This window comes from Danio aesculapii, chromosome 5 (genome assembly GCF_903798145.1).
Source record: "Danio aesculapii chromosome 5, fDanAes4.1, whole genome shotgun sequence".
In the NCBI taxonomy this organism is placed as follows: Eukaryota; Metazoa; Chordata; class Actinopteri; order Cypriniformes; family Danionidae; genus Danio; species Danio aesculapii.
Genome location: NC_079439.1, coordinates 11,962,935 through 12,035,023, shown reverse-complemented (window position 1 = coordinate 12,035,023; position 72,089 = coordinate 11,962,935). Strand labels below are relative to the sequence as shown.

General features: G+C 36.4%; 1 protein-coding gene across 1 annotated transcript; it reads left to right on the top strand.

The window, feature by feature from the left end:
- The first annotated feature begins 13,474 nt into the window (after window positions 1–13,474).
- Window positions 13,475–62,155, top strand: LOC130229912 (calcium-binding protein 7). The gene is made up of 6 exons (XM_056458931.1): window positions 13,475–13,499; window positions 13,582–13,635; window positions 51,127–51,270; window positions 54,068–54,180; window positions 58,307–58,457; window positions 61,989–62,155. Exons 1-6 carry the CDS (start codon window positions 13,475–13,477, stop codon window positions 62,117–62,119), a joined length of 618 nt encoding a protein of 205 aa, XP_056314906.1. The 3' UTR covers window positions 62,120–62,155.
- The last annotated feature ends 9,934 nt before the right edge of the window (window positions 62,156–72,089 follow it).

The following is a 72,089-nucleotide window of genomic DNA, read 5'->3' as shown; positions in this document are numbered from 1 at the left end:
AAAAACTAAAGGATTCATTCATTCATTCATTCATTTTTCTTAGGCTTAGTCCCCTTATTTATCAGGGGTCATCACAGCAGAATGAACCGCCAACTATTCCAGCATATGTTTTACGCACCCTTCCAGCTGCAACCCAGTACTGGGAAACCCCCAAAAACACTCACATTTACACACTGATACACGGCCAATTTAATTAATCCAATTCACTTATGGCTTGTCTTTGGACTGTGGGGAGTGTAGAAGTCCATTCTATTGGCCCAACGATGGAATCCAATGAATGGTCGAAGGTTGACTGCGTGTAAGCCTTTTGTTGTGCTTCTGAAAAGATTTCTGTTATTTATTTATTTATTTGTTTATTTCCAGCTCCGAATTTCTTCTGACTCCAATTTTAAGTGATCATTAAATTTAGACTGTGTTTCTAACTAGTAACAGATCACATTCATCACAGGTTAATAAATTTGGATGTTTGATTAATTCAGATACACCAGTGTTTCCCCTGCCATTATATAAGGGGGACGCCCCACCCTCCCAATGGCTGTACCCGCATTGTAAGCATTACATTTGTTAGGTTAAATGAATAAGTATGAATAAATATTAGATAAAACTTTAACATAAATATTTAATAATATAACTTCTTGTAATACACTCATTGTTATAAACAGTAGTTTATGAGCCTGTTTCCTTTAGTAATCAAGAATTAGATTTATATATGTGAATTTGAACAAATTTCATCTTTAACCATGTTGCAAATGTTTCCAAATTACATTGTTTGTCATTTTCTGTGATGGTTCATTCTGCTTTGGTGACCCTGATAAATAGGCACTAAGCTTGAAGTAAAATGAATGGATTAGTTTTTTTTCTGTGAAGCTGCTTCTGCCATGACATGTTTCCGACATCTTAAATTTTTATAAGAAACCTGTTTAATAAATGTCTCAATACATAGGCCTCACATTTCTGACTTTCCATAACAGGAGGCTTAAGAAAATGTTCTTCCAGAAGCCCATAAAGATACATCGCAGTGACAAAAAGCCTGCACAGTTTTGTGAATAAAAATGGGTATACTTTAAAAATATTAAAATGTATGTTAATTTATAATTTACAAAAAGTTGTAGCAGTTCAAATAGTTGTTCAGTTATTTACTGCTGTCATTAAATAGACTATGACTACCCTTGTGTCAGTGTGAGTCTGAACGGCCAGGTTGCGCCTCAGCCCAAACCCACCCCCCTGAAACAAAACAAAAAAAAAAACTGTAAACCTAGGGGAAACACTGTACACTATACTGTCAGTTATTCTTTCATTGGGGACCAATTGTTGTTCTGAGGTCCATGCGTGGCCAATTTCACAGGCCTTCCCCATTTGGGCTCGCCAGTTTGATTCTTAGTCAAAGGTTTTGCAGCGACTGGTACCTTTTAAGTTGGCCGCCTACTGCTTGCTCTGTGAACAAAAAGGTAGTCTACCCAGTCTTTTAACCATGCAATTTGCCAGGCCAAAATGGGGTCAGAAAGCTAAAGACCCTACGAATAAATGCTATCTGCTTCTTTATTTTTGATCCTCTAGTTTGAATCCACACTGGCCGTAACAACAAAAAATAACAACAAAACAACAAAAGTGTCCTCACAATTTACTGGTAATAATGATTTGGAATTCAAAAGAAATCAAATATAACATTTTATTTGTCAAGTAAATTGTGTTATGCCAATTAAATAATAAAACAATCTGAAAGGCCAATTCAGAGATGATTCTGTAATATACAACATCCATTACTCAAAGATAAATCAAAGAGTTAGAGAGGCATACCTGAACAGAGAAGTAACTGCAGCATATAAGGCTCAGAGACTAACGTGCTGCAATTGGTTGTCTTGGCTGCAGGTCCCAATGATATTTTGTAGTTTCCCTTAAATACTCACTGAGAACAAAGAACCATGAATAAAAGATAATAAAAAGCTTCATCGTGACCTCTGTCTTGTCATATGTTAACCTAAAAAATAATCGCCACCTGGAGTAAAAAGTTATAATTGACAGACAGTTTTTACACTTCAGTAGGACTTTTCCCAAACTCAGACAATAATTATCATAATACAAGTGACTACTGCAAAATTAAGATTCACCTTTCAATTCACCTTTATTTTTGTATAGTGCTTTTACAATGAATATGTGTCAAAGCAGCTTCACATAAAAGATCATAGTAAATTGAAACAGTGTAGTTCAGATTTCAGAGTTTCAGTTCAGTTTAGCTCAGTTCAGTGTGGTTTAATAATCACTGCTGAGAGTCCAAACACTGAAGAGCAAATCCATCGATGCACAGTTCTACAGATCTCGAACCATCCAAGCCAGTGGCGACATTGTCGAGGAAAAAACTTCACCAATTGGCGAAAGTGAAGAAAAATAACCCAGAGAGAAACCAGGCTCAGATGGGCACGACCATTTCTTCACTGGCCAAACGTCTTGTGCAGAGCTGCAGTTAAGGCGCCGGAGGCAAGAAGCTGGACCTCAGCGAAGACTCGTCAGTCCCTGGAGCGTCACACAAAGCAGTCTCATGTTCTCCACTCGTCCATGATCACCACAGTAGCTGGTCAGGATACGGCCTGGTCCAGGATATGGAAACCTTGGGATTATCTAGTATATATAAACGAGATGAAGAAACCTGTGTGGAGCACATTCATGTATCATACCGCTGAGTGATGCACTGAGCTGAGTGATGCACTGAGTCTTTAATCTAGTTTTGAATTGGGAGAGTGTGTCTGAGCCTCAGACGTTATCAGGAAGGCTATTCCAGAGTTTGGGAGCCATAAATAAGAAGGCTCGACCTCCTTTACTCGACTTAGCTATTCTAGGTACTACCAGAAGCCCTGAGTTTTGAGATCTTAAAGAGCGAGTTGGATTGTAGCAAGACAGAAGGTCGGTTAGATAAACAGGAGCTCGATTATTTAAAGCTTTATAAGAAGCAATATTTTAAATTCAATACGAAACTTAACAGGCAGCCAGTGTAAAGAGGCTGAAATTGGGGTGATATGATTATATTTTCTAGACCTGGTAAGAACTCTGGCAGCTGCATTTTGTACTAGCTGAAGTTTATTTATAGAGGATGCTGGGCAGCCAGCAAACAGAGCATTACAGTAATCCAGTCTTAAAGTCATAAAAGTATGGACTAGCTTTTCTGCATCTGAGATGGATAGCATACTTCGTAACTTAGCGATATTTCTCAGATGAAAGAAGACCATTTACCAATCACACAGAGACATTTAAAATGATACCAAGCAAGCAATTTAGTTATAGTTTCACAAGAAACACCATATGAAGAGAATGAAGATTAGGTGTGGAATGTCAGTGACCTAAGCTCTGACTGAAGAAGTGAAAGGGGGCGGCAGAGAGGGGGCACATGATGGGTAACTGAGTCAGTTGAAGAACTTGCTGTTTTGCAGGTCTGCTACTCAGACTAGAAAAGTTTGTTTATTGCATAGCAATTCTTGTGGTCCCCCACATGAAATTCCATAGTAGTTCTCAGAGTCTAATATTATGGGAGATTTTAGCCATCCTTATAGGAGAAACATGCAAACCCCACACAGAAGATGCCAACTGGCCCAGCCGTGACTCGATCCATCGACCTTCTTCCTGTGAGCCACTGTGCCGCTCAAGGATTAAAATGTAAAAGATTATATGAATATAAAAACCTTACCACCTCCCACGCTTTTTTTCACCTCAGGGGGCTTTGATGGAATCTGGCTTGTTCTGTAGATGATCTGTTTAATTTTCTGCTTACAAAGTCAGCCATGTAAATAACAAATCTGCCATGGCACAACTGCATTGCCCTCTTAAAGGGAATGAGAGATGAGACTCTGATTGGCTTAATGCATGTTAAGCCCAAAACACACCAATAACCTGTTGAGAGAATAAAGACAACCCTTTTAGACCATGTGCCGGGTACACAGACTGTTTTTCCCTTTCCATAAAATTACACTGGATTCACACACAGAGACACGCACATACTGTAAGTGCATCTGTGCCTCTTGCTTTGACCGTGAACTTATATCATTATAATAGAGCACTTTAAGTTTGTAAAGTCATCAATCACTTGTAATGGTACCTTTTATTATGCATTTAGTTGGTTTGTCATTTTAAAGACCACAGAGTTCGCTGTTTTTTATTTAGTGCTTGTTTTTATTTTCATATATACTTACTACCTTTAGTCACTTTGATTCACAGCAAGCCAGAAAGCTGCTTTTTTTAACCTTATTCACTATGAGGCAGTGGCCGACATGATTCACATGAACAGAGTAAACATCCATTACCGGCAAGGCTTTCACCGAATACGTATTCAATATAAACCAGCTTCCGCACAATGGTTTTGCGAAGTAAAATTGAGTTAATGTTTAGGGTCCTCCATGTGCAGGGAATTACCCAGCTGTTAACCGGAGCCGACGTCACGCGCCACATGCTCTTTCTATGGTGCTGCATTACAATCAGACATCAGGCTTGTTTGGAGTTTCATTAAAAGAGGTTGGCAGCAGTGACGGAAGCAAATAAAGCTGTGATTAAATTTGGGCTGTGGATGGATTTCAGAAAGCAATCTCAGAGCCCATTGTCACAGGGATAGTGAGGGTGCCATTTGAGATCACGCCAAACCCTCTTGATCAAGAGCAGCACATGGTGGACTGATGCACCCATGTTTTACACACAGAGCCATATTCTGCCACATGGCCAAAAAAAAGCTTGTTGTTCTCAGTCAGAAATTTCTAAAACTAAAGAGGGGGGGCATATCATGGAAATCAGGATTTTCCACGCTGCTCTTATTTGCTAGACATACTCTGCTCTGATATGAAGCTTCCCATAGAGAATTTGTGGAAAGTAAGCTGACATACACACATATACATACATATATATATATATGTTGATATGATATACAGCCACATCGCACTTCTACTCGTGTGATATTGCATTTCTACAACAGATCGACAGCATAATCCTGTATATAAAAAAGAAAATCAAACACGGAGAGTCTCAATTTTTTGTATAAGAAACTTCTTTCTTCCTCCATTCATTCACATCTGCAGCTAATGTCACAACAGCAGAAACCATTGCCAGTTCACAAACGTCACTTTAGGGCTGGTATTTGAATGATTCTCTAGCGTAATGTCTAAAGTGATGACAAAACAGGTGATTTTGCATTTTTAGGTTATAAGGCTGGATGGCAAGAAATGCCATCAGTCTACAAAGATTTACCAGTATTTCTCTGTTGTAATCAGGATATCACAATAATTAACCCCAAAAAAGCCAAAGCAAATACTAGCAGTTTCTGTGGCATAAATACAGCACTACAAAATACAAAAGAGAGAGATCGACTTAGAATGTCATTTAACTGATTTGTAATGATTTGTTCAGCTGGAGTTTGAAATTTACTCTGAAAAAACTGTGTTTTTCTTACCTAAGGACTTATTACGCAGTAATAAGTCTTCTTATGGCAGAATGTCTACCGTCACTTTCATTGGTCTGCTCAGACAGGCAGATGGCGGCCGATGCACTGGATCCGATGCTCCGAAATTATAAATATTTTTTAAAATAAGCACTGTCCTTATAAATAAACTGCATAGTTGGAATCTAAACAACAACATTCTCGACTAAAAAGCCTCAAAAGTACATTGTTACCCAACAGCAGCAATATTTGTCAAACTGTAGTGTCCTCTGCTTGTCACTGTATGTGGGCGAAGAGGCTGGGCAAGTGCTGTTATTTGCAGAATATTGCATGGCTATCAGCCAATCAGATTCAATATTTAAATTTATTTATTTATATATATATATATATATATATATATATATATATATATATAGATTATATATATATATATATATATATATTATATATATATATATATATATAAATATATATATATATATAAATAAATAAATAAATCGGAATAAAATTGCTTAAAGGGGCTAATAATATTATATATTGTAAATAATAAATACAATTATAAATAATATAATGATTAATATAAATTGTGTTTATATATATATATATATATATATATATATATATATATATATATATATATATATATGTATATATATATATGTATATATATATATATATATATATATATATATATATATACATTAATAAAAAATTTAAAACTGTTTTTATTCTAGCCGAAATAAAACAAATAAGACTTTCTCCAGAGGAAATTATTGAATAACCCTGCACTAATTGAATAGCCCTGTCTTAGAGCAAAACAGACGGAAAAATGGGAAAAAGTTTGCGTACTCCTGGTTGGAGAAAGACAACTTTAAACATTATCAGAAATACAGTATGAAAAAATCCCTGCTCTGTTAAACATCATTTGGGAAATAATTGGAAAAAGAAAAAAAATTACTTCAGCATATACATATATATACATACGTATGCATGTTTTCATGCCAACTATTTAGTATTCAGCTTCACACACCCTACTGACAGACTGTGAACTGTATTGGTATGCAGAGGTTAACCAATTGAAAAAATATAACAAAATAAAATCTAATTTTCTCTTATAAAATGTTTTTCCTTTGAAATGTGAGAAAAATGTCTTACAGTGTCCATAAAAAAATCTGGTAATATAAATTGTAATATTTCACAATTTTACTTGGCTGTTTTATAAAAAAAACACACATCCTTGATGAGGTTGCCACAGTGGAATAAACCACCAACTATTCTAGCAAATGTTTTACCTAACGGGTGCCCTTCCAGCCACAACCCAGTAATGGGAAACACTCATACACCCTGTGTGAACACCCTGTGTGAACATGCAAAGTCCACACAGAAATGCCAACTGACCCAGCTGGCACTCGAACTGGTGGTCTTATTGCTGTGAGGCCACAGTGCTAACCACTGAGCCACCGTGCCACTGTTTTGAACAATATATTTAATTTGACAAATGCTTCATATTTTTATATAAACAATTAAATAAAATTATATCACTATTCAAAAATACTTTTATCTATTAAGGAGAGGTTAAAGTGATCAAAAGTCACAGTAAAGTCTCCTATACTGTTATAAAAGGTTTAGTTCAAGCAAATGCTGTTATTATTAAGAACCCTAAAAGCTAAAATGCATCACTTGGATATATTTTTCTGTATTTTTTGACTGCTGGTGTTTGGAATATATGTCAACTGAAGTTTGCATGCTGAATCTAGTTGATGCATCTCAGACAGAATGTGTTGCACTGTTGAATCTGACATTATCTGATGGATGCAGATCTGTCTGATGGGGCTGACAGCAGCGTAACCAACTGAATAATCTGACAGATGCTTTTAGTACTGGGAAAATTCAGCCAATTTTCCACTAATCTACTGCCATAATAGTACAGGAGATTGGTTTCTGCTCATAGAAAAATTGCTCATAAAGCTAACTAACATCATTCTCACTAATGAGAGCTACTTATGTTTTCATTAATATTAGTACTGATTAATTTGCATACTAGAAAAACCATGTTAGCATTACAAATGTGGCTATGGGTAGATAATAAAGATATTAAAATGCCATAACTAGAATGAGTTCAGCTATTTTGTTTAACCAGAACCTCACCGAAAATTGTTCAATAACTCAATTCAGTTGAGGATAACATAATTAAATTATTACATGACCTTTTCTTAAATGGGTGGTCCACTACGAAATGATATTTTAAACTTTAGTTCAAGTGTAATGTAGCTGTGTGAACATAAACAACATCTCTGAATGTAATACACTCAAAGTTCAATGCAAGGGGGACATTGGCTTTTACAGAGTTAGCTTAGCAAAGTCTACAGCAAACAAAGTTTGGGGAATACAAAAAATACATCCGGGTTAATGAGATCACAAGGGCTTCTGGTTACCACATTCCCCATGCGCACACACCTTGCGCAGCGAAGGGGCGTCGCCAGAGGCACAGTAATGTTAAAGCAGAGAAAGCTAAAATGCTATTCAAACGCTGCTATTTGGGATTCCAAAGGACACGACACAAAGAGAGAAGTGCTTACATTCATTCATTCAATTTCTATTCGGCTTAGTTGCTTTATTAATCTGGGATTGCCACAGCGGAATGAACCGCCAACTTATCCAGCACATGTTTTACTCAGCGGATGCCCTTCCAGCCGCAACCCTTATCTCTGGTATTAGAAGTGCTAACAGTTTACTTTTAATTAATTATAAAACAGATATAGCTAGCATTTGACAAAGGACAGTTTCCAGAATCTCTCACAGTTCAGTGCTGGATTCAGCTAAAAACTCCTAAAAGAATGTAGCAGCTCCAACCATAATAGATGAAGCTGTGGATTGTGAGCCACAACCTGTAAGTGTTTTTATTTGTTAAAATTGGTCTGTTACATGCATAGATTTCTAGCATTAACGGTATGTTGTAGCGAGGACATAAACAACAGAAAATGCTGTTTGACATCGTTAACAATTTAGCTATAAATTCATATTTACCCATCAAACCGCTGTAAACACCCACAATATTCACCAGCGCTGCAGTGTCTCTCAATGCTTGTCTCTCTGAGCAGCAGCTTTCCGTGCATTTTACATCTCAAATAACAAACTTGCAAAAGGTATGTGAACATTTCATATTACTTACACATGCTTATTCCGAATATATGTGAAAGACACTTGTCAGATTTTATTTTAGAGAGCAGGCGTGAGGTTCAGCTGTGTGCTCTTCATTTTTCTGTCAGATTCAGGCAGCTAATGCTGCTAACAGCTGCTCTGACTGGACTGTTTACACAGTGCAAAAACGCATGCTTGTAGGGGCATGACGTGAAGCCACTCTACGAGTCACAGCACATTATGTTAGCTGACCAATCAGAGTCTCTTGAGGACGGGCCTTTCAGAGGAACTTGGAAATATGACTGTAGCTATATTTGTAGCTGTATATAATCAAAGTAAGATATACTTTTCATCTTATAAACACAACAGTGCCTTAAAAAATACACTCTGGACCACCCCTTTAAAACATATTTGTTCTAGTTTTATTGTATGATCTTGCATTTATTTAGGCATGCATGAAATGTTCCTAGTAAAATTTATTTAAGTTTATTTATTTAAACTTTACTAGGAACATTTTATGCATGCCCCCCGTGACAAACAAGATATTGTATGTGTCACAGGGGGCATGCATGAAATGTTCCTAATAATGTGCGGTATCAAAAATTCCATTAAGTGAAGTTTCACAAACTAATTTCGAGAGGAGCACGTGATATGATTGACTGCAGCTGGCTACCCATCTACATTCATTAGTTAGCCAATCAGATTAACCCCAACTCACTATAAGTAGCCTAGCTAGAACTACTCTCTTATCTTTGTTTTCCGAAGAAACCCCCCATCCACCCCTTCTCCTCCTTTCCTCCTTTACCATGGGGAGCTCTGGAGAACCACCTGATCTCGTACTTCCCTCATGCTCTATGGACCAGGCGGGAGCCCTGGGCTCAGCTCAGGGTTCTCTCCCGGGACAGCATGCCAAACCTGCTAACAGTCGTCAAACAATATCTAAGTGCGAACTCTTGAAAACTACCCTTTTCCAACAGTTCATACTCACATTCAGTATCTTGTTTGTCACACGGGGGGGCATGCATGAAATGTTCCTGAATAAAAGTAAAAGTACCAAACTGCAGTTAAAGTCAGCAAATTAAGAATGAAACACTCGAAGTTACATGAAACTCCAGAGAAAAAGTGGATGGACTCTGGACTCACCCATTTTCCTGACTTCTTTCAAACTAGAGGTGTGAACACACCCTGCTGAGACAGGGGGGTTTCATGACCCTTTAAACAATGTGACGCAAGACATGAAAATGATACCTGCACTGGGCTGAAACTATTGTGCCGCGTGTATAATAAGACCCAATGGCTTTGCAGTCAAAATGCTAAATATATTTCATTCCATTTGTCACTCTTAAACTGTGAAAGCAAGTGTAAAGATCCATTTAAGTTGCACATAATGGACTTACAAGTGGTCAATTTATGAATGTTTGTATGTATTACTTCTCAAAGGTAATGGGAAACGTGATGTGCATATTAAGTAATACTTGTGTGCTGCTAACATCCTACTTCATGCCATTAGACCACAGTGATGAATGCTCTGTGTAAAGCACATTTATTTATACACATGTTATTTCGGTATCAATGCAGTCGTCACCGTAGGACTAAAATGAGGGTTTGGGTAAATTCGGTATAAATCTGTTTCCAGTCAGAGCACAAGTAAAGAAAGATCAAATGGCTGTTTGGCAGGTAGACTGGTTTAGAAATAGACATACAAACAGAGGAGTGATTCATTTGAACGTATCGGGAGAGCTAACACACTTTCCACCAGCCATAGTCTGCTTTCTCTTTCTGTTCCCTCTGTCAAGTTTCTCTCTCCACACGTGGTCTGTTTTGCAGGATTGTAAATGGGAGGAAATAGGGGGACAATGGCAAATCTTCTGTGTGGATCTTTCATTTGATGTGAATGCAGAATAGCTTCATTTTTTTCACATCTCCCTTTTGTCGTTTAATTTGTTTGCTGAACATTTTCCTATGTTTGAGAAATACAATAGCTGGAGGACGCACAAAAAGGGCACGCGGAAAATATTTTGAGCGTTGGAATAGGAAGAGTGCTCTTGTTTTTCTGTAAATGTGCAGTAGGGATTCTGAGAGAAAAGCTGAATTTACAGAATATTTGCTGTATTTGCTGTTGTGACCCTGCGCCATGTTGTGACCCTGCGCCACAAAACCAGTCATAACTGTATTTATTGTATTTTTTTAAAACTTGAGATATATTTAAGGGTGGCACGGTGGCTCAGTGGTTAACACTGTCACCTCACAGCAAGAAATTCGCTGGTTCGATTCCTGGCTGGGCCAGTTGGCATTTCTGTGAGGAGTCTGCATGTTCTCCCCGTGTTGGCGTGGGTTTTCTCTGGGTGCTCTGGGTTCCCCCAAAGCGCAAAGACATGTGCTAAAGGTGATTTGAATAAACTAAATTGGCCATGTGTGTGTGTGTGTGCGCATGTGAGTGTGTATGGATGTTTCCCAGTACTGGGTTGTGGCTGAAAGGGCATCCGCTGTGTAAAACATATGCTGGATTAGTTGGTGGGGCATTCCGCAGTAGTGATCTCTAATAAATAAAGGACTAAGCTGATGGAAAATGAGATTAATGAATAAGATTTATACATCATCCAAAAAAGATTTCCAGGATTGTTCGCATAGGGCTGCCTTTAAATTGCCTTTAAAATTAAATTAAGTTCTTAGCAATGCAAATTAATAATCAAAAAAAATTGGGTTTTGATATATTTACAGTAAGATATTTACACAATTTCTTCACAGAACGGGATCTTTACTAATGTAAATGTAATTTTTGGCTTAAAATAAAAATAAATCATTTTGACCCATACAATATAATAGTCACATTTTACAATAAGGTTCATTAGTTAATGTTAATGCATTTACTAACATGAGCAAACAATGAACAATACAATTCTTACAGCATTTGTTCATGTTAGTTAAACGTTAGTTAATGAAAATACAGTTGTTCATTGTTAGTTCATGTTAACTCCCGGCGCATTAACTATTGTTAACAAGCATAGACCTGGATGTTAATTTAGCCTAGTAAATGTTTAATTATGATTAATAATTGCTGTACAAGTGTTGTTCATGATTGATTCATGTTAGGAAATGCATTAACTAATAAACCTTATTGAAAAGTGTTACCCATATATTTTTATCTATTGCCAAAATAAGGCAATAAAAGGCCCAGGGTCACAATTTAAATTTTTTATTATGAATTCAATGCAACAAATGAATGTTGTGTAGCTTAATGCATTTTACCTGCATTTATTCTGGCTTTTTTACAGACAATTTGCTTAATTATCCATTATATTTCCTTTTTTGTACTGTGTATGTAGAAATATTTTTAAAAAATACAAGTTGATTATATGCAATTTCAATCGATTTCAAATTTCTCATTTCCAGTTATATCCACTTTTAGGTAAGTAAATAAAATAATGCACTTATCAGAAAATAAACTCCAGGAAGATGAGCAAGTGCTTTTGCATTAGCCTAAAAGAGTTTATATATAAAAAAAAGGTCTACTAATTTGACATCATCCAACTTACTTCATTGCCAAACATAAAATAAAGAGGTAAAAGGAAAGATGTTATTTTCAGCTTAAAGTCTTACTGCAGAAAAAGCATCTTGGAGATAAAACCCAGGATTGTTCTGATTATGTACCCCTGTATACATTTCTGGAGAGCGCCAAATACCTGCCAGGAGCTACGTTTTTTTTTTTTGCAGTTTTTGTTTTCGCAAATCCACCAGAGGCTGCTGTGTATGCTTTTTGAGATCTCAAATTTCTCTCGTGAGTGCCATTCGCGCCTGCTGTTCTCGTGTAAATCTAGCAGATGGTGCTGTCGACTGACTGACCGACCTGCCAATAATGCCGTCCACCCCCATCCATAAACCCAACCAATAGTGTTTTAAAAAGCACGTATTGACCAGCGCCCACCAACATCCCTAAATCCAACCGACAGTATTTTGAAAAGCAATCCAGAAAAAGAAACGCCCTCACAGCAGCCTGATTTTTACCACATTTTCAGATTTTACCACATTTTCACCCTGATATTTACTTGTTTGTTTTATTTTTTGCTTTTTAGTTTTTGCCTTACCCGCTTTCTGAAACCGTTCTTCAACTGACTCAAACCCCATTGTCACAGTCAACTCCACTCTTGTCACGCTTCTCAAATCCTCCGATATACACGGTGAGCCACTGGACAAACTGTTAAAAGTGGAAAAGCCGTCCATAAAGAGATAAGCCGTGAGCTGGTAAGCATGAAAAGGAACAAGTGTCATACCGCACCGTATTGTTCATTTTAAAGATGAAATGCAGCCATACGTCTCCAGAGATGTGTATATAGGGGTACTTTTTCAGAATGAGCCTATGTTGTAGAGATCTTAGTTTATGACCTTGATAGAATATTTCAAATTTAAGCCATTAAATGAATGATATTGCATATTATAGGACAATAGTAATATAATTGCACAATAAAAGTTACTAAACATTTTTCTAACAATCATGCACACTATATAAAGCAGCTGTGGTGCATTTAAAGCTGCTCGTGCATTTCATGGCACATGGACAGGAGGAGCAATTTACACACCCTCTGATTTTCAATTACCAGCATATCCACTGCTGAGAACTACAGTAGATGCACTTTCTGCTTCGACGGGTTTCCAAAATGGTGCTCCAACCCCCTATTTTTTGGACACGGGATGCCATTTTGTTTTGTGGGGACAGAAATCCAATTGTTTTCACACTACAATTTACAGGATCCTCCGACCAGACTGTCACCGCATGTGTGTGGATTTGTTCGTTCAGATCAAACGCAAAAGCTGACACTGACCCGCACCATTAATCCACTATCATTCCCAACCTCAAAACCAGAAGCTTGACATTTAAGTGAAGGCACTGCTCTTTCAGCAAAACGGCCCTCTGGGATGAGCACCATGCCGTATTGTGGACACTTGGCCTGTAATTTAAAGGTAGAGCGGCTCCAGAGACAATAGGCCAGTGTTGATAGATGGTGGCTTTGTTTATTTGTGTTATCTTTCAGCTCTTGTGGAAAAGGGTGAAATATGGATCATGGCACAGCCTACATGTCCAGGCAGTTGAGCTGACTTGATCAAACTTGTTGCAGTTTTAATTTTAGACTGAAGTGCGTAATGTGCTCACAATCATGAGCTGTTAACAGTAGAACTGTTTGTTTGGAGGCTTGCTAAAAGTAATGCATTTAAAGCAATGGTCTCAAACTCAATTCCTAGAGGACCGCAGCTCTGCACAGTTTAGCTCCAACCACCTCCAACCCACACCTGCTTAATAGTCTCCTGTAGTCTTGAACAACTTGATTAGTTGGATCAGCTGTTTTTGATTAGGGTTGGAGCAAAACTGTGCAGAGCTGCGGCCCTCCGGGAATTGAGTTTGAGACTCATGGTTTAAAGGGTCATGAACTGGCTTTTTATTATTGTGTACTGTTTTCGGAGGTCCACATATAATGTTATCCATATTTTCACTATCAAAAAAGATCATTTAGGAGAAATTGGCTATTTTTTGTCTTGCTTTTACCACACACACATACAGTATGAATAGATTTATTTTTCATGGGGACGTCTCTAATGAAGTTGATAGGCCATTGGGAAGGAGGAAGCAAAGCACTGACAAACTTTTAAATTATTCTAATAATAAAAACAAAATAAAACAAACCGAGGGCAGCTCTTAACCTTAGCCACCTGGCCATCGGAAAAAAGGAGGCGATCAACTTCCCAATGAGAAAGTCTATTCAAACTGGATGTGTGTGGTCAAAACAAAACAAGAAAATAGCCTTTTATTCCTAAATGATCCTTTTTGATAGTGAAAATCTTGATAACATTATATGTGGACCTCCAAGAACTCGAATCAGCGACCTTCTTGCTGTGAGGCAACTGCAACAACTGAGCCACCGTGCCGCCCCATTCTAAAATGCTGATTTGCTTTTCTAGAAACATTTATTCATTCATTTATTTTTTAAATTTATATTACAATTAGTAAATTAATATTATCAGTATTTATTAACTGTTGAGTAATATTTTCAGGATTTCATGATAATTACAAGGATCAGCATTTATCTAACTTATAAAAAGTTTGATTGTAAACTATTCAATCTTGGAGTCAGTATCTTTTTAAAATTAATTTTAACAAATTTTGTTCTAATTTTATTCGGTTATATTTTATCATTTTATTCTAATTTGCAGCAAATTTCATTCATTCATTAATTTCCTTATTTTAATTATAATGTATATTATCAATATTGGCGGTTTTGCTGTGGCGACCCCTGATTCATAAAGGGACTAAGACGGAAAGAAAATGAATGAATGAATGAATGAATGAATGAATGAATGAATGAATGAATGAATGATCAATATTTATTAACCGTTGAGTAATTTTTTTTCAGGTTTTCTGGATTATAACAAAGATCAGCATTTATCTGAAAAAAGGTTACCCTTTCAAAATGTTTTAGACAGTATCTTTTTTTTTCTAAAAAGGTTATCAAATTAAGTACTTTTATTTAGTATGGGTGCTTTAAATTGATCAAAAGTGATGATAAAGACTAGTGGTGGGCCGTTATTGACTCTTAGCGGGCGATTAAAAAATAAATATCGCCGTTAATCTATTCTCAAAGTTGGGTTGGGAGCTGAGTCTGTACTACGCAATCTATGATGACTTTCACCTTGATATTTTAGCGCGGATGTATACCTGGCTGAATTGCACTGTAGGGGGCGAGAACAAGTCTTCGAACCTGTGTGTATTCCTACTGTGTGTATTGTGTGAATACTGTGTGTATTCCTACTGTAAAATTACCACATCAAACGCAATGCAGTTCATAGAGTGAATCTGATTAATGTTAGCTCCACATCCAACTATCAGGCAGTTGTAGAGTTTATGCGTTCGAGTAAAACATGCACAAATAAAATGGACTTTTTAAAATGAATGACGGTGAATGAAAGTCAAACCGGTGAGCCGTCTGACAAAAAGATGCCCTTTTGAATCAAATCAGCAGGATGCCCTTCTGGATCTTTCACTTACTTCTAAGACACACTGACCACGTTTACATGGACATCTGTAATCTAGTTATTTGTCTTAAAAGACAATAATATAATTATGGTGAAGTGCTTTCATGTAGGAGTTTCCTGTAGTTTTGGGTGACTTTAACTGCAGTTCGGCAGTTTCACCTTCACTTATGAACATTTCATTCATGCCCCGTGACAAACTAGGGTATTGGACGCACATAAGGAGTAAGGACTGGTGAGACTGTTATGGAATTTAATAACGCAAATGGAAAATAAAAACTTCTGCATTTAGCGGTGTGTGTGTGTGTGTGTGTGTGTGTGTGTGTGTGTGTGCGTGTGTGTGTGTGTGTGTGTGTGCATTCCTTTTCTGACAGCCGCATGTGTGGATCTTGTCGGAAAATATGGTGAAACTAATATAATATACTAAAATATGCATACTCCATGTCTTAATTCCATTTCTGTTTAGTTCAGTTAAGACTTTAGTCAGATTAAGATCATCAAAAATCACTGTTTGGAGCTTATGTAGGCCTACAGTTCAAAATTCATGTTTAACTGAATAAACAGTAAGTAAACACAAGTACATCTTATTGAATATCATTTATTTTCATCACCAATTATCACAGTAGAACAGTTTCTCAAGCAGTTTGTGATGCATTTTGGAAACAGGAGATGAGCCTTTGGTCTAATGTTCTCAAAGACTTACTTTTAGTCATTATTTGGGTAGCACACATATTCTGAATGCCTTCAACAGAATTCAAATGAGCCATTTTAATCTAGATTAATCCAGAATAATTCCAAGATTACAGTGAGAATAATCTAGATTAAAAAAAATAAAATATGACCATCTATAATAAAGACATTTATAATGTCACAAAAGGTTTCTATTTCACATCAGATCATCTACTCAATTTCATATTTTCAACTTCTATCATCCTTTTTGTCGGTCACTTTGGTTAAAAGCAGCTGCTATGTGAATAAATGTAAATGTAGCTGAAGCCAGAGCATGTGTTGGTTTACTATATTGAATGCAAATTGTTTGAGATCTACATCAACAGTGTGATTTTAGTGTGATGTTGGTCTTTATACTTGTAAGTAGTTAAACTGAATGTTACTGTGTCAGCCGTAATCCTGACTGGCAGTGTTATTGGCGCTTTAAGGCCTTATCCAGAGCAATGTGTGTCTGCGCGAGCTTTATGATTCACATTCGCTTGAGTAATGTAGGGCTCAGCTCACAGGGTAGGCGTTAAGGGGGCGTAAGTTCATATAGGTCGAAAAATACCGCTCTCTCAAATCACAGTAACACAATACCACAAGCTGATACGAAGTTGTGATCAATTTCGGCTCAGGATTTACAAGGCAAGGTCTAAAAATGTATCGAGGTCTAAGAGTACACTGAATCAGAAGGCGTCAAAGAGAGGAAAGAAACACGTGAGACATCTATGGAATCATGAGGCTTTTATCATTCTCTCCCTCTCTTCTGCTTCAAGTCTCGTGATAGATTTTACCAGCACTTTTGCAGACAGCAGATCAGCGTTCCTTTGTGAATGTTTGACAAGCAGATCTGCCTTCCGCCCCGAGTCAAACTTCTGTCAACCTGCAATTATCAGGATGAGAAGCAACAAAAGAGAATCTTGTTTAATTGAAGTCGGCAATAAGTCAAATCGTGCACGTTTCTGTGAAACTGTATGTCTGTAAGTGATCAGGTTTGGCCAGCGGACACTTAAAAAAAAAAATAGAGTAAAATATTTGCTAATTAAATTTAATATATTATCCTTTTCACACTAATGATATTTACAGGGACGTATTATTTATGCATATAAAGCCATCTTTACCAAGTACCACAAACACATTAATGTTGTCTTAATGACCTCACCTATCTATTTCCATTTGGACAACCTTTCTGGCTTGGTCAATTTGCTCGGTAGTTCACCTTGTACAGTGTTCGAGTTTCAGTTTGATTTTGGTGATTTCACAAAAGATTAAAAGCACTTTTCCCTTGGATACGCTTCAAAAAGACATTTGGTTGTGTTTAGGGAATAGGTCAGTGGTTCGCTTGGTGATCTGTAAAACAAGCCCTGGACTTGTACAAGAAGGAAGTGTTTCGCTACTACACAATTACTGCCCTAAGTAACGTCTTTCAGATTTGCTAAAAACAATGGTTTGTCATCTGAAACATGCAGTGAAACATACCCAGAGCAATGTATTTACATTTTACAAAAAAAAAGGTAAGCTGATGAGTGTATTTTAATGAGCGGGGGCTGCAGATCTTAGAAAATTTTGAGCTCTATTTAAACAATCTAAGTGCAAAGTCTAAAGCAAATGGTGCAGAATATTAAGGTGCTATTTTAAGGACAGCAAAAAATGGACTGTGTACCAGTGCAGGGTCTGAAAGGGTTGTCCCTTTTCTCTTAAAGAGCACCCATGATGAAATCGACTTTTGTAAGCTTTTTGGACAGAACTATGTGTAGGTATAGTGTTTCCATTGTCATATTGGAGTGATATAAACACAAGTTGTTTTTTATTATTATTTCCTAACGTAAAAAAAATTTAGGATCCAAATCCCAGTGATTTTGAGGCCCACTGCAACATGATGCTAGAATGCATTTTTCCCAGTCCACCGAATTGATTGACAGGCGCCATGTTTCTGTAATAACATGTATGCACATGTCCACAGAACATTTTTTGGGGGGATTAAAATATCTGTTCCAACTTTCTGTGATTTTTATTTATTTTTTTTTGTTTATTATTATTTTTTTTATTTATTTATTTTTATTTGTTTATTTTTTTATTTATTTTTTTATTTATCTTTTATACATTTTATACTTTTAAAACATTTTAAAGACGCCACAGCTACATGGTGTCAGTAAAAGTGTGTGTGTGTGTGTGCGTGTGTGTGTGTGCGTGTGTGTGTGTGCGTGTGTGTGTGTGTGTGCGTGTGTGTGTGTGTGTGTATAAACCTACTTATGCTGTGTTCACACCAGACGCGGAAGACACATCAAGCGCAAGTGATCTACATGTTAAGTCAATGCAAAGACGCGTATAGACATCCTTCGGCGCGATACTTGTGAATGGTGCAGTGCGAATGGTGCGGCACGAATTGAGCATTTTGCGCTTTTGAAAATCTGAACTTCAGCAGACATTCGCGTAGTGTTAAACAGTCAGGAGCTTGCTCTTGTCTATGACGTAGTGCCTGTTGTTGGTGTCCGGGGGGAAAATCCTCCTGCCTACACCGACAACAGTTCATCAAACTGGCATCGGCTCAGTCAGAAGCACCGCTGAAAGCTTTCATCATCCAAGTTAAGTTTCTGGAGGAGTTTATGAGCTCACAGAGCTGGGTGCACCTCTGAAAGGATCTAGTGCACTTAGACACTGCTCCAAACAAATCAACACTGTTTGTCAGCCTTCATAAAGCACATAAACACAGTCATTTTGTCAATAAAATCCATGTTAGCCCTTTAGCAACGAAGCTACTGTCACCGGGCAGACAGAAGCCCTGCCCATGATGCGAATCCGCAACTGTTCTGAAGTGAATTTGACACCAAATAAAGTGGATTTGCCGCATGAATTGAGTAAACTCAAATGTTCACACGTCTATTTACACGGGAATAGCGCAGTTTATCTGAGCGTTCTGCGTCTGGTGTGAACACAGCATTAGAATTTTTGACTGTTGACTGTTTTTGACTGTTTTGAATGAATTGTATTTCAGCTTCATCCGAGTGTGTCTCTATCACTGACTGCTGTTTATCTGATGTAACGCAGGAGAAGCAGACAAACACGTGGGAATGGTGGGCACTCGTGGGGACTCACTTGGATTTAAAACTACAGGCTACAAAAACAGCTACACTATATTCAGACACCAAAGTGGGAAGATTCTGGAGGCTATAATAAATAATCTGATACTTTGAGCTGAAACTTTACGGACACATTCTGGAGATTCCAAAAGCTTATCACACATCTTGTAAAAGTGGTAAAATAGGCGCCCTTTAAGGAGTTGCGGGTGCGTTTTGGGCATAACTGCATTAAACCAATCAGAGTCTTATCTCCCACAGCGAGAAAACAGTTAAAGACTATCTGCATGCCGGCGCCAGTGGTGTAGTGATTAGTGTGTCAACACAATCACTCCAGTGCTCACAATTCCTGCCTCGTGGTCCTATGCTGAAACTTTCCCTCCCCATGCTTTCCTGACAATGCTTTATACTTTCCTATCCATTTAAAAAAGATGAACACCCACCCACCCACCCCCCCTCTCATCCAAAAACAAGACTAAGAAAAAGCCAAAGAAAAATTAATAACTAATAATAATGATAATATACTACTACTAATAACTTAATATTTTATTTATTATATTAATAATATTAATAATAATACTTTTATTATTTTATATTATTTTATAATATTATATTAATAATTATCTATATTATTATATCTATATAATAATAATAATTTTATAATAATTATCATTTTAGCATAGAATATTGCAATAATATTGTATTTTTAGCTTAGTACTGAAATGTGTCCGGAGTGTTTTTTTTTACACCCCATTGAAATGCTGAGACGTTCATCAGCATGTCTTCTAACTTTCATACTCTGTTGTCAGCTATGGACAGTTTTAAGTAGGAATTGCCTCGCAAATTGCGTTCGGTGCAGATTTTGTGCCGCATTATGCCATTACTTGATTTGCATAACCCTTTTAGCGAATCAGACAATAAAACAATGCAGACAGCGCATTCAAATACACGAAGCAATCAGCAAGCACAATTCATCCTTCAAGAATTCATGGCATACATTTTTTTATCATACTTTATTTTATGGAGGAGTCTGGAAATTGTTTTGATTAGATAGTGTCGTCTCATTACTGACCCTATATAAAATCATCTTGAACAGGGCTGCACAATATTGGATTTTTGATATTTTGATATGAAGATGGTTTAAATAGCACTGTTTGATGGTTTTCTGGGAAATCTAACAGTATTTATGTATAGAAATGGAATAATCACAATGCCAAAAAATGCTTTTCTTCCTTCGTCTTGTTTCTAGTCTAAATATCAAAAAAATAAGTGAAAATATTGTTTTGTTTTCAACTTCAAAACAAGCTTTTTCTTGTTGTTTAAGTTTTTTCTTAGAAAGTGATCTGCCTGTGGGGTAGGTAAAATAATCTTGCTTATGTTTTAAAATGTAGCTATTTGGACTAGAAACAACAAACATTTTAAATTTTATATATATATATATATATATATATATATATATATATATATATATATATATATATATATATATATATATATATTTATTTATTTATTTTATTTTTTTGCATTGTATTGTATAGATTCCATTTACACTCACCGGCCACTTTATTAGGTATACCTGTCCAACTGCTCTAACGCAAACTTCTTATCAGCCAATCTCATGGCAGCAACTCAATGCTTTTAGGAATGTAGACATGGTCAAGAAGATCTGCCGCAGTTCACACCGAGCATCAGAATGGGGAAGAAACGTGATTTAAGTGACTTTGAACGTGGCATGGTTGTTTGGTGCCTGAAGGGGTGGTCTGAATATTTCAGAAAATGCTGATCTACTGGGATTTTCATGCACAACCATCTCTAGGGTTTACAGAGAATGATCAGAAAAAAGAGAAAATATCCAGTGAGCGGCAGTTCTGTGGGCGCAAATGCCTTGATGCCAGAGGTCAGAGGAGAATGGCCGAAAAAGCATCTCTGTATGCAACAAGTTCAGCCTTGAGGCAGATGGGCTACAGCAGGAGATGGCCACACTGGGTGCCACTCCTGTCAGCTAAGAACAGGAAACTGAGACTACAATTTGCACAAGCTCACCAAAATTGGACAATAGAAGATTGGAAAAACGTTGTCTGGTCTGATGAGTCCCGATTTCTGCTGCAACATTCGGATGGTAGGATCAGAAATTGGAGTCACCAACATGAAAGCATGGATCCATCCTGGTTCAGGCTGGTGGTGGTGATGTAATGGTGTGGGGCATATTTTTCACACTCGCATTGTGTCAATGCTACAGCCTACCTGAGTATTGTTGCCGACCATGTCCATCCCTTTATGACCACAATGTACCCATCTTCTGATGGCTACATCCAGCAGGATAATGCTCCTTGTCATAAAGCGCAAATCATCTCAGACTGGTTTCTTAAACATGACAATGAGTTCCCTGAACTCAAATGGCTTCCACAGTCACCAGACATCAATCCAATAGAGCACCTTTGGGATGTGGTGGAACGGGAGATTCGCATCATGGATCTGCAGCGCCTGTGTGATGCTCTCATGTCAATATGGAGCAAAATCTGAGGAATATTTCCAGTACCTTGTTGAATCTATGCCACGAAGGATTAAGGCAGTTCTGAAGGAAAAAGGGGGTTCAACCCGGTACTAGGAAGGTGTACCTAATAAAGTGGCCAGTGAGGGTAAATACCGCAATTAAATGCAATTCTATAGCTCCTGCTCAACTTTAATTCAGATTCAACATTGCATATCTTGGAATGTGACTATTGTGGATGCGATATCGATGATGAAATAATCTATTGTACAGCCCTAATCTTCAATCACAAGTTTATTTATATAGCACATTTCATATACAGTGGCAATTCAAAGTGCTTTACATAAACAAGAATAAAAAAGACAAGTTTAAGAAAATAAACAAATAATAAAAATGATTAAAAACAGATTAAAATGTGTTAAAACAGGTTGCCATAAGAAAAAGGGGCTGCCAACTTCTCCATACTTAACGCTCATTTTTAGATGCCTTTATTCAGGTGACTGGGAGGCAAATGCATCTGCTTTATTCCACGACCCCAAACAGTGTGTGATTTTTGTCTTCTCTGGAGGTTTACAGGATCAGAATGCAAAGCGAAAGTCCCCCCCTCCCTCTGACACAACGGCCCTGCGCTGTATTTAATGCTTATGTGAATACTCCAGAGTCTTGTTAAAATATGGTTACTGTAATATTCAGATCTGCTGGGCCCTCTCACCACACAAGATGGATTAAGCCTGCCACAGATGTTTAAAAATAGTCTGGAAGATACACACACACACAGACATACACACACATGGCTGGCAGACACACATAGACGTGTCTTTGTCAACCCACAAAGTTGAGGAGTGTCTCTGAAGAAATAGATTTTTAAGAGTTTTACATAAAGAGCTCATTTGAGGGAGCCTGTTGTGGAAACTGATAGATCTGCATATCTACACCACGGAGATGAGCGATTATGGAATATAGCTGACGGGAAATGCCAAGTTTGGGAGTGGAGCCATTAAAAAGTATCGCTGGATGGGAATATATTTACAGTTGATGTTAAAATGATTGGCCTTCCAGTGAATTTCTTTTTCAAGTATTTCCTGAATAATGTTTAACAGAGGAAGAAATTTTTTGCAGTATTTCCTATAATATTTTTTCTTCTGGAGAAAGTCTTTTTTGTTTTATTTTGGCTAGAATAAAAGCAGTTTTTAATGTTTAAAAAACATTTCAAGGTCAATATCATTAGCCCCCTTAAGCAATATTTTTTTTTACAATTGTCTACAGAACAAACCACTGTTATATAATGAGTTGCCTACTGTAATTGCTCTAACTTGCCTAATGAACCTAGTTAAGCCTTTAAATGTCACTTTAAGCTGTATAGAAGTGTCTTGAAAAATATCTAGTCAAATATTATTTACTGTCATAATAGCAAAGATAAAATAAATCAGTTATTAGAAATGAGTTATTAAACTATTATGTTTAGAGTCTTGTTTTTAAATGGACTACTAAATAATCTGTTTATCGGTCTCTGTCGTTCTCAAATAGTCTGTCTCTCTGTCCATCCATAACTCTGTCTACCTCTCGTTCTATCTATTCATCCAGTGCTTTATTTATCTGTCTTTGTCATCTCATTCATCCTTCCATCCATCTATCCTTCTGTCAGTCCTTTATCCGTTCATTTTTATTAAATCTGTCTGTCAGTCCATTGGTTCACCCATTCTTCTATTATTCCATCTGTCCATCACATCCTCCATCCGTCCATCAATCGATTGTTCTGTCTATCTATCCATATTTCTGTCATGTCCGTCATCCATCCATACATCCATCCATTCATTGTCTATCCATCTGTGTACCACATCCTTCATCCATTAATTGTTCTGTCTATCTATTCACCGGTCTCTCACTTCCTCCATCCATCCATGCTTCGTTTCTGATAGTCAGTCTGCCCATTCATCTATCCACTGTTCTGTCTTTGTCTATCTATTTGTCTGTCTGTCTGTCATTTTATCCATCCACCCATCCTTCTGACTGTTAGTTCTTTCATCCATACATCATTCTCTATATCCATCTGTCTGTCATTTTAACCATCTGTCTGTCTGTCCATCCAATTATTAGTCTATCCAACCAACCATTACAATATTAATAATGATGATGATGATGATAATGATGATGATGATAATAATATAATAAAAATAATAATAAAAACAATTCCTTACATTTATATAGTGCTTTTCTGGACACTCAAAGTACTTTACACATTTTTTGGGGGAATCTCCTCATCCACCACCACTGTGCAGCATCCACATGGATGATGCAACGGCAGCCATATTGCACCAGACCACACACCAGCTGATTGGTGGAGAGAAGACAGAGTGATGAAACCAATTATGATATGGGGATGGTTAGGATGACATGATGTACAGAGGCCAGTGGGCAAATTTGGCCAGGATGTTGGGGTTAAACCCCTACTCTTTTAGGATATCCATGGATTTTTAATGACCACAGAGAGTCAGGACCTCAGTTTAACATCTCATCTGAAAGATGGCACTCACTGAGCAGAATAGAGTCCCCTTCACTATACTGGGGGTTAGGACCCACGCAGACCACAGGTTGGGCGCCCCCTGCTGACCTCATTAACACCACTTTTGGTAGCAACCATAGACTGTAAAATATATGGACGGAGCATCCGTGACGTCACCCATAGGTTTCTGAACACTGCAAAAGAAGCTACAAGTAGGCGCGGCCAACCGTTGCCATTTTGTTCGCGCGTCATCGCACCCACGGCGGGATACCAAACAAGGGCAAAGAGGCGGAGATTGAGCGGAGCTACAGACACGTGCTGGCACTTTGCTTAGACCTAGCAGACAGACTTTACTTTGGGAGAAACGCTTGATACTTCATTACCTGCGACTCGTTTGTGTTCTGACCACATGTGCTTGGTTGTACACTATATCAATAAAGTGTTGAGACTTTTAAAAACACTGTAGTAATACATTGAGCCACTAAACATTGTTCTTATGATGTTTTTCTACAGGAAGAAAACGCGAAATACTTCCAAACACTTCAGATATAGTGTGTGTTAGTAAATGCAAGACTATTGATAAACTCCAGCATAACACTGTATGACAACACTTCAGATGACTGTTCTACAGCCTACAGCTAATCAGTCTGTCACATTCTGGAGTGCTTTACGGGTCTAAAGAAAAATATTAATGATAAATGATCTTAAATAAAACAAATACATTTATAGAGATGGTATACAAGTATATAACTTTACTCACATGGGAAACGAGGCCACGTGAATGGTTTGTGAGCACAATTAAGTGCACACAGCATCCCATATCATCTGATAATTGTAAGAAATAAGTCCAAAAGGCAGCTGACTGTGTAAAGCCACATAAAACAAAAGAAAAATACGATGAATATGCCGAGATTAGTGGCTAATCTGCCGGATTCAGCTGAGGTGAAGTGACGGCGACCAGCGAGACCTAGCTGTCACTCAAGTGGCTATGCCCTTAATTATGCAAACTTAATATTACCTAATATAAAGTAAACGGATGAGTTATAAAAAAAATTCAACCCCCTCACAGTTGTCATGGAGGGTAATAATAGCTATATGAACCAAAATCGTTCTTTGTACCAGGCTGTAAACACCTTTTTTTCTGGTGTAAAGTTGGCCATTCTAACAGTGGGCTCAATTGCAACTTGCTCTATTATGGAGCCAGGACTAGCGGAATTTTAATGAATTGCAGTTTTAGTTACTTCCGTATTGGCTTCCCGATAGAGAGCGGGAGGTTGCCGCTTGGTAGCAACCTAGCTTTCCCATGTGGTCTTCCATCCAGGTACTGACTGGGTGCAGCCCTGCTTAGCTTCAGTGGGCGACCATGTGAGAGTTGCAGAGAGCTAGCTGCCGGCATTAGTCCAACCACCTGACTATTAGTCCTTTTTTTCCGACTATTTGTCCATCCATCCATCTATCTATCTATCTATCCATCCATTTGACTATTAGTCCTTTTATCCATACTTCCATCTGGATGTCGTCTGTCTGTCATTTTATCCATCCATCCGTCCATTCGCCCATCTGTCTATCCACCCACTATCCATTGTTCTGACTAAATTCTTACATCTGTCCGTCCATCCAGTATTTAATCTGTTCATCCATCCGTCCATCCATCCATAATATTATCTGTCCATCCCTCTGACTATTAGTCCACCCATCCATCCATCCGACTATTAGTCCTTTCATTCATACTTCATTACGTATGTTCCTCCGTCCACCCATCCATCTATCTGTCCGTCTGTCAGTCCACACCACCCATCGTTCTGACTATTCATCTGTCTGTCCATCTGTCCACCCAGCCATCATTCTGACTATCCATCTGTCCGTCCGTCCATCCGTCCACCCACACATCGTTCTGACTATCCATCTGTCAGTCCATCTGTCCATCCAGCCATCATTCTGACTATCCATCTGTCCAACCATCCATCCACCCAGCCATCGTTCTCACTATCCATCTGTCCGTCCGCCTGTCCACCCAGCCATCATTCTGACTATCCATCTGTCCGTCCATCTGTCTACCCAGCCATCATTCTGACTATCCATCTGTCCGTCCATCCGTCTACCCAGCCATCATTCTGACTATCCATCTGTCCGTCCATCCACCCATCGTTCTGACTATCAATCCCTCCATCCGTTCACCCACTCATCGTTCTGACTATCAATTCGTCTGTCCATCCACCCAGCCATCGTTCTGACTATCCATCTGTCCGTTTGTCCACCCACCCATCGTTCTGACTATCAATCTATACGTCCGTCTACCCACCCATTGTTCTGACTATCCATCTGTCCATCCAGCCATCATTCTGACTATCCATCTGTTCATCCATCCATCCACCCAGCCATCTTTCTGACTATCCATCTGTCCATCCGTCTGTCCACCCACCCATTGTTCTAACTATCAATCCATCCATCCGTCCACCCACCCATCATTCTGACTATCCATCTGTCCATTTGTCCACCCACCCATCGTTCTGACTGTCCATCTGTCTGGCCATCTGTCCACCCAGCCATCACTCTGAATATCCATCTATCCGTCTGTCCGTCTATCTACCCATCTTTTTTTTTATTCATCTGTCATTTTATCCAATAATGCATCAATTCACCTATAATTTTGACTATCAGTCCATCCAACATTTAATCCATCCATCCATCCATCCATAATTTTATCTGTCCATCAATTATTTTATCTATCCATCCATTTATCCATCAGTAATTTTGTCCATCCATCCATCCATCATTTTATCTTTCTATCCATTATTTTATTTGTTCACCCATCCATCATTCTGTCCATCCATCCATCATTTGATCCGTCTACCTGTCTGCAATAGATGATTGACTTTAAACAAAAAGCTAATGACTGCGCCTCTGCATGCATAATAGATCACATTCAACTTGTCCTTGCATAATGTGTTTGCTGAAGGAGTGTTTGAGAAACAGAAAGCAGTTTGTGCTGAAGGCCTGACAGTTCTTTAACCCCACACATGCACTTTCATGTCTTTCTCTTTCAAGAGCATCTCTATATGAGGACTGTGAGGACACTTTCCTGCTTTGAAGTGCAACTGCACCTTCATCCATCAAACAGAGCTTGAGCGTGTATTAAAGCTCCCTGCCTTCAGACGATAGAGATCCTGCAAGCCCTTTCAAGCTCCCAGGACGTTTAAAGGGAAGGTGCACAGGGATTAAACACAGAGGTTCGATATCAGTAAAAATCCCAGAACAACAAAGGCAAGGCAAAGGGTGTTTAAAGACGAGAGCAGAATTTGATCTGAACACTTGGTTGTGATTTATTTAGTGTGATGCTGATGTCACCATTTGATTATAAAACTCTCACCCTTGATCTTTTAAGAACCTTTTGTCTTTATTTTTTATTGAGAATGGTGTAGAAGATATATTTAATTCAATTCAAGTTTATTTGCACACTGAAATAAATGATTCATTGGATTTAATAATTATTTAATGTACGTGCTTTTGACAATAATTATCATTCCAAAGCACAGTGTTGGGGAGGTTACTTGGGAAATGTAATAGGGTAATTTGTTATCTGTAATCTATTTAAAATTTCATAAGTAGTGTACCTTTTCAATTACTTTATAAAAGTAAAGTAACTGACTACATCTGATTACTTTTTGATTACTCCTAAGTTTCTATTGGATATTTTCAACCAAATCTTTTTCAAGCGTTTATACCAAGCAGGTGTGACCTTACACTAGCTCTGTTTACTGTTAGAATTTCAAACTCTTTCATCACTTGAATTAAGATTATATTAATTTAATTTTAAAGTACAGCCACCACAAAACCAGACCTTATAACAAAAAAAGTTTACTGTTGTTACAAAATCTAAATTTTGCATGTTGTGTATATATATTTACAACTCCTCAATAAATTACACTTCATAATTTAGTATCATTAGTAACTATCATGAACTACTTAATATTAATTACCATAGTATACTTTAGCCTTTTATACTTTAGAGCGAGAGGTGGCAGCAACACAGCAAAAAGTTTTTTGTCGAGCACCGAAAAACACGAAGAAGAAGAAATTGTCATTCTCGTCAGGATATGGATTTACTTTCATAGGCTAGACACCGGTGTCACAGCTCTGTGAATGTCGGTGCCATCACTTATTGATCAGCGATCGGTAAATGTAGCTTGTGTGGACGCTACTGCGCGACTTGACTAATAAAATAGCTTTGTGCTGAAAAGCTATTTGATTTAGAAAGTAGCTACGATATCGCCACGCTACTGAGAAATGTAGTTAAGCTATTAGCATCACTACATGTAGCCATGCTACTGCCCATCACTGTTAATGTGATAATATCGCTTTGGCCAGCGGAGTCTGTTAATGCCCTGAATTTTTTGAGTTTGTGAGTCATACAATATTATTCGAAATGAAAGGGTCTGTTTTTATGTCTGTACACTCACGATAACGACAAAACCATTTGCTTTTATAAAATAAAGAAAAGCTAGGTTGCATATATGCAATTGCTACCTCAGGTTCAACATTGAACATTTTGCATTGAACAATTTGTAACTATTTTATATATATGTGTATGTGCCCTTCTCGGATTTCAGGGTGAAATTATTTCTTTAAATTTTCAGCAATAAAAGGCATTTTTATCACTCGCCATGGTGGCAGCTCTCAGATGTGCACTGCAAATTCAAACCGCAAAAATCAAAAGCAACAGAACAGCACAGCTTAAATAAATGGCCTTAGTAGAAGGCATCGTGCATATCAAAATCAAGATTAATATTATTCAACACATCCCAGATCTTTAAAGAGAATTTTTAGAAGTAACCCCGTTTGTAATCTTTAACATTTTCATAAGTAACTGTAATGTAGTTACACATTTTTCTCATTAACTGTAACGAACTACTGTTACTTTTATTTTGTAATTAAATTACGTAACGCTGTTACATGTAATTAGTTACTACCCAACACTGCCAAAGCAAATGGTGCATGTTATTACATTACATTCCAAATCACAAAAGATACTTTGCAGAATGGTCATGCTGATCTTTTTCATGCAGTAAAAGTAAATATTGATGGTTTATAGGACAATTATAGAAACTTTATTTTCCTGTAATAAAATGATAGGAAAATGAGTTATATCCCAGCAGGCACAGGACGTTGATGTTATACCCCAACGTTGTGGAACGTTGCATTTTGTTTGGAAATGAAAATCGGGTAGATGTCAGAACCCAGCATCAGGCTGACATTAATGTCCAATGTTGGGCAGATTTTGCAGTTAGGTTACTTTCCAACACAGCCTAAAAATAACCAAATATCAACGTCTAATGATGTTACAGCTTGACATTGTGTGGACATTACCACTATGACATCGATCAGACATTGGATTTTGATTGCCATTCCTGAAAAATAAATGTCAGTATTTGACATCAATATGACTTTGGTTTAAGACAGGAGTCTCAAACTGCCGGCCTGCAGGCCATTTGCGGCCCTCTTCTTTCCTCTGGCCCACAACTGACATCCAAATATAACTAGATTCGGTCCACCAAGACATATATTTTTGATTCACTATCCTTGTTGTGCAGTCGCATATAGCCACTTGTGGTTTTAACCTCCCCCACCTACTGGGCATTTAAAGAACTATACTATATATCTAGGTTACTTTCAGTTTCTCTGTGCGGTTGAGTAACGTACATGCAGATTATTTCTGGGGCCGATTTAAACGTTGAAATATATGTCCATAAGTGCTCTATTTTTACTAAAGCTCTATTTTTGTGAATATGTAATCAGTTTTATTCCACTTGCATGTTGTTGTACAAACACTTTTTCATGATTTATCATTTTTCTAATATTCGATTCAAATGGTCTCATTTAATATATTTTCCTCATATGCTTATTAAGATTTGCATAAAAAAAGTGCATTAGTAACATTTTTACTGCTGGCTGAATTGAACATATTAAAGTAAATGTGAATTGTGATGTCTTTGTTGTAGTTTTACAAAAAAAGGAAGATATTGAGAAGAACAATTGCTAGTAAAGTCAACTTAATCAATCTGCTTTCCGCTGTCTTACACTATCTGTCAGCTTTTGGTTAAGCAACAATTGATTGGTACATAATAATTATAATTATTATGCCCATTATTAAATTGTAGTATTTTCATAGCAATTTAAACTACCCCTTCAATGTGTATAACAAGAAACAAAAAGAAGGAGCTTTGACTGCATATACTCTGGGGAAGAATGACTGAGTGCATCAATTAGATCAGGTTTCCATTTTCTTGTGATTGAATGTTGAAACGGCCCTCCTGTCAATTGTCAGTCAGTGATATGGCCCCACGCCAATTTGAGTTTGAGACCCCTGGTTTAAGATGTTGCTGGAGCGTTGGATTTTGCTCACTTTCCAACACAACCTAAAATCAACAAAATATCAATGTCATTTCACATTGTTATTGGAAGTCAAAATTAACTGTCCTTAGATGCTGGCAAGCTAACTTTAACCTAATATTAACGTATTAATGTCGTTGTGTGTCTGCTGGCATGGGGTTATTATGTGTACCATTTTTAAAATATTTTTTTTGTAAGCAGCATTTCTGGGGCCCAAAATGGGTTACAAAATGCACATTTTTGAAAATTACAATGAGTACATATACATGGACACCAATAATCCGATTTTAATACGATTAAGACAATACTCTGATTAAGAGTCGACCATATAAACAGTGATTTTTGATTAATCTGACTAAGGTCATACTCGAAGTAAACAGAAGTCGGATTAAGACATGTGGAGAATGCCGATTTTAGTCGCATTATTGAAGTGTAGTACCATACCTGTCAACCCTCCCGTTTTTCCTGGGATTCTCCCGTATTTTACAGTTCTATACCGCTATCATCCCATAAAGGTATTTTCCCGTATTTCTCCCATATTTTTAGTCTTTTTCTGAAGGGTGGCAATAAACATTAAAGAGCCGATCCTGCCTTTACGCAACCCATACTGCCGAACCACCAGGGGACGCCCCTTGCTCTTAAATGTGAGTCTATTCTGTGCTATTGTTTTATTTAGGCATGAAAACACTTTGAAATAAATATAAAAACAGTGGGATTACATTTCCTTTTCGTTACAGGCGCCTCACCCCTCCTATGCCATCTCAAAACAGACATATAGCGGTACGGGACTGTCAGCTGACGCGCTCCATAGTGATAAATAGACGCTGTTTCCCAAACGGATTCTGTACACGCGATTTGAAGCAGAGCAAAAGTCTGGGTTTTGGGTGTGTGTTTGAACAGTTTCTTTTTAAACAGAATTAATTTTGTCCTAAATGAGCATGAAAAGTTAAGAAAGCAATTAAACGCTTTCATTATAACATTAGATGTGTGCATTTTTGAAGTGACACCTCTGTTATTTAATGTAATCAAACGAAAAATCCAAATAAATGAGATTCATTTATTGCTCTTTAATCAGAATGTATAAGTTATACAGTGAAGAAAAGATTAATGAGATTTGATAGCTTCATTCTATTTCTTTATGATAGCTATTCATTTTAATAAGCTGAACTTTGCTAATTTATTTGCTGCTAATGTATACTTTTTCTTTTTTCTTTTGTAAATAATAATAAAACATATTACTGACTGTTTAACTGTTTATTTACAATGAAACCGCTCCAGAGGAACATATTTCGTAATTTTGGGGATTGTTTTAGGGGGGTGGGGGGTGAGGGGTATCTCTTATTATGGTGGGCATATCCCTTATTTTCATGTTGACCTATATACACATGTAAACACCCCAATCAATCTATTACCATCATGTGGGACTTTTCGCCATGTTTTTTGACAGGATATTCCATACACATACTGTTTGACACTATTCTCTGCACCTACTGAGTGAAGGACCACAAACACATACACCGCAAAATGCGGTGAGTTTTTTTTTCTCCCATACGGCGTGTATCAAATTCCATTAAAACCACACTCTTCCAGCAATTCATACTTGCATCCAATATCGTGTTTGTTATGGGGGGCATGCAGGAAATGTTGCTGAATGAAAGTGAAAGTGTCAAACGGCAGTTAAAGCCGACTAATTAAAAATGACACAAGAAAGGAAGCTTGGATAACATGGTAACGCTATGACGTTAATCGCATTTTGTGCTGTAACATGTAAAACAGGATCATGAAAGGAACATTCAAAAAGCAACTCATGTAAACACCTCCATTATGTTATTGGGCCCTATCATACACCCGGTGCAATGCGGCGCAAGGCGCGACGCAATTGTTGTTTGCTAGTTTCAGCTTGACGCAAGAGTCGTTTTGACGTTTTGCACCACGCTGTTTAAATAGCAAATGCATTTGCGCTCATATGTGCGCCCATAGGCATTCTGGTCTAAAAAGGAGGCGTGTTGAGGCGCATTGCTGGCGCGTTGCTATTTTGAGAAACTTTAATAGACTGTTCAATAGACCAGATCAAAGTCGGTCTATTGTCCAGCGCAGAACGCGTTAGTTGTCCGCCTCGCTTACACATTGCTCAATACACACAGGATGTACAGCAATACGCAAATATCTTTACATATGAAAAAGAATTAAAGGACTAAAATATTACAAAAAATATTATTTTCTAGCCTACATAAATATAAAAACCATACTTTCATGCCTTCTTTATGTCGGGGGGCTTTTTCAGTTTATTCATGACAATTTGCTTTTGTATAATGTTATCATTATTAGCAGTATTATTTATTATATGCATATTTATATTTGTTTTATTAAAAACAAGCTGAGATTTCTCCACCTGTCAAGGTTTAGACCATATGGGGCACAGCATGTGTATATAACTTGAATTATTGTTCATTTATTCCTTTGCTGGAAATTAGAACTGAATTTAGAAATGGTTTTGAAACAAATCTTTGCGCTTAACAAACGAAATTAATTATTTATAGGCTAATTGATGTCTGTGCGTACAAGAAGTTTCCCTATCCACGAGAGTGAAAGCGAAAGTAAACAATGAGGAGGCTCATCTCTCATTCTCGCACTGTTGATGCTCTCTTTAACTGTTTTCTCTCTAGTGAAGTGTTCAGTTTTTCCACTTAAAAAGTCCGTAAATAGCAAATGCGCTATGTCGCGGCGCAACTGACTCTTAAAGGAAATGGGACATGAGACTCTGATTGTTTTTTTCTCAAAACACACCTAAAACTTATTAAGAGAATAAACTCAACCCTGTTAGACCATCCGTCATGGCGCAAAGAGGATTTTTCCATCCTTAAAAAAGGCAAAAGTGGATTCTGACACCCCCTAATGTGTTTGCACCCTGCGCTTTGGACTTTGCGCATAGATCGTCAAAATAGAGCCCACTGTCTTATTCAGATTAAGGCAAATAATTTGATTAATGATGTCCATGTAAATGTAGACACTGTTATCACCTAGAATTACTGTTAGAATGAACTACAAATTTTTCTTTTTTGGATATTTCATCTATTATGCAAGAAATTGACAAGAAAATCAACAATGGTAATGAGAATAAGTCATGTTGCCAACCACTGGCCTGGCATGCATATTCAGTTTAGCAGATTTTGCATATGAAAAGGAATTTGGTTTTCTTTGTGTGTAGATGTCAAAAAATCCTTTCCTACTTCTTAAATCAAGAAGCATTTTCTAGACAAGTAGAAAAGACTGGTTTGTATTCAGAAATAATAAGTCAAAATTAAGAATTTTTCCTTAAAACTAAAATGATCTACCAATGGGATGAGTAAAGTAATCTCATTTCAAACTGAAAGCAAGATTATTTGTCTTACTCCATTGGCAGATTATTCAGCTTGTTTTTAGGAAATCTCACTTAATGTTGTCTTATTATTTCTTAAAACAAAGCAAAACAATGTTTTATACTTGTCTGCAAAATGATTTAGGATTTTTTTAAAATGTGTTTGGACTAGAAACAAGAACGCCTAGAACGCCTGCATACATGAACTAGTTTAAACTGACCTATTGTCATTTCCTCATATTCCTTCAGCTTAGTCCCTTTATTCATCAATGGTTAGCACTGTTGCCTCACAGCAAGAAGGTCGCTGGTTCGAGTCCCAGCTGGTTGGCATTTCTGTGTGGAGTTTGCATGTTCTCCCCGTGTTGGTGTGGGTTTCCTCTTGGTGCTCCGGTTTCCCCTACAGTCCAAAGACATGCGCTATATGTGAATTCATTAAACTAAATTGGCCGTAGTTATGAGTGTGTGTGAATTTGAGAGTGTATGAACATTTCCCAGTAATTGGTTGCAGCTGGAAGGGCATCCGCTGCATAAAACATGTGCTGGAATAATTGGCAGTTCATTCTGCTGTGGCGACCCCTGATAAATAAGGAACTAAGCTGAATCATTTTCCTTCGGCTTAGTCCCTTTATTAATCTGGAGTCGCCACAGTGGAATGAACCACTAACTTATCCAGCATATGTTTTACACAGTGGATGCCCTTCCAGCCACAACCCAGGACTGGGAACCAGCCGTACACACTCATTAACACACTACACTACAGATAATTTAGTTTACCCAATTCACCTGTACCGCATGTCTTTGGACTTGTGGTACAGGGAAACTGGAGCACCCAGAGGAAACCCACGCCAACACGGGGAGAACATGCAAACCCCACACAGAAATGCCAAGTGACCCAGCCTAGGCTTGAACCAGTGACCTTCTTGCTGTGAGGCGATCGTGCTACCCACTGCGCCACCATGATACCCCAGTTTTTAAAATAAAGATACAAATTTGAACACTATCAGTAGTTTATGAAGTAAAACACAAACGGACATGTTAATCAAAGCCCATATCAAGCATTGAAGTGGTCTCCAGAGCTGAGCTAAAATACTAAAATAATTCTGTCAAGTGAATGTTGATAGGATTTTTTTTCAACACTTTATATATATATATATATATACTATCACAACAAATCAGCAATGATTTAAATGGCAGAACTATAAATGAACAGATATGTCAGAAGAAGCAGACTTTACATAAAAGAACATATGCCCACTGATATTGAAGCTATAAAATTTAACAGCATAATTACACTGAAGCGTTTCTCATCCAGTATAATGCAGTGGCGTATGGTCATCAGATATAAAAGCCACGTGATCTGCAGTTTAAGCTCTTCTCTGTACATCCGTTATCTCTCCGTCGGACGGAAGCACGAGTGTGGAAGTATGGAAATGTTATCTGTTTCTTTCTGAGCTGTGATTTGGACTGGCCATGTGACTATGTCTGTTTAATCTCTCTATAAGGGCCCACAAAGGGAAAGTTAAAATGGAAGTGATTCATTTAAATGTATCATATCTCTTCTATATACTCTTTATCCAGCACTAGGATATACAGTTAAAGTCAAAATGATTCGCCCTCCTGTGAATTTTTTTTGTTCTTTTTTCTTTTTCAAGTATTTCCCAAATGATGTTTAGCAGAGCAATACATTTTTCACAGTATTTCCTATAATATAAGTCTTTTTTGTTTTATTTTGGCTAGAATAAAGGCAGTTTAAAAAAATTTAAAACCAATTTAGAGTCAAAATTATTAGCCCCTTTGGCCCCTATTTTTTACGATAGTCTACAGAACAAACCATTGTTATACAATAACTTGCCTAATTACCCTAACCTGACTAATTAAGTCTTTAAATGTCACTTTAAGCTGTATAGAAGTGTCTTGAAAAATATCTAGTCAAATATTATTTACTGTCATCATGGCAAAGATAAAATAAATCAGTTATTAAAAATAATAATTCAGGAGGATTAATAATGCTGACTTCAACTGTATATTGAACCCAAAACATTCCTAATTGTGATAGTGAGTTTCCTCCAGAAGTCCCTTTACAAACAGATGCACATGGCGGGTCAAACTTTAACTGGCAAAGAATTGAGGTTTTCCTCCAAATCTAATCACTGGCTGGAGCTCAGCATCTGGTGCCGCGTTGAGTTCTGGCAGACACTTTCCCAATCCAAATGTTGTCACTCCCAGGATACCTGTGGAAATCCCTTAATCCGTTTGATATCAGAAAAACAACAACAAAACACTACTTGGGTTCTTGTGTTGCTGTTGTTGCCTTATACCATTAAATTGGATGACTTTTTTTTTGTTGTTCTGTAGTTTGAAAGATAGTATGAAAGTGCACCTGTATTTCTGAGGATTGCATGTATATAGGTCTGAAAGTTATTAAACCCAGCAGGCACAGGACGTCAACATTATGTCAGATTGATGTAGTGGGGATGTTGCACTTTGTTTGGAAGTGAGATTCGAGTTGATATCCAAAGCCAACGTCAGAACAACATCAATGTCTAACATCCAACCTAAAATCAACCAAATATCAACGTCTAATGATGTTTCAGCTTGACGTTGTGTGGACGTTACCAATATGACGTCTATCAGACGTTGGATTTTGGTTGCCATACCTGACAAATAAATGTCAGTATACGTCAATATGGCGTTGGTTTAAGATGTTGGCTCGACGTTACATTTTAGTCACTTTCCAACACAAGCTAAAATCAACCAATATCGACCTCAAAATAATGTTGTTGATCACTTTATTTGAATGATCTTTTTAACTGATTCTGTTGAATTTAATTTACATTGAATCTACATGCATGTAGTTTCAAAGCAACTTTTAGTCAACAAAATGACGACAGAGGTGCAGATCCACATCCAGGTTTATTAGCGAGGTCATGTAAGCAATGGTTAACACGGGGGCAAACAGATGTATGAGGGCAATCCAGAGTCGTAGTCAAAATAACAGGCAGATGGTCACAAGGCAGGCGGCAGACAGGAATACACAGATAAACAAGGCAAGGATCAAAACACAGCAAAACAAGACAAAGGAAACTGCGTTGTAGTGTCACTAAAACAGTAGACAAGACTCAGCAACAGTGAGTGTTTCTGTGCTGTTTATGTAGTGCAGTAAACAGCCCAGAAGCAGCATCAGCTGTGGGAATCTAATCAGCCAGAATCAGGAACCGGTTGTGTGTGTGTGTGTGGTGCATTACTGTGTTTTGTAGTCCATAACATGGCAGATTTGTAGTTTGTGTGAGTTTGAATGTTTTCCAGCGACCTCTGGTGGTTAAATCGCTGGTGATCATGACACTAATATTAACGTCTTATGATGTTGTGTGTCTACTGGGTATGTAAGTTAGGCTGCAGGTGTGTGTATACTGTTAGAAACTACTGTGCTCTAAATCAAAATATAAAATAGGTTTTAAATGGGGGGGGGGGTACTTGCTGTAGTTAATAATTAAGATACACATTAGTTTAAGCACTAAATTACTATAAATAAAACAAAAAAGGCAAATAAGGATAATAAACTTATACTAATAGAATAAAAACGCTATAAAATATCAAAAAGCTTACAGTAAAGTGCATTTAAAAATCTTCATTTGTTTCTAAATTAAAATGACTGAATATTAAATTAAGTTAAGCTGAACTCAAATTAAATATGCATATTGTAATTAATTTGTAAGATTTAAAATGTTGCCTTGGCATCTAACTGAAATTAATAAAAGAGTTGAAATGCTAAAATAACTAAAATTGAAATACGATGTTAATCAAATTGACAAAACACATGAAAATACTAAGTGAAAATCTAGTTGATATTAGAATGAACATTTCAAGAGTTCACACTTAGATATTGCTTGACGCTTTCAGCAGGTTTTGGCATGCTGTCCTAAGAGAGAACCCTGAGCTCGGAGATAATTGAGCCCAGGGCTGCCACCTGGTCAACTAGCATGTAAGTGGGTCCGAGATCAGGTAGGCCTCGAGAGCTCCCCCTGGTAAAAGGAGGAGATAGGGTGGGAGGGGGGAGTCGTCCAAAATGAAGATAAGGCAGTAGGTGAAATCTGTCTATTTATTGTTGGCTTGAATCAATCTGATTGAATTATTGCTTATTACTGCTGAGAGACCCGCCGCGATCAATCATATCACCCACTCCTGTCGAAATTAGTTTGTAAAACGTCATTTAATAATAAAATTTGAGTTTTGGTTAAACTAAAACTATGAAACAATTATGTAAAAAAATTTTAATAAATATGTGTCTTATGATATTAATAATAGTAAAAAAAAATTACTAAAACTTACACACAATGTAAAAAATATCCATAAACTAGCAGTTTTTCATATTTGGAGATTCATGTTTGTTTTTCTTCCCACTTATTTTCTTGAATCGTATTATGGCATCTTGATATTTCCTCCAAAAGTTTGAAAAGTGTGTTTTGTTGATATTTTTAATAGCTTGAAATGATTAGTTGTCTGTGTTTTTTGTAAATTACGATACAAAAAACCTGGGGTCCGTTCTTCGTACGTCGCTTAAGTGATCTAAGATGATTTGGCAGATGCTGGATCTGTTAATCTTGATAACTGATCTCTGGCTAATTTGGTTCTTCAAACAAGTTCGAGAATCAGATTAAAATGTCTAGATAAACTGATCTGAGTACACTGCGTGTGTTGTGAAGGACAGATCTATCGATCCTCGAAATCATGATCAGCAATGCAACGATTGGCTGACGGCACAGCAGCGTAATGACATCATCTGATTAATATTCAGTTATCCATGTGAGCAAAATTACATCAAATTAGCAGTAAACGGTTTGTTAAATATGACACGCAATAACTTTCCACATTTGATGTGAGCTGCAGGCTTTACACTTTCATGTGTCAGGAGTATTCATCCTGTATTTCAGTGCATATTAATGTATTTAGTTCTACATTTAGAGAAGATTTTCTTTATTATAGTAGCCTAGGCCTAGTTGTTGTTTTTTTATCGATGTAAGGAATAACTGCATGAATTAATTTTGCATCAAAAAAGCATTTTGATATCGGTAAAGATGTCTGCAACTTTTTTGAATCATCAAATCACTGGTATATTAGTGGTAAAAACACATGCATGACTGCAGAAATTATTATTCTTTATTAATTTTTTTAATGTCGAATATTGTGCATGTACGCGTTTGTATCTAAAAAGTTCATATCAATAAATTTTCTCTTTAAACCACCAGGTGGCAGTATTTGTACTTTATGTCAGAGTGCAGATTGCAAAAGTTTTATTAATATATATATTTAACTTTATATATAAAAAATATATTTACTATTTTCCCAAGTGTATATAACTACTGTAAGAAAATATCAGCTTTCGGTACATATTTTCAGTATTATCTTTGCTTGAACTGACGCGATCTAACCCTGTTTATATGAAATGAACCCGCTCCCTAGCAGGTTTGAGCTAGCAGAACTGTTGCTATGACAACAAGTCTCAGATGATTTTTGAAGAACTAAACATTCCTGGATCATATTAAATCGTCAATATCCAAATCCAGCTAACTGAGTAATCCACGTACAAAGAACGGACCCCTGGTAACAAACTCCATGTGAACCACAAAATACAGAAACTGTTATTTATATTTTTTACAGTGCACAAAAAAAAATTCAGAGTAAATAAACACAACACGGTGGCTCAGTGGTTAGTAGGCATGGGCTGGTATAAGATTCTGAAGTTATGATAACCGTGAATAAAAATTTCAGTTTTACGGTTGTGATTACTGCTCTAAAATATATTCTTTTTAAATCTCTGGGTAAAAAACAAAAACTTTTTTCCCCTTTGAAAACAATAGATTAGATTTTTTTAAAGAATTTAAAATATTTTGGCACAGTAAACATGTCAGGCTAAATAATGAAAATAAATCATTGACCTCTGCTGTCTTTATTAGTTTCAAAAACAGATTTCTTTGCAATTTAAAACAGCATCTTTGGATATTTTTTCTGCTGAAAATACTGTTGTCCTAAAAAACAATAACAAAAAAAATGTAAATAAATCTTACACATACCTTAGGAACAGTATTAGAGCAAATGTTGCTGGTTTTAAAACCTTGACTTTTCCAAACCACGGTATACCTTGAAAACGGTTATCGTACCATGCCTAGTGGTTAGCACTGTCGCCTCACAGCAAGAAGGTCGCTGGTTTCGAGTCCCAGTTGGCATTTCTGTGTGGAGTTTGCATGTTCTCCCTGAGTTGCTGTAGGTTTCTTCCAGGTGCTCTGGTTTCCCCCACAGTCCAAAGACATGCGCAATAGGTGAATTGAATAAACTAAATTGGCCGTAGTGTATGAGTGTGTGTGTCAATGCAGGAGTGTATGGGTGTTTCCCAGTACTGGGTTGCCGCATCCGCTGCATAAAACATATGCTGGAATAGTTGGAGGTTCATTCCGCTGTGGCGACTCCTGATAAATAAGAGACTGACTCATTAATGAATGAGTAAATTAGGAGAATACCCATCCAAAAAACTAAAACAAAAACACTACTCCTGTTGTTGCCTAAAACCGTTAAATCTGCAGGAAAGAAGCATCTCCGTGTCATTTAAAAGACAATAGAAAGTGTAATTGTATTTATGAGCATTGCATGTGCGGCTGGCTGAAAGTTATAATTATGTAAATGATCCTGCAGGTGTGGGTCAAGGTTGATTTTTGAACAAAACTGTAAATAAAACATTAGCTGTTCACATCTGCCTGCTTGATGGAGTTGAATGATGAGGGTTTGGAAACCCAATCATTTTGAACACCGAGTCACTGATGCAGTTTCACAGAGTGCACAGAAATGATGAGGTTTTTTTCCATTCATTTCTTTTTTTCTCTTGCATGTCATTCCAGTGCTGAATGAATTACTTTCGTCTGCAAAACACATGGATGTTCGTTAAAGATTTGTGCTGGGTTTTTTGTGTGTGTGTGTTTTTTAAAGATGTTTGAAAGCAGTATTGAATGCTGTGAATAATGTGTGTATTAAATGACTTCTGAAGCCATAGGGGAGAGAGGGGACGAAAGTACCATTAATGTTTTATACAGAAATATATATTTTTGCTGTGGTTACTAACTCCTAGGTGTTGTCTATATTAATATCGGGTGGTATGTTGAAAAAATGTAGAACAACTTCAAAATAATTTCACTTTAAACATAAGTTGCACATTGTTAGTTTTAACCACATCAGTAGGGACAAAAGTAACACAACAGTATCTGCTAGATTTACTGGCTTAATCTTGTTTATTTGAAACATATCTGACTATGTCCTTGTTAAATGCAAATGCATATATTGTCCTTTATTTTTGCTAATATTAATTAATTAAATATTAATATTAAATATTAATCTGCATCTTCATTTTAAATTTCGGCTCCATCAAATGTTTCAAAAGCAACCCAACAATGCAATATGTAAAATTTTCTACACTTTTTGAATATTTTGTATTATTACTAGCAATATGCATTCCCTTTAAAAAACATCTGAATCAAAACACTGAAAACTAATGTGGAAGTGAAAAATAAGGTATGGGGATCAGCAGTGGGACGTAAATAATTGTGTTACTTTTGTCCCCACAGGAGCTCTTGCCATTTAAACCTGCAAAGCAAATGTTGTTAGGGCTTTGAGAAAATCCTATAATAATTATATTATTTATAATTATTTATAATAATATAAAATAAAAAATAATATAATATAAAAAATAAAATATGTATAATAATAAAATAAAAATAAATAAAAAAATTACTATATTAAATAAAAACTAAAAAAAGACACATAAAATTAGTAATAGTAAAGTTTACTTGAAAAGACAAGATGTTACAAAGTCAAGTTTGAGTTGAAAAAAGCTAAGTGTGAACTCTTGAAATACATGTAAGTTGAAGTAGCGTGGGTTTTCTCCGGCTTCCCCCACAGTCCAAAAATTTGTGCTATAGGTGAACTGGGTAAGCTTAATTGGCCATTGTGGATGAGTTTGTGTAAATGTGAGAGTGGATGGGTGTTGACCTATCTGAACTAAAACTCCCCTCTCGCCTTGCAACGGGAGGGAGCCCCAGGCTCGAGGATCTTATGAGCTCAGGGCTCTCTCCCTGGACAGCATTATAATCAATCATCATTTTGACACATCGCACATCCACATCACCACATCACCACATCACAGCTTTTGATGTGGAGATATTGTTGCCCTAAAAAACTAAATAAAATAGTTGTAAAAAAAAAAACACAAAACTTACATATACTGTAGGAACAGTATCACAGAAAACCTTGACTTTTCCAAACCACGGTATACCTTGAATCCAGTTAACGTCCCATGCCTAAACCCTAATCCTTTAAACATTCTTAAATATATATATATTATGAAAGACTACACTGTTGAACACACATGCTGCAGTGTGTAATTTTAGATGCATGTTCGACTTTCAGAGATATGATTATTATTTTTACGGAAGGCTCTATTTTTATGAGCAGGTAGCAGGTTTTGATGTGGTGTGACAGCCGGAGCTCTAATCACAGCCCTTATAATGCTGTGCTGTTGCCTAGCGACAGGCAGAGGTGGGTTTCCCGAAAGCTTTGTTGCACCGTCCACACACTGTTGAATCCAGGACTGAGCCGCGGTGCTTCCCCACATTTCACACCTCATCATCGGCTTTACTCTCAGTAAAGATGCACCAATCCTCTGGCCAGATATTTTCGTTTGTTTGTTTTTGACTTGCATAAAAACTGCATTGCAGTAATTTTATAGTGGATAGTCTAAATGGAGTATTAACAGAGGCCAGAGATGAGGAATAACTGACAACAGGTTGTTTAATTGTTAGAAAATATCACACACTTGATGTGGTCATGATGTGCATTATTTTCTGATCATTTAATTTGACTCAAAGAAAGTAAGTTATTGTATTTATACTCTGATTAGACACTGTTCAGATGGTTTTTGTTTTTTTTCGTCTTCAAATTGCTCGTGTGTAGAAATGTTTTCCTACACTTTTCAGTATTTTTAGATATATTTAATCTTTTGACTGTTAACTGAAATCTCTCTGCAGGCAAGACCTGCTGGAAATACTTTAGCCAGTCCCATAAGATTTTGCAAGCCCAATGGTGCTTGAGATAAAAAAAGCAACATTTCACAAGATTTTTAATGTATTTTTTACATCAAAACACAAGAATTGAAGCAAACGATCCCTTAAGTTTTGAGAAAAGCTGTGCCAAAATTAGTAATTTTAGGCCACAAATATATACATATATTTACATAAATATATGTACATAAAATATATACATATATAACTGTATATATACAATTGAAGTCAGAATTATTAGCCCCCCCTATATATTTTTTCCCCAATTTCTGTTTTACGGAGATTTTTTTGACACATTTCTAAATATAATAGTTTTAATAACTCATTTCTAATAACTGATTTATTTTATCTTTGCCATAATGACAGTAAATAATATTTGACTAGATATTTTTAAAGACACTTCTATACGGCTTAAAGTGACATTTAAAGGCATAACTAGGTTATTTAGATTAACTAAGCAGGTTAGGGTAATTAGTCAAGTTATTGTATAACGATGGTTTGTTCTGTAGACTATCGAAAAAATTATAGTTTTGTCCCTAAAATGTTTTTGAAAAAATAAAAAACGGCTTTTATTCTAGCTGAAATAAAACAAATAAGACTTCCTGCAGAAGAAAAAATATTATCAGACATACTGTGAAAATTTCCTTGCTCTGTTAAACATCATTTGGGAAATATTTAAAAAAGAAAAAAAAAAAAAGTTAAACGGGGGCTAATAATTCTGACTTCAACTGTGTGTGTATATATATATGTATGTGTGTGTGTGTGTATGTATATGTATATATATTTGTATATATATATATATATATATTTGTATATATTTGTGGCCTAAAATTTCTAAGTTTGGGTCGGCATTTCTCAAACCTCGTTTGCTTCAATTTTTGTGTTTTGCTGTAAAATACACAACAATCTTGTAAAATGTTGCTCGTGTGTAGAAAAAAGTTATTCACACATGAAAAAAACATTGGGGGTGCATTTCCCAAACAATGTCATAACTTGCGGCTGAACTATCATAGTATGATGTATCGTTTGGGAAAGGAATTATGTAGTTTCCTGAAACCTCTGTCGCAGATCCATCGTTTGAACCATGTTAGTTATAATGTAAAACATCCATAATGATGCTGTAAACGGGATGAAGTAACAACTACTTTAGAGAAGAACCCCATAATTTGTTTGTGCAAATTATATTGTTTTACACACACACGCATTAAAAAAAAATCCAATATTAGTTTCGGTAAAAACATGCACTCGTTGCACACTGCACATGCACTAGTGATTGAAATAGGACCTACATATGTTTCCTTTACAAATATTATTGAGAATATTCCATAAAAATCACTAAGCTAACATGTATTCTATAAATCATATAAATCGTAAATGGTTGTAGGCAGGGGTGTTGTTAGACCTAATTTACTGGGGCACGTGCCCCAGTAAAAATCGCCAGTGCCCCAGTAAATGCTTTGAGATATAATTTACTTCATATGCAAGTGTGACGAGTCAGGGAGGTAAAACTTAATAAACCTAATTCATTGCCAAGTCTAATTCATTGTGTCAAGTCTAAGACAACAAATAATTCTATAAAACATCTTTGTTTGTATTTTATTGAATTGTCTACAGAATTTCATTCAAATGAAATTAATATTAATGCAAAAGATTTCTTAAATGATCTTAGCATTACTCCAGTTGTGTCTTAACATTGTTTTCCAGTTACGTTTAAGATTTAGAATAAAAATTGTATAATAACAATAATACTTTTTATACACACACACACACACACACACACACACACACACACACACACACACATATATATATATATATATATATATATATATATATATATATATATATGGGCGATTTACAGTAGGCTAATTATTAAGAAAAGAAAAAAATATATAAATTAATAAATATAAATCAAAACCAATAACATACGCTGTATATTTTTGTTTTCACAAGCTTCGGAGACGTAATGTAAATTCTGCTTTTAAGTCATAGGTCACCTATAGCTTTCGTCATGAATAGGGCCACACGGAATCTGCATGCGCAGAAATCCACAGATTTCTGCAGATTTGTAGCTCATCATTGAGTCTATTTATTAATTCTCTGCAGAAATGGCAAGAAATTTCCACAGATTCTGTCTGGCCCTAGTCATAAGCCATAGCTGTGTTCCAAATGGCATAAATAATTTCAAAGTGCACTATGAAGGGAGCACAATTGTCAATATGAAGATCGGTCACATTCTGATCGTCTGTTGGTCTCACACAATGATTTAATAAATATTCGCAGGTCAGAGTTCACCAAGTTTGAACTTTGGAATTCAGTGACTTGAAACTGTGGGCACGAGCTTGCGTTTCCGGTCTCCCACATTCTCATGCCTATGAGTGGAAGTCTGTGGGGCAGTCAGAATCAAGCATTCAACAGCCACAGTGCCTATCATGGGGTGTGGGGAAAAGGTGGATAAACACCTCCTACTGGTAGAAAGTGAATCTGAGAAGTCAGATCACTGTGTTTTTACTTAATATTTTAAAATTATACAATCTAATCACAACCTACTGTTGCCAACTTTGTGTGGATCACAGTTACAGTGTTTTATTTTAACCTCCTCTTTTTTTTCATATACTGTATGTATATATTTTCCAGCTTAAAAAAAGAAAGAGAGGCATAGAATAAAATTCAGAAATCAGAAAATTCAGATTCAGTCAATTTGATTGTAATATATCTGCAAAACAATTGTCCATTACTGCTGAGTGTGATCTTGTGTCTGAGGGCTGAAACTTTACCACCCAAATATTGGCGTATTCATTACACAATGACATTCAGGACACACATCTCACTCCTCTGATGAAGTTGAAGGTTAAAAGTGAATCAATCAAAATATTCTGATGGACTTTTAGAGCTGGTAGATGACGTGGGCTGAGTCACTGTATGCTGGAGGTCTCTTAAAAAAACATTAAATTAACACCTCTGCATGTAAATAATACCTGCCTGTCAATCAAGGATATATTTAGACAAGAAGCCTGCTACTATTTCTGAACTACACAAGTGACTGACTGAAGATCTTAAGCCTTTATTTTATATTATATTATTTAATTTTTTTATTTATTCTCTGTAATATATTGTTTGGCATGCTCAGTTAGTTGAACAGCATTTTCAAGATTTAATAGTTAAATGAATAGTATAATAAGGTTAATAGTACTTGACAGTTAGTTTATGGCTGTTTTACTTAAGTATGTTGCAAAATAGAATAATTTTTGTCATTTCTATAATATTACATTTTTGACATTTAAAAAATTTATTGTACATTTGTCATCTTTTTTTTAAGATTTTTTTTGTGCTAACACTTTATTTTATGATGTCCTTGTTCAATGCTATATCACAACAATTTTTTGATTTAGCGGCTAATTTGTATGAATTTGTATGATCTCATTCGTAAAAATTCCAGAAATGACAGTTGGGTTTAGGGGTGGGGATTGGTGCCACATCCATACCTGCCAACATTCGGATCTCAAAATCCGGGAGATTTTATCCGGGGGTGTGTGCAAAGTGAAGAGAGGGGGGAAGGCGCGCGGACTGGTGAGCAGGTATGAAGATGGTTGCACATTGGTGCGCATGGGGACTGAACCAAAAAGCTGAGGGGGGGAGGGGGAGGGGGGGGGGGTTCGGGAGTTTTCCGGGAGACAGAACAATACTGGAGGTGGACGGGAGATGTGTCTGAAATACGGGAGACTCCCGGGAAAAACAAGATTGTTGGCAGGTATAGCTACGTCTCCTTTTAAAAATGATACATTATATACATTGTATGAATTCGTACAAATTATCCATTAAACTGACAAAACGTAAAATAGTTGTGTTTTCTCGTGAGATCAGGCTGCCTTACATTTACTTACTCTAACAATTACAATTAAGTATTCATAATTACGTGCAAATAACCTCAAATCTAACCACATTCTAACCCTTATATAGTAAAAGCTCAGAATTTATTAATATTAATCAGTAGTTAAATAAATAGTTACACTAGAATAAGTGTAACTTTTTCATTTTTAAATGTTAATGTTTAGGTTTATTTTATTGTTTAAGTTTTTCATTCATTCATTTTCTTTTTGGCTTAATCCCTTTATTTATCAGGGCTCGCCACAGCGAAATGATCCGCCAACTTATCCAGCACATGTTTAACGCAGCGGATGCCCTTCCAGCCGCAACCAAGCACTGGAAAACACTTATAAACTCTTGCACTTACACACATACACTACGGACAATTTAGCTTGTTCAATTCACCTATAGCGCATGTCTTTGGACTTGTCAGAAAAACCAGAGCACCTGGTGGAAACCCACGCGAACATGGGGAGAACATGCAAACCCCACACAGAAATGCCAACTGGCCCAGCCGGGACTCGAACCAGTGACCTTACTGTGAGACAACAGCGCACCCCACTGCGCCACCATGTCGTCCTTGTTTAAGTTTTACTCTTTATATAATTCCATGTAGTCGTTTAATTGCATGTCTTGTTTTGCTTTAGCTTTTTTTTTACAGTAAAACAAAATGATTTTCAGTAGTTTTATGAACACACTGTAATTTGCAGATAAATATAAGTTTTGCCTTTTAAAATAAAAGGCATTTCATTTGAATTTAGATAAATTCATTTTAGGGCAACGTTTGTAGAACATTTGTAAATCTTGAGAATTTCTGATTTTTTTTTGTTCCTCATTTTATTAAATCTAAACATACATTGTGATGTGTGAACTACTTTTATTGTAAGATTATTAAATCGAGTTCAGTAACTTATTAATATAATGTTTTGTCTGGGGAAAAAAATATTAGATGATGTTTTTGTTGTTTGTTTGCTTAGAATTAAAGCTTATCATTGGATTACATAGTTGCCACGTCAAAGAAATATGTGAAAAGTCAGCTTAAATACTTATTGGAATTGTCAGCAAATTGATTTAACAGCTAAACTCATCACTTGACTATTAATTCTTTTTCCCCCTCATTAAAAGTGCTGAAAGAATAGTATTTGGCATGAAAATCATTGCACATTTAATTCTCTCCTTAATTAGTTGGTGTGTTTTGCACACAGATCAAGTCCTTTTTGAACTTTCGAACGACAAGCAAGTTAATGATCGTTCAAATCTGGAAATGACTCAGAATATCCTGTTTGATTTCTTTCTCCCGTCTGACTGACAAGGCATTTCAGAACATCTTATTTTTCTTTAAACATTTCTTTTTTTTGTGGCCTCCGATTGTGTTGCTTGCCGTTTAATTGCTTTGCTTTGAAACGAGCAAATTAGAGCCCACAATTCACTTCCGCTTGGAATCTGCTTACTTCCACTATAATGCAGCATAAAGTTGCCTTCACCGTTTGTTGTGCTTGGCTTATTTGGACTGCAATACCATAATTCCTCGTGTGTGTTTTTTTTTTTTTTTTTTTTGTATTTCCTATCTAATTTCCTTCACTCATGTGTGCGATAGATTTAATGTGCTGTTTTTTTGTTTGGACCCCAAGTCCAGAAAGCCATTTATCAAACCTACAGTGAGCAAGGCACAGTAGCAAATACTCCTGTTCACACGCCGTATTAAATATATTATCTGGATTTATAGTAATATCTTGCAGCCCGAGAGCTTCATATTTCATAATTATGAATGTGGCACATGGCATGACGAGTGGAAAATTGCAAATGACTTAACGATGATGTATAGCGCATTTATGGGGAAACAAGTTGGCTCAACCAGCCCTGTGCAATGTGGCATTTTAACGTCTTTTAACAAGCCTGTATGTGGAAATGATCCTCTTCCTTTGTTTTAAATCAACAAGTGAGGAGAGTGGAAATCTTTAAAGAAGAAAGTGAACTATTGTGGGAAAATCAGTCTACTGTAATACCTCGCTTTGAGTCACTTGGGTATATGATGGTTTTAATGTCTCATAACAATGTTGCTGAGTAATAGTTTTAATGTTCGGAGCTTCTTGTTTTTGGATTAACAAGGAATATGCTTTGATTGATTGATTGATTGATTGATTGATTGATTGATTGATTGATTGATTGATTGATTGATTGATTGATTGATTGATTGATTGATTTATTTGATTGATTGATTTTATTAGACTGGGATTCCATTGAGAATACAAGTTTTTAGGATGAATGATTCAATGGCTCAAAGATTCACTTGTTTTGTTTCTGGATGAATCAATTTTTAAACGGATCTCTTAACGAAATTATGATTTTTATTATTAAGATTCTATGAGGTGAATTATTGACTGAATCATTTATAAAGGCTTTATTTACTGGATAAATCAGATTGTTTGAATGAGTTTTTAAGTGAATGATTTGATTATTCACATAAAAACATAACTTTTAATTTAAAGCATTTCTTGAACGAATGAATAAATGAATGAATGAATAAATGAATCATTTATAAAGATTTTGAAAGAATCATTTGAATGAATGAATCATTTGAATGATTTATAAAGATTCACTTATTTTGCTACTGGAGTCAAATCATCATTTTGAAAGAATCTTATGAATGATTGTTTGTTTGGTTACTTTACAAAATAATTTTTTTTTAAAGAATCTACCAAATGATTGATTTATTGAATTATTTATAAAGACTATAATTGTTACTAGACAAATCATCGTTTTGGAAGAATCTCTTGAATGAAAGATTCACTGAATCATTTATAAAGTCTACACATGTTTGATTTGAATTTTAAATGAATCTTTTGAAAGAATTATTAAATAATGCTTTGTTTCATTATTGGATGAATCAGCCATTTAAACAAATCTGAACGAGTCCCTTCAATAAACATAAAAACATGATCTGATGACAAATCATCATTTTTAAAAGAATCTCTTGAATGAATAAATCATTAAATCATTCATAAAGACTTTACTTATTTTGTCACTGGACAAATCATACTTTTGAAAGTCTTCTTGATTGAATGATTCATTGAACAATTTTTAAAGACGTCACTTGTTTGGTTACTTTACAAATCACCATTTATTTAAAGAATCTATGGTAACTCTTTATTTTGATGGTCAATTTGAGTATTAGTAGACTGTCTGCTAAATATCTGTTGATACTGCACCTTCATCAGACATGCAACTGACTATAAGAAACTTTGCAAGTACATGTCAACTTACACTAACCCTACCCCCAACCTAACAGTCTACTTATAATCTAATGAGAATTAGTTGCCATGTAGATGCAATGTAACTTAAATTCAACAAATAGACCATCAAAATAAAGTGTGACCAAATCTACTGAATCTATTAAATTATTTATAAAGATTTCAATAGTTTTGTTACTCGACAAATAGCCATATTTGAAATAATCTCTTGAATGAATGATTCACTGAATCATTTATAAAAACTTGTTTGGAATGAAGAAATGATTTAATAACTCTTTAATGACTTCACTTGTTTTATTAATGCGTTAATCAGCATAATAAATCTCATCTTGGATAATTGATACGAATGAATCAAATTACTATACTGTGTGATTGAAAAGACAGTTTTAGAATTACACATAACAGACAATTGTATATATGTATATAACACACAATATCATAACAGTCAATTTAAGTACAATTTAATTCATTTTAATTACAGACAATTACAGCACATACATATTTGCTACACTCAAAAAAATAAGCTGCTTGTTCAAGCTACTGATTTCAAATGAGTTAAAACGACACAATTCTTAAATTGGGGGGAGGGGGGCAGCTTAATTGTTTTATGTTCAATCTACTTAAATTTGTCAAAACGATTAAGTTAACTTAATCGATTTGTGTTGGAACAACATGAAGGAATTGTGTAGAACCCAGCATGGTTTACAGTGTATGACCCTTGTTGAAGAATAAAATTCAGAATCATTGTAATTTAGAAGTAATAATCAGTCATGCAGCTCTAATCTTTGTGTTACTGTCTTTCTCAGAAATCCGAGAAGCATTTAAGGTGTTTGATCGAGATGGGAACGGCTTCATCTCTAAGCAGGAGCTCGGGATGGCCATGCGTTCTCTGGGGTACATGCCCAATGAAGTGGAGCTGGAGGTCATCATTCAAAGACTCGACATGGACGGTGAGCAAACACATACACATGACACTACTGCAAATACACTACACTGCTGAAAAGACCAGGGATACATTTCCCAAATGCAAACCGTAAGGGAACCTAAGGAAACCTACTCACTTAAAACATTTGGGTTAAATAATATCCCGACAGTGGGTTGTTTTGTCACAGACCTGCTGTTGGTTGATTTTAACCCAATCCATTAGGTCATTAAGCTTAACACTACAAATTTAAGTTTTAACTCAGCTAGGTATGAGATAGAGTAGTTATGGATGCGATTCAATAAAAGTTCAGATTAACCCAACACAGCAACCCATTAAATTTTTTTAACCCTTCTATTGGGTAAAATTATTAACCCAACATTTTTTTGATTGTACATAATAATACAAAATAGCAATATTAAACAGAACCGAATTAGATGTCATGTTCATTATTTAGCAATTACCAGACATTGTTTTGATCTTAGTATGCATGTACTGGAAACTGCTGAGCTATTTATTTCAGTATATTGATGTATTTACTACTGAAATGGAATATTGAGTAGGGGCGGGGCTTTCTTTTTGCACATCATTCTCTCTTAGCAATCTAACTGTAAGTGGGGCGTGGTTAAGTTCATTGTTATTCACTTGCTATGGAAGCCCTCAGGTTGACGTCAACAGGAGGAGTGACACTCCAAACGCAGAAGCAAATGGTCAGACTTTGTTTTTTTTTTTTTTCAGTAGATTAACTTGTAAAGATTAATTATTTCCTTCTAGAATAACAATGTGAGCTAGCAGAACAAACATTACAAATTGTGATTTCACCAACAATGCACGGCTAATGTAGTTCCAGATTACAAGTCCATAATATTTACCAAATAATTTCAGTTATCTCAAAGGTCCTAAACCAAGCCTATTTAAAGCTTCAGAAACAAAAAGGCAGTTATATAGTGTGTGGAATCAGTGTAAATGATCTGCAGTGTGTGTAAATGCAAGTTCATGAGCATCAGGTGTGAGGTGCTGAGGATTATGGGAAGTGCAGTCTGATTCAGTGACAGGTGTAATGTGTAAAATGGCCTCTAGTGTGTGTGGTGAGCACTCTACTTGGTGACTGTGACAGTTAGTTAGTTAGTTAGTTAGTTAGTTAGTTAGTTAGTTAGTTAGTTATTTTGTTTGTTTGTTTGTTTGTTTGTTTGTTTGTTTGTTTGTTTGTTTGTTTGTTTGTTCGTTAGTTTGTTCGTTGGTTAGTTAGTTAAGGCCGGCTCACACTGGGCAATTTTTTTTTTTATAATCCTGAATGATTGTAGCATGTCAGACTGCACGAACATGGCTCCCATGTCACACTGTAAGATCTCAGCTGTCATGAAGTCAGACTGAACAACACAAGAAGACGTGCCAAACACGAAAGAAAATGCCCCTGGAGTTTGACGTCCTCCACCCTTGACACTTTTACTATCCCGCATTCTGAAATGATTCCTCACAGCAAACGTAAACATTCTGTTGCGATAATTTTGCACACAGCATGTCTCAATAATAAAACCAGGAAGAAAATAACAGTTTTGACATTTCCCCGCGGTCATTTGAATTATTGCATGGATTGCTTCATCAAATTTGGAGCTCCTATTGGTTCTTGGATTGATGCTCATCGCAGCTGTTATCACATTGCAGGAAAGTGTCTGGAATCTTCTGAATCTACTGCCAGAACTTCATCGGAGAAAAAATCTGATCGCAACGGGCACTAAGTGGCTGTCAGTGAACATATCAAACCAACAATCAAAGATCACTGATTTTAGCCTAGAATTTCAGGAATCTTTTAGGATTTCCCAAAATTGTCTCAGATGACAAAATCGTGGCTAAAATCTCACAGTGTGAGCAGGGCTTTAGTTAGTTGGTTAGTTGGTTGGTTGGTTGGTTGGTTTGTTGGTTAGTTTGTTTGTTGATTGGTTGGTTGATTAGTTGGTTGGTTGACAAGTTAGTTAGCCAATAATCAGACACTTTTTATTTTGGGCTGAATTTTCTGACCAGGTACCAATCAAATGAATTTCTTAGGTAGCTGACAGATATTCAACAAAATAAAGAGCTAAATGTAACCTTTTATTGCCCCAAACTATAACATTCCTTACAATACTTGGAGACATATGGATTATGCATGGGCTAATAATAATAAGACTGTTCGAAGTGTGCGTTTTGCGATTTGACAGTAATTGTCTTGAAATTAATTGAAGGCGAAAGCACTGCTTTGATGACTGTAGCAGCTGTATCATCTCAGAGAGGGGCTTTCAGCTCCATAAAACCCACTCCAGAAAGTCACACTCACTCTGATACGAAAATATTAGCTGACAACAAATTACAAAGAGAATCTAATCAGTCTAATGGACTAGTTGACCAAACAATCTATGACCAGAATGGAAATCCTTGAAAAATTCAATTATCAGCTTGCTTTTAATTGATGAGTTTGAATGGGAATTATTTTTGCAGTCTACTCTAAGATAGGAAACTCATTTCTGTTAACTCATCCAAGCAGATTGTTGTTGTTAATATTTAATATAAAGTTTTATAAGGATTTTTGTTTAAATAAGACATGAATTATTGTTTTTTTAGTATAAGATTCATTAAATTCATTCAATGACAGTTCTACATCATGTTGATACCTCAATGCAAATTTGACTTACAGAAAATGCATGAATTTCCAATGCAGCCATTCTCAGTTCAGTTCACAAAATATTAGATTTTTATCAATTTCTCTACTGATTTTATATCCCAGAGCCCACATCTGGAACGGGATCTCATGCTTGAATGCATCTAATACGTCACGCTCTGTTGTTTAGGAGATGGCCAGGTGGATTTTGAGGAATTCGTGACTCTCCTGGGGCCCAAACTCTCGGCTGCTGGGATGCCTGACAAGTTTAACGGGACCAATTTTGACTCTGTGTTCTGGAAGGTGACTATTAGCCACTTTTGTTGTATTTCAATAGGCAATAGGCACAAAGTCTGCTGCATCTTTCAGTCCCTCTCTCACACACTGAAGTTAAGTCAACATTCAACACTCTGCTGTCTATGAAATCACACAAATACACAAAATATTTAATCAATCTTTATTTTTCCTGCCTACTTCGGATTTGCCTTTTTGATCACATGTATATTGGACAATTCAAACTTAGTTTTTTTCTCGTGTTTTTATTTTTATTGTAGAATTTCAAGATCATTTCTCACTTTGAGAAATTGAACTACATAAAAATAGATCTGTACATGCATAAAATTGTAGATGCTAAAATGCTAATGACGATTCATTCCACTGTGGCGACCCCTAATTAATAAGGCACTAATAGCCAAGGCAAGGCAAGTTTATTTATGTAGCATATTTCATACAGAGTGGCAATTCAAAGTGCTTTACATAATAGGGACTAAGCCGAAAAGAGAATGAATGAATGAATGAATGAATGAATGAATGAATGAACGAGTTTTTGCTTAGGATTGATGTGTGAAATGTTGTGCTGTAAACAGTTGTCTTACACACACGTATATTTCTGCATGGTGCCCCCTTGGATAAAAACACCTCATGCCAATTTCTGAGTCAATTGGACCAGCGGTCTCTCAATAAAAGTTGCTTTCTGTTTGGTTTGTTTGTTTTCGCATTGTTGCGCCACCATGTGTTGCGTTTTGATTTAAGTGACGATATCTCATTCTGTTTCAGATTTATAAGAAATTTTGTACAAATGACCCCATCCTCTTAAAATGTTTAGTCATCTTGTGTCAAACCTGAATGGAAATGTGTACTTTATCTTTTTTTAATATATTTTTTATATTCAGACTCCAAAGAAACTCGGGCTCATTGGAAATATGTGTCCAGGGCTACATTTTTGGTAATCAAGAAATATGTGTCCTGGACTACAATTTCTTGCAGTTTTTGTTTTCACAAATCCACAAGAGGCCGCCGTGTACATTTTGACATTCACAAACACTTTACTGGGGCACGTTTTCTCAAACGTGCTATTTCTCCTAAATCCACCAGAGGCCACTGTGGACATTTCTGGTTGTCTTATTGTATTTCTTGCGGGCATCTGTGAGAGAAGCCATTTTGTTTGTCGTCATGCATAATAAATCAGCTTGATGTTGACTGATTCACATGCCCTTTTCCCTGAACCAAACCTATGGTGTTTTCAAAAGCAAGCGAAAAGAGAATAGCTATCACGGCTGCATGTTTTTCTGCGTCATCACACTGCTCTTTGTTTTGGGTTTTGTTTTACCTGTTTTTTTTTTTTTGGAACCTGGAAGTCTGGCTCTGGTTACGATGAGCTACAAAGCAAACCCGGAAATCCATCTATATGCAGGTAATCGGTCAGCAGTACCGCCACGTAGTGTTCGTTTACACACAAAATGCAGCCTCAGAAGTGTATCCCTGGGCACATTTCCCAGTGACTCTGTGTTGAAAGTATAAGACTACACCACTTTGGTGAAAATCAAACAAAAAAACTGACTAGTTTGCCAAAGTACTTTTTTTAAATATCTAAAATACCTGAACATTTCCATATTAATCCAGATTCAAGTTTCTACAATTTACCTCATGTTTCTATGGTCTGCCCAATGTACTTTTAGGGCAGAAAGTGACCTTTGGCGTCTTCTAACATATTCAATAGGGTTTCAGTGCTATGCTTGAACCTCTAAAAAAAAAAAAGAAAAAATTGACAATCGTGCAAGTAGAGCAAAAGATCAGATTTCAGGTTAATCTCTACAAACATGTATTGTCTTCAGGAACTGACCTCCTATCCTTTAAACATAAGACACATCAGTAACTCGTTAGTTTATTACCTGCCTATTATTAAGATATTGGCTGTTTATTACTTAAAAGGTACATATTCTTCATGACTTCATTCCACCTAAACACCTGTAACACCTCAATAACTATTAACAAGCAGCCAATTAGGAGTTTAATAGTTAATGGTCTATTAATAGCAAGACTTAAATTACCTTACCTTAAATTAATGTGTAAGCGCCAAATCAATATAGGCCTGTTTCCGTGCAGATGTATTGTAATGTGACTTTTGCAAGATTCATTAATGGATTTCATAAGTGTAAGGAGAGCAGGATATCATCTGTAAGGGCCATATGGTGATTCCCCCACAGGCACTTCCCTAATCGCAACCTTCTGCCGGTGCATTTTTTTAGCAGCGCGTTTGACCCTTTGTAGCTACAGGGGTCTCTATTTTAAACGACTCATTGTCAACTCTCTCTGTTCAGAGCGTATAAATATGTGTGCTCTGAAATCTCAATCAACACTGTGTACTTTATTAATTTTTTTACTGCACATAACCAGTTAGCTGATAGAAGTCTATACTGGATCTTTAATGAAAGGTACTGTAAGTTGCTTTGGATAAATGCATCTGCCAAATGCATTAAAGGCATAGTTTACCCTAAAATGAAAATTGTGTTTGTCCAGTGACTATCGTGGGTTTTTACCTGTTGCACACATGTCTGAGATAATTGTAGTAGTATTTCATATGGCCACAGGGGCATCTGACAACCAAAAAGGGATGCTTATATACCACTAGTGTTACAACCTCTTTGATGTTAGTCTAGGGTAAAAGTAATAACATTTAAAAGGTGTGGTACTCTCACAAGTGATGGACGCAAACAAAAGACAAACAACAAAACTGCCAACAAAAAGTGATTTAATGTACAAAAAAAAAAAAGTGAAATCAGAGCAATGCCCAAATATATATATATATACACACACAAAGAAGAAATATTTACAATAATAATAAAGTAGCAAATTAAACAAAGTATCAAATAAAATTAGGTCAACTCAAGAGTAAGGGGACGCCAGTGAAGCCAAATCAAAGAAATTAATATAACAAAACAATTCTAACTCATAAACAAACCCCTTCCCTCGCTAGAAGCATAAAAAGAAAAAAAAAAGAAAAGTCTTTAGCGCCAAGCGCCATAATCTTACCTACACTGAACTATGTATATATGAAAAAAAAATACACAGATGGCGTTCACTTCTTACCTGGTGTTTTAAACAATGGATTGACTACGTGTGGAAAATGGAAGTCGTACGACATCTCCCCTATCCACCTTACTCTGAGGAAAAGAGTCAACTCTCTATGAAATCTCTAAGAGCTGCGCCAAAAAGTAACAAACAAACAACTGAAATTAAGATGTACAAAAATCACAAAGTAGCTCAAAATGGGCAAAAATAATTCAAAATAATTTCATTCAAACGAAAGTTAAGCAAAAACAACGAATAACAAAATCATGTCAGCAAAAACACACAAAAACGAGATCAAAAGAAAAGCGCTCTCCTCCGCTCCTTCCTGGCTTCCTTTTATATGACCGCGCCACGTAGCCCACGATGATTGACTGGTCTACCGACCAATCAGCTGTCGGGAAGGCGGACCTAATGGAAATGACAGGCTGGGAGACAGAGAGTGAGAGAGAGAAAACGTGAGGCAAAAATCCTACAAATATACGGCAACTGTAACAACTAGCGACATATAAAGTGGTTTGCAGTGCGTGCGGTCAAAAACAATGGTCTTTTCACCTGAAATACACCTATGCATTTTCAGGCTTGTTGTCTTAAATGCTCGTCGGTGCAGATGTAACTTGCATACCCAGTTAGCTGATAGGAATATATAGTGTATCTTTAATGCAAGGTACTGTAAGTTGCTTTGGATAAAAGCATTTGCCAAATGCATTGAAGGGTAGTTCATCCCAGAATGAAAATTGAGTCACTATTTACTCATCCTCAGGTGCTTTCAAGCTTTTGTGAGCTTCTGTATTATGTTGACCACTAAAGAAGATATTTTGTAACTGAACTTATTTTATTTTGAACTTTTATACCCCACACAACATGAAATTCACAATACAACGGAAGCTGGAGGTAACCATTGACTTTCATTGTAGGAAGGACGAATAATATGGAAGTAAATGGTTACAGGTTTCCATATGACGCATTATGATGGCAGAATCTTCAGTTTGGGTGAACTATATCTTTAATGTAATGGATTTAAAAGCATAAAGAAGAGCCGTTTAGTTGTATAAATGCTTTTTGTGTATGTGTGTTTTAGTGTGATATGCAAAAGCTGACTGTGGAAGAGCTGAAGAGACTCTTATATGACACTTTCTGTGACCATCTGTCTATGAAAGACATTGAGAACATCATCATGACAGAAGAGAATCACATTGAAAATCCTGAGGACTGCCAGGTCGACATTGACAGTAGGAACCTTTTTCTTTTGCTTGTTGAATTATTACACCATCGTGTCAGACTGATCATTTCATCATCATCATTAATTATACCATTCTAAAATTCTGAAATCTTGACAGTTCACACTGCTGTTGAACAATTTTGGGTCATTTTAAATGATTTATAAAGCATTACAAATTGATGAAGTAATGGCAATGTAATGTTTATAATGTGATTAAACATTTAGATTTCTTGTAAATTATGTTCTTCTAAAAGAAAATCAATTTAAGCATTTCTAAAAGAATCAGCATTTCCACACAAAAAAAGTGATATAAAATTGAAGTCAGAATTATTAGCCCTCCTGAAAAGTTTTTTGTTGTAGTAATGATTAAAGTAAATGATTTAAATGTATTTATATTTATGTTTATATTTTGGGTAAGACATGAGACTAAAAAATGTTCGTACAATTAAAAATCGCATGTAGAAATAGCGTTTAGTGACATTAAACAACATTAGCACTATTTAATTGACTGTGAACAGTGTTGTATTTTATAGTCATTGGCTGATAATATGATTTCACCATTTACAATTTGCAAACAGTATTTTCCTGAAATTATATTGTTAAGGAGAAAATCCTTATATTGGTCCAAATGTGCAAATATAAATCCAACTTTACCTCAATGCCGGTTTTGGGGAAATATAATTCAGTGTTTCCTCTTGGCTATGCCAGCAGGCCTTTTTTACACAGATCTACCAATTACCTATGGTGTTATTTCAATGACAAATGTCGTAAACGCAGTATTACAAGTCGAGACCGCATTCATGTAATACGAGCATGCTAATCTCTTTGAACGAGTATGTCTCCAACATTTATTAGATTTGCTAGGAATATTTATGAATGTCTCCAATAGACCTACAGAGTGCCATTAATGCGTCTTGAAGTAAAGTGAAATGGCTATAAACTCCAGCAAGATCAAGTAATAATATGCAGAGCCCCAGACCTTTATCTATAAAGAATAAATATGGAAACTGTGTTCGTTTTAACTGAAAGCTGCGTCGTGTTTGCTGGCCTCACGCATCACGCACCTGTCAGTCAGTCAATCAGTCAGCATGTAGCCTTTAAGGGTTAAACAAATAATGCACAGCAGTACTTCGATTACAGAAAAGTTAGCGCTGTTATAATTCACTTACCTTTTAATACGTTTTGGTGCAATTATATCCCGCTATTAAAAAAACGGTTGAATGTTTTGAATGAAATGCTGTAATGTAGCCGTGGCGGGAAGAATAAATGTAGCGGAAACCATGTAATTCCTGCACCCCGCTGGCCTGTCAACAACTACTCTGAACAAAGTGCAAGTCTCCATAGAGTTTTCTAGCTGGTGAATGACATGATCTAGTGTTATAAAAGGTTGCCTATGGTGTATTCGGTTAAAGTCCCTTTAAGGCAAATCATTTCACTCGGTGGCCATCAAACATCAAATTCTCCAAAACTGTTAGCCAAGCTTATGATGATGTTACATATTTGGAATCACCAATCAAATGAAACAACAACGGTTTCATAAATGTCATTTCTAAACGTCCAAATCAACAAAATCGGCATATTTCCAGGTTGCCCGAGCTAATGCGCATACGGACTCGAAAGAAACAAGATCACGACACCAACCTCATTTATGGCCGTTCTACACATTACCATCCTGAAGTAGTACTTGAAGTAATCCACAACTTGGTCTTGAGGGCGAATCTCCTCCAGAAATGACAGTGACTCATTGTAGTTTGTGGGTGTTTGAGTTGCTGTCATGTGATGTGCATTTGACAGGATGGACTGTATTTCGCGTTCGTTTCATACAGATTACAATACCAAAAAACTTTTGTTTTCAAGTGCACTTGGTTCATTTAAAAGTACAGATTTCAAGCTTTATGTGGATATATTTCTCATGTCTGTGAAGCAAGTATTCACTGAGACTCCAGTGCATTTGTTGACCACCAAACTGTCATAAAAGCACACGTCTGATCCGAGCTTTTTCCCTGGAGAAACGTCAGTCTGTAGCGATTGATGATTGGTTCCTGTACAATTAGGCAGGGCTTCATTCGCTGTATTGACCATTACACTTTTCCCTATTCAAAACTATACGAGTGACATGTCTTGTGTAGTCTATAGTCTTTGATTTGGTGCATGTTAATGACGTCAGGAGGCATGGCTGTGGACAGCAGGGGAGGGATGTGCATTTTTAAAGCTATTATGCTAACTTTAGCATTTTGGCAGATCACCTAGTGCACCTTGAATTATTAGGCCCCTTGCATATTTTATTGCTCAATTTCCCAATTTTTTTCAACACATTTCTAATTATAATCATTTTAGATATTTTTCAAGAGACTAGTATTCTCTTAAAGTGACAATTGTAGGCTTAACTAGGTTAATTAGGCAAGTTAGGGTAAATAGGCAAGTTAATGTATCTTGCTGCGTACACACATACACGTCATGATGAAGCGTCAAGTGATTTTTTTGCAAAGATGTGAATTGACATCCTGAGGCAAGATTTGCGTGAATGAAGCAGCGCAAACTATACAATCCAGATGAACAATGCGATCCGTACGAACGATGTGATCCACGCGAATAAAGCGGCACGAGTTGAGCTCACCGCACTTAATGTGCGAATCGCATGGATGGTTAGAGTTAGAAAATCTGAACTTCAGCAGACATTCATGCCACGTTAACCAATCAGAAGCTTGCTCTTGTAGGGGCGTGATTATGACGTAGTGCCTGTTGTTGCTGTCCCGAGGGGAAATCCTCTTGCCGACACCAGACAACAGTTCATCAAACTGGGCTGGGCTTAGTCTGAAGCACCGCTGAAAGTTCCCATCATTCAGGTATAGTTTCTGGAGGAGTTGATGAACTTACAGAGCTGGCTGCACCTCTGAAAGGATCTAGTGGATTCAGACACGGCGCTGAACGAATATATGCCGTTTTTCAGCCTTCCTAAAACACATAAACATAGCTACTATCTCAATAAAGTGCTTGTTAGCCATTTAGCAACAAAACTAAAGTCACTGGGCAGACAGAAGCCTCACCCATGATGTGAATCTGAGTCTATTATTAAGTGAATTTCACACACGAATTAAGGGAGTAAACTCAAAACGTTCACGTATCTATTTACTTGCGAATAGCAAGATTTATTCGCGCGTATTACATCCGGTGTGAACTAGTTAGTTCTGTAGACTATCGAAAAAATATTGCTTAAGAGGGCTAATAATATTGACCCTTAAAATGTTTTTTTTTATTTTACTGCTTTTATTCTAGCAAAAAATAAAACAAATAAGAGTTTCTCCAGAAGAAAAAGTATTATAGGAGATACTGTGAAAAATGCCTTCATCTGTTAAACATGATTTGGGAAATATTTGAAAAAGAAGAAAAAAATCACAGGAGGGCCAATCATTCTGACTTCAACTGTACATTTTAAAAACATTTTTTGCCAAGCGTGTTTGTTTGTCCCACATTTTCCACTCATTTCATCCTCTCCTTTCCACTTGATTTCTGCTGATCTCTTCATGTGTTGCTTTTACAGCGGAGAGTCCGACCCAGCAGGTGAAGCAAACATGCGTACGGAAGAGTCTGATCTGCGCCTTTGCCATCGCTTTCATCATCAGCGTCATGCTCATCGCAGCCAATCAGGTGCTTCGCAGTGGCATGAAGTAACCAAAACGGACCAATCACATTATTAACATAACATACAATGACAAAAAAATTAAATAGAACAAACACACAAAAAAAAACATTCACATACAAACTGAAGCAGCTGAAAGGGTCATTTTATTTCCTTGAAATCCAAATGTTGAAATATTTTTGAGCGGAACTACAGCTTCCAATGGACCGAAGTTTTCATATTTGAACTGCACACGGATCTATAAACATACATACCACGTCTTACCCACAAATGAACCGCTAAACAGGAGGTTTACACAGTACGGACTCCCCTTCAACCAATTCAGTATGTTTTGGGTGAATTTAACGCATGGACATCAAGCGAGGATCCTACTCTTCAATGCATGATATGATGCATGGATTTACAATAGCCTGGATGTACCAGTAGAGCTCAGCTGTGCATCCATTTATCTATATATTAGATCCCAATACCAATATTCTGGAAAGAAAGACCCGTGTCACACATTTGGGAAGAGTTGGATATGGAGGTCTGTTTCTGACGTCTTTTACATCCAGTATACCGATCCCTTTGCATGAGAATAAGGGCTGTTTAGGGCATGCTCATGTCATGCAATGTTAGTCTTGTGTTTGTCCAGTGACTATCGTGGGTTTTAACCTGTTGCACACATGCCTGAGATGATTGTAGTAGTACTTCATACGGCCAAAGGGGGCGTCCAACAACCCAAAAGGGATGCTTACATACCACTAGTGACATATAAAGTGGTTTACAGTGCGTGAGGTCAAAAACAATAATCTTTTCACCTGAAATACACCTATGCATTTTCAGGCTTACTGTTTTAAATGCTCGTCGGTGCAGATGTAACTTACATTTTGCGAACATTTGCACTGTAGTTATCGTGTAGAGATGAGCTTTTGAATTTGAATGACACAACTGGCGTGAAATGATACCAAATGATTACGCAAAGACACATGATTTAAAAAAATGGGGGGGTTTGATTTCTGACATATCAGGAAATGGTTTATTGGTGACACTTTATGATACGTATCATTAGTCGGCGGATTAACTAACATAAATGAACAAAGGATCGGCGTTCTTTTAGTATCAATGTGATCCCATTATATCAGGGGTGTCCAAACTCTGTCTTGGAGGGCCGGTGTCCTGCATAGTTTAGCTTTAACTTTCTTCAACACACCTCCCTGGAAGTTTCTAGTTTACATAGTAAGAGCTTGATTAGCTGGTTCAGGTGTGTTTAATGGGGTTGGAACTAAAATATGCAGGACACCGGCCCTCCAGGATCGAATTTGGACACCTCTGCATTATAGTTTTATTCATAACATGAATTGTTTTTGTAATAGTTGTAGCTTCCATTTTCATTTTAGATCATTTTTTTTAGCAAGTATGTCAGTTCAAGTAACAAAAAGTAGCTTTATAGTTAATTTAGTTAGTTTTATAACTAAAATGGGGGGAAATAAGTACAATCATTTTTACAATAATTTTTTAATTGGCTCTTTGTTTAAATACATGTACGTATGATTACAGTTTACTTGAAGATAAATATATATAGTAAATGCTATATAAGAAGCATTATTTATTGAGGGTTTTGAGGCTAAAATGAATAACAGAGTCCTATTAAGTTCAATTGGTCGTTATTTATAGATATAATAATATAATAACACTATATATATATATTGACAGAGCATCATCTTACACTGTGTCCTAACAACACGAAACATGACTAGCAATGTGGCTGTCTGCACCAGAAACGACATGACAGTTAAAGGGATAGTTCACCCAAATATGACAATTCTGTCATTATTTACTCGCCTTTCATTTCTTTCTTCTGTTCAACAGAAAAGATGATATTTTGGAAAATGTTGGAAACTGGTAACCATTGACTTCTATTGTATTTGTTTTCTTGCTATAGATGTCAGGTGTGTGGACAGAACCCAGACGCAGATCAGCAATAAAAAGAAGCTTTATTAATTAGGAACAAAAAACTGGACACAGAGCCCAGATAACAGCCAACAGGGCTGGAAAAAACAACAAACCCATGGTAGGGTAATTAGTCATTTTAAGTAAAATAAAACAAACTGGGTAGAGTAACAGACAGGATTCAAACTACACATAACATGAGAAACGAATCAGCACAGACAAAAACAAACTGGTAGAATAAATGGAGGAGCTAACAAAGCCCAAAACGAGGTGAGGTGTACCAGTCACTGAATCCAGCCTATTGGGGTTCTCAATTGTCCGCCACATCCTATCTTATATTATGCACTGTGTTTAAGTTATCTGCAGCTCAAGTGACGGCATTCTGTTATTAACTTATTGCTTTACGGTGGCTTTGAACTGTCAAAACACCTCTCACCTCTCTGTCTTTCGGATGAGACATTAAACCAAGGTCCTGACTCTCTGTGGTCATTAATGTGGCCATGGCACTTCTCGTAAAGAGTAGGGGTATAACCCCGGTGTCCTGGACAAATTCCCTCTATCGGCCCTTACCCATCATAGCCTCCCAATCATCCCCATCCACTGAATTGGCTCTATCACTGTTTCTCCATCTATAGCTGATGTGTGGTTAGTGCACTGGCGCCGTTGTCCTGTGGCTGCCGTAGCATCATCCAAGTGGATGCTTCACACTGGTGGTGGTGTGAAGACACAAACCCCCCTCATGATTTCAAGCCCTTTGGGTGTGCGCTATATAAATACACACATTACATTACATTCAAAGTGCTTTTCGAATACGAAAAGAGGAATAAATCGAGCCCGGTTCAAATGTTTTTATGACAGACGAAAGTTTCAGAGGCAGTGTGTCAATAAGATTGACACAACATGAGGTTGAATTAATTTTTTTTAACGTGCAAAAATTACCCAAGAAAATATCGGATTCATTGTGCAATAACCGTATGTTTGCTAGCTATTTTATTTTCAAGATCTGAGGTATTCAGTATGACTATAAATGTCAAATGTATAGTATAAATGTATAATAAAATGGTATTTAATCTCACATTAGTAGCATTTAACACCAAAAAAATCATTAGCAATGTTTTCATCTAAAGATGCTATTTAAATTTATGCACAAAACAGGAATAACGCTTAAAAGACATGCAAATAAATCAGCATTCACATCCAATGAGTCAAAGAGAACAAAATCGTCACTTCCTCATTAATTGGTGCCAAATATTAAAAGTAAAAACAGAGTTTGCTGAGGTAGGAGAAGCTGCGTGAATCTTTTCTTTATTTATTAAGTTACTTGAAATGGTTACGCCATTTTGGAATGACCAAAACAACATTTCAGATGTTTTACAATGCGCTCACCCTGCTGGTTTGTCCATTCACACACATTTTCACCACCACATGATCTCTTATAACAAAATAACATGACCTTTTTAAAATACACATACTGGAATTTGTTCGGTAAAAGTGTTTCCATCGCAGCTCATGCGCATCTTATCGAATAAAAAGTTAATCCTACTCAGTTATGCGCATTTTCAACATTTATGCGCATCTTGGTGTTTCCATCAACTGGTTTTTATGTGCATAAAAATGGGTGGATGAAAGCGTAGCCACTGTCATAGTAGTTTATGTTGTTTCTCAGCCATGACGTTACAAAAATAGAAATGGTTTCTAAATTAGAAACTTCACACATAACAGTGGTGGATAGTTAGAATGAAAACTATACATCTGTTGTTAAAAGTCTTCAACTCTACATTTTGATCCCTCAGTTCATGACCTCTTTTAAAACGAGGATTATATAAAACTAGAAGTTCTGTATGTGCAGTACTATTGAAATAATCTAAGATTGATAAATGCTGTGGAAGAGTTCGTCAATTGTTAATTGTTAGTATAACTAACGTCAACAAATGAAACCCTATTGTAAAGTGTCACCATTCAATGGTTGTTTTCGAACCAAATCGATGTCCATTTAAGCTTACAGCCAAAACCTAAATGGATCATCACAGTGTGTTTATTCATTTACAGTGTAAAGAAATAAGTGTATTAATGTAACCTGAGAGCAAACACTGTGGTATATCAGTGTTTCACTATATATTGTTCTTATGTTCATCTTAAAAACGTGCCATTTGTGTTGTCGTCAGCGTTTTCCCGGAAAACATGTTGTAGATCACGAACAGCTTGACTTGATGACCGAGCTAGTGTGAATAATGTTTGAAATATGAATGTCAGGGTTTTGAATATGTATCAGCCGTAAGTGTGTGTCATTCAGTCGAAGGGCATTTTCCAGGGTTTGACATTGGGTTTCAACTCTGCCCAGGGCCTGAATTGATTTAGCTGTTAGTTTACAGCACCATGAAACTTACATTTGGACGTCCAGGTATAAATGAAATATGCAACGGATGAAAACACCCGTCTCAGCGATCGAGCGACAGTCCAAGAGGAGTCACAGGACAACAATGTACAGGTTTCCTCCATTACACAGGCGACGTTTTTTTGTTCATTAGTGGAAATGGTGAAGCTAATAATGTTTCTGAGCCCCCAGGAAAATATTATCACTGTAACAGAGAAGAGAGTCTTATTGAAAACCCATGCAGAAAAGCAAACCGCTGATAAGGAAATTCTCATTATATCATTAGCGGATTGGTTGTGACCCCGGTCTGCTCTGAGTTTTATTTGTGCTATATCAGATCCTGGAGAATTAATTATTCACAATAGCTGATACTTATTTAATCAAAAAGAAAAGGAGAGGAAAAAAGAAAAGGAAAGCATTGTTGAATAGTTAGTTTTAGATTAATTCAAAGATTAATAGATTAATCACAATGTAAAAATAATAAATTAACACAAAGAGGTCTATTTCTACTTGTTTTACTCATTAAAATTATTTTCTAGCCTATTCTGATAAAAGTTAATAGATTAAAAAAAATCTAGAAGTGAATTTTCTGCCATAAAACTCTCTGGCGCGCAGGCTGATTGGTCTGATCTGCTTCTGCATCATTAACTACATGGCGCAGGAGATTGGTTGCTGTTACTTTGGCAGCCAATGAGCTTACTCCTCATCAGTTTAATTGTACACTCGTCATTTTACACTGTCAAGCTGCTGTGCGATTTCGGAGACCCGCCTCCACCCCAGCTCCACCTGTGTTCGATTTGCTACAAGGGTTACATATATATTGTGTTTGCAGCAGCGTGTTATATTCTCAGATGGTATGTCTGTGTATGTACTGGCAGTAGCAGGTCTCAGTACTTGCTCTGCCATGATATTCAAAGCAGCAGCAGCAGCAACGTAGCAGATCTATGCCGCCAAGAACAAATACATATTCATTACCATACTAAATCCCGAGAGTGTTCATGACTGCAATGAAAATAAAACCAAATATTTTTAGGTTTCAAATTATTTTATTTTATTTATAAAAGCTAATAGATTAAAGAATATATTAACAAATGAATAAAATAAAAACAGTTATTTTAATTGTAGATAAATTGAAAAAAATATTTGAATTTATTATTGACAGTTTTAAATTATTTAATTTGTTTTTTAAATGCATCTTGAATTATTAATTTAATAGTTTAATCACACTAAAAGTTAACACAACAAAAATGTATTTCTACATGCTTTACCCATTTAAATATTTTCTAGCCTATTATGATAAAAGTTAATAGATTCAAAAATATATTAAAACAGAAGTAAATGACATTTGTGATTAATCTATGAATTAATAATTAGAAATTATAATGTAATGTATTATTAAATAAAATGACAATTCAGTTGATAATTTAACTAAAATTATTTAATTTATTGTTTAAAGGCATTAACAATTATTAAATGATTAATAGTTTAATCAAACTATTAATCAAACTAGAAGGTAAATTACCACTAAGAGATGTATTTCGACTTGCTTTACCCTATAAAAATATGTTCTAACCTATAATGCTAGAGGTTAATAGATTAAAAATATATATTAGCAAATAAATACAAATAAAACCAGTTATTTTAATTTATTATATTGAAGAAAAAAAAAACTATTTAAGGTTTGAAATTGAATTTATTTAGAAATAAATTGACATAGTTGGATTAATAGTGTAATCGCACTATAAAATGGTAAATTAACACAACAAAAATGTATTTCTACTTGCCTTACTCATTAAAATTTACCTATGATAAAAGCAAATAAATGAATTAAATTTGTGATTACTCTATTAATCAATTAATAATTATAAATTATAATTTAATGTGTTATTAAATAAATTGACAATTCAATTAAACTTAAATTGTTAAATTATTTAATTTATTGTTCAAAGGCATTTAACAGTTATTAAATGATTAATAGTTTAATCACACTATAAACATGCTAAATTACTACTTGGAGATATATCTACTTTTAAATTAACAGTTAAATTGACATACGTTTGTTTATTATTGAAATACATTGACAAATATTTATATAATTAAATCACAATTAAATACAATTTTGGTTAATTTATTTACTTATTTATTTCAATCAGTCAATTGAATGTTACTACAACAAACCCCAAACCAGACTCAATCTGAAAACATACTGCTATATACATTTCTGGAGAGCGCCAAACACAACCCAGGATGTACGCTTTTTTTTTTTGCAGCTTTTGTTTTTGCGAATCTGCCACAGGGTGGCTGTGTACACTTTCTGAGATCTCAAATTCCTCTCGTGAGTGCCATTTGCACCTGCTATTCTCGTGTAAATCCACCAGAGGCCGCTGTCGACCGACTGACTGAGTGATCAACTGACCCACCATCCTCCTTCCCTAAACCCAACCGATAGTGTTTTCAAAAGCACCGATTGACCCAATCACCCATTTCCCTAAACCCAACTGATAGTTTTAAGAAAAAAGAAAAGCCCTCGCCTGATTTTTACCACATTCTCACCCAGTTATTTACTTGTTTATTTTATTTTTTGGCTTCTTTTTTTGTCTTACCTGCTTTCTGGAACTGTTCTTTACCAGACTTGAACCCCGCCGGCATGGTCAACTCCTCTCTCTGCTTCTTAAGTCCGCTGACGTACATGGTGAGCTAGCAGGACAAACAGCGGGAAAGCGGTCTATACGATAAGTGGTCCGCTGGTAAGCACGAAAAGGAATGGCGTCATACCGCCTCATAGATTTCCAGAAATGTATATAGGGCTACGTTTTCAGAATGAGCCTGTTGCATTTTTGCCTTCCAATAAGGACTTACTTATGTCAGGACTTTACTTTTTAAAATGCTGGCAAATGACCCAAGACTAATGAAATGCAAACAGTTGCCTTCTTGATGTTGTCTCGTTTCACAAATATTTCGTTATATATTGAGTCACGTCTCATGAAATACGTTTATACCGCTTGTTATTGGAGGACACCTGTATATGAATCTTATGTTACATTTTAATTGGGACTCAAATGAAACATTTAAAATAAGATGTTCGCTATGTATTATATGTATTTCATGTCTACTTGGCATCATGAAAAGAGGGAAATACTACATTTTTAATGAGGTTTGCCTCATCTTTTTCTGGAGGAGGAAATACTGCGTGTATATTCAAGCAATACATGAAAGCGAATGGGAAATGTGGGACGACAAATGCATAAAACTGTGGATTTTAATGAGAATGTCGATTTGTGCACAAGCGGTTGCTTCTCTTTTCTCATGAATCATAATAGAGACCAATAGATTATTATCTGTAGAGCACTTTAGGATCCAAGATTTTTTAGTAATTTCGCATTGAGCTCATTTTTTTTACAGCCAGATTGTTTTGTACTACATCGATTATCAAGATGTTTATGTTTGTACATTTAGAGCTTCATTATTTTTGTTAAAGAGATGGCAATATATGACTTTATTGGAGACGTGAGCCGCATGTGTATTTAAACACTGTAAAAATGGGTTGTCTTAAATTCTTAAGTTGAATTAAACTAACTGTATAGGCCATATCATCTTACATTATATCAAACTGACTTAAAACATCGAGTTAAGACTTAAATGTGTTAATTTAATTCATTTAAAATAAGTTAATAATGTTTCAGATAACTGGTTTATTTTAAGTTAGAGGAGATTTTATAGGTGCTCTTTGTATGTGTAACAAAGTCCATGGTCTTTAGCCTCCTTGTTTGAGCAACCAACTACCAGGCAAAGAATCGCCGGTTTGATCCCAGCTCAGACCGGGTTGGTTGCAGTAGGACGGATAGGATACACGTGGGAGCTCGTCCAGCATGGAAGTGAGGTTTAGGGGGGTTAGTGTAACGGAGGCCAGCTAGTGAATTGTTATGCAGGTAAACCTCACTCCTCTGACCTCAAAAGGTGCTCTAATGACAGACGCTAAAGGCCATGGTCTTTAGCATCCTTGTTAGAGAAACCGACTCCCATACAAAAATCGCCGGTTTGATCCCAGCTCAGACCGGGTTGGGTGCAGTAGGACCGGTGGGTTACACGTGGGGGCTCGTCCGGGATGGGAGTAAGGTTTAGGGCAGTAAGTGTAATGGAGGTCAGCTAGTGAAGTGCTGTGCAGGTAAACCATACTCCTCTGACCTCTAAAGTTGCTCTAGCGACAGACGCTAGAGGCCATGGTCTTTAGCCTCTTTGTTAGAGCAAATGACTCCCATGCGAAGAATCACAGGTTCAATCCTAGCTCTGACCGGGTTGGGTGCAGTAGGACCGGTGGGTTACATATGTTTTCTTTATATTGATATTATTCTTAAAATGATATTTTAAAAAAATATTCACACCAAATGAGGTTTTGTGTCTAAAACCTTAGGCAATGGCTTGGAATAGTTAAAAAAGCACAACATAAAGCATTGTTGACATCACAGACATTTTTTACCAGGTTGTTCTTAAATGGTACCCAAAAAAAAAACATTTTATTTCTATATTTTGCATGGAGTGTTCCGCTTAAACACTCTGCATTCTTTTATGTTCAAATAATGTTTTTTAAATGTTGCTTTATAGTATTAGGGCTCATTCACACCAAACGCATCTTTACTTCTAAAAACATGAGATGCAAATGTTTTGATGGTTTGAAAAAAAGCACCGCACAAAGCATGAGAGTATCCAAACACAACCATAGAGTGCCCATTAACAGAAACTTGCATTGGATGCCTTGCCTTCGAGCACTTCTGATTGGCCCACTGCTGTTGAACTTACAGTGATGAGCAGCCCTGCATGTGAAAAGTTGAAGTTCTGTCAACTTGACAGCGCTTAAGTATGTGGTGTTTCAAAAGATGCAAGACGTGACCATAACAGTCACACACATCTGTCAAGCGCATTTACATTGAATAACAATATGACATAGCCCAATGGAAAATGAAAACACATTGTGTGAAAGGCCTCTAAGTGAACGTCTAAAAAAGACCAATTAGGCGCTGATCACACCGAATGTGTTTTTTTGCGTTGAGAGGCTCATCTTTTAAATGTTTTATGTTTTGCATGGTGCTTAAATTCAACTCTAAGCGTGTTACGTCAGCTGCGTCTTTTTCATTCTCCAATCAAATGAAGGCAGAGGCGGGGTTTCCATTGAGGTGACAGCAGTGTTTGTGTTGTCAAGACAACTACAAAGACTTTTAAAGATGGAGGAGAGATTAGTGGTCGATGTTTTGAGTTATCTGGGGCTGTATGACTTCACAACTCTTGAATACTACAATATCATTAATTATTACAATATCAGCAGCAACTTATTCAGTGGTTGCCTAGTTACATAAAAAGTGCAGCACACTTCTTTTTTTATTGTCAACAAATAAAGCAGTGCAGTGCGCCTTGCGCTCTCAGACCGGAAAAGTGTGTTTGGTGTGATCGACCCCTTATTCTTTTTTGAAAATGTGCATTTTGTGTTGCAATGTCCATCTTTATTTTGGTCTGTGTAACTCCACCCACTGCCAGTTTAACCAATTATATTCCAGCACCCCAGGTTGACTTGGTGGAAAATACAGCTTATTTCATTTTAGCCATGATGGCTGCCTCAATGTATGAGAATGTGGCAAAAAAAGCGAACTCTGAAGGAAAGTAGCAGAGTTCAAAATGAGTTTTAGATTCAGAGTTATAAAAAT

Coding starts and splice junctions, on each gene's coding strand:
- LOC130229912 (XM_056458931.1), top strand. CDS start 13,475: ATGCCGTATTGTGGACACTTGGCCT. Junction 51,271..54,067: donor TCAAAGACTCGACATGGACG/GTGAGCAAACAC, acceptor TCTGTTGTTTAG/GAGATGGCCAGGTGGATTTT. Junction 54,181..58,306: donor TTGACTCTGTGTTCTGGAAG/GTGACTATTAGC, acceptor TGTGTGTTTTAG/TGTGATATGCAAAAGCTGAC.